The sequence below is a fragment of the Balearica regulorum genome, chromosome 4 (genome assembly GCF_011004875.1).
Source record: "Balearica regulorum gibbericeps isolate bBalReg1 chromosome 4, bBalReg1.pri, whole genome shotgun sequence".
Lineage (NCBI taxonomy): Eukaryota > Metazoa > Chordata > Aves > Gruiformes > Gruidae > Balearica > Balearica regulorum.
Window position 1 is genome coordinate 49,541,110 of NC_046187.1, and position 72,089 is coordinate 49,613,198.

The 72,089-nt window shown below is 37.4% G+C and overlaps 2 protein-coding genes across 11 annotated transcripts; one reads left to right on the forward strand and one right to left on the reverse strand.

Moving 5' to 3' along the window:
* Nucleotides 1-2,649: 2,649 nt before the first annotated feature.
* On the reverse strand, nt 2,650-56,858 carry MICU3 (mitochondrial calcium uptake family member 3). Of its 10 annotated transcripts, XM_075752066.1 has the most exons (15): nt 56,532-56,858; nt 43,832-43,985; nt 39,857-39,888; nt 38,952-39,030; nt 35,201-35,248; nt 33,903-33,985; nt 29,992-30,063; nt 28,683-28,721; nt 25,304-25,399; nt 20,090-20,190; nt 17,736-17,907; nt 13,377-13,485; nt 12,947-13,104; nt 9,876-9,951; nt 2,650-3,552 (listed from the first exon to the last, which is right to left on the reverse strand). In XM_075752066.1, the coding sequence occupies exons 1-14, from the start codon at nt 56,811-56,813 to the stop codon at nt 9,883-9,885; spliced, it is 1,494 nt and encodes a 497-aa protein (XP_075608181.1). In that variant the 5' UTR covers nt 56,814-56,858; the 3' UTR covers nt 2,650-3,552; nt 9,876-9,882. The 10 variants fall into 10 exon arrangements, with proteins under 10 accessions (XP_075608181.1, XP_075608183.1, XP_075608186.1 ...); XM_075752068.1 differs by lacking the exon at nt 28,683-28,721; XM_075752071.1 differs by lacking the exon at nt 25,304-25,399.
* Nucleotides 56,859-63,920: 7,062 nt separating this feature from the next.
* Nucleotides 63,921-68,387, forward strand: FGF20 (fibroblast growth factor 20). Its single transcript, XM_075750730.1, is given in 5 exon segments — nt 63,921-63,946; nt 63,948-63,996; nt 63,998-64,451; nt 66,863-66,966; nt 68,142-68,387. Coding segments are annotated over 5 exon segments (879 nt in total).
* The last annotated feature ends 3,702 nt before the right edge of the window (nt 68,388-72,089 follow it).

Genomic DNA, 72,089 nt, shown 5'->3' on the forward strand with positions numbered 1-72,089 from the left:
CTCACATATATTAGAAACTAGTTTTTTCTTGATTTTGAGGGGAGCACAGACTTGGTATTGCTACAAAGCAGTTTTGTTTGGGATTTATTTTTTGAATAGTGAGCTTTTGGCCCGATTCTTTTCCTTCTGCAAGTATTAGTCTGGAGTTCTTTTGCTAGAAACTGTCTTGAAAGTGTCCTCAGTGTGACAAGACAGCAAGACACATCATTACCTGAAGAATATTATGCAATGTTGAATCAAAGTGAAAATTTCCTCTATCATTTTTTCCTCATTTTGTTTCAAAGCATCTTATCCTGATGCTTAGGTGGAAAAGAGGAGATCAAACAACTATAGAAAACCAGGCAGTATGACCAACAATATGCTGTAAGTCACTGTGAAATAGTATTTCTTTTTTTTCAGGCTGATAACTTTCTTCTCTGGCATACAATACATGCATTTGCAGTGGAAGTAATTTGTATCGACTTACTGTCAAAATGCGCAAGGAGGGAAACTGCCAGTGTGATTTTAAACATCAGATTAGCAAGGAGCAGCTTACAGTACAGGATATTCTACTGGGAGCTAGGAATTCATCAGAGCTCAGATGGAAGTTGGCATCACAAAGCTACCCAAGGCTGCAAGTTTAATAGTTATTGGTTTATCACAATTTACAGCTGGTCCGGACATCAGGGGGCAGTTCCTAAGCATCCACTGATCGTCATCTTCTATTATTACAGTTTTCTTAACTTACAGAAGAGAACAAGAGCTGGTTTTACAAAAAAGCCTTCATTTATGCAACTATCACATCATTTAGTTGCAGCGCACAAATGTTCTCTGCTGCCAGGAATTTGATGGATTTTGAATAAGGTTTTATTGAGCACAGTGACTGCTGCTATCCGAGGGGTGCCTCTGTAGCAGATGGCATGTCCCATTACCCTGCTTTGTTTTCACCCGTCTGTCCTTGCACTTCTAGCTCTTTTATATGGAATTCTGTGGCAGAAAAGCAAAGCTACCTAAAGAAAAGACCGAAAAAAGCAAAAAAGTGTATTTTTTGTGATGGTGAGATGCTCCAATTCAAAACACTTGTACATTCGTGTTACACAGAAAGACTTTTTTTATGACAAAAGAATTTGAATGATACAGACTGCAGAAAAAATTAGTTTCAAGTGCATTTATTTTGAAATAAACAAGAATATTATATGCATATATTCATATTTGTATTAAATAACTTATTATTAAATATAAGAAAAAATACTCTTAAAAACTAATCTGACACTTTCACATTCTAGTTTATATTAAGTGACTATAGTTAGGAAATATATAGAAAAATGATAAAATTGTCTCAAGCCAGCCATAAAAGCAAAGTGCACTATTGCCTAGGGCAGCGGAGGAGCAAAGTGATGATGGTGCTGCCGCTTCCTCCACGGGGAGGATTACTGTGAGTGGGCGGCAGTGAATGCCAAGGAAGGAGGGGAACCCCTTCACTGACTCCCTACCCTTTCTTCCCATTTTTTTGTCCTTCATCACTGAAGTAGCAAACTGGGTTTTGCATATGCTGACAAGAAGCAGTGAGACAGTTCTGCGTACCAAGACGATACACTGAATACAAGTAATTCCCTAAAAGATCAGACAGGGGTTGCAGCTTATCCGTGTTCTGTTGTGTCTTTGTCCCAATTTATTTAACTTTTCTTTTTGTTGGTAGTTTAAGGGTGCCAAGGTGGAAATTCGGTAAGTATTTATCATGAAATAATAACTAAAGTAGCATCCTTCAAAAGCTTTCTGAACTGGCTTTTTCTCAGATAAAAGCCACACCCAGCACATTTTTTCCCAAGATTCCCACAGTGGAATTTCTTAAAAAAATCTTCCTTTTTTTAGCAGAGATTAAAAATACTGAATTTAGAGTAAGATTTAACTCAGATGTACTTACACAGATGCTGTACAGCTTTTCTATTCACATGTGATGTAAGATGGTATTTGAGCAACATGTGCGCTAAATATTATTTTGAGAAGTCTGCTTACAGGTATTTGGAGTAAGAAAAGATTTAAAACCATTAATTTGGTTCCATTTTAACTGTCAGACACCACCAAATATTTGCCTTTCCGATAACAATTTATTGACATTAGTTTTACTGTGTGTGTATTCAGCTAGAAATATTTCAAGGCACAGATTGTCCCTAAATGGCATACAGAGTAATGTCCAGTGAACCTTTCCAAGAAGGATATAAGAAATACGTGTTTGTGTTTGTTTGGGTTTAATTCACACTACCTATCAATCATCCTGAAAGGGAGTAAGAAAAAGCGCTGCTGCTGAATAGCAAAAAAACCCTCTAGCGAACATGAAACCCAAATATAACAGTGTTATTACCACTGTTTCAGTAACATCGAAACCTACAGGGCATGAAAGGGCATGGTGCTACCGATTGCCTGCAGTCTCCATTACCTTTGTAAGGCCTAATTTATGTCTCATATTTGATGCGTAATATTCAAATAATATCACTTAGTGAGTGTTGCTCTGTACTGCTGCATGCATTCATGTTTTGTTTTGCTTTTTGTTTTACACAAACACAACTTATTTACTGTTTTTCAGATACCACATTCCAGAGTAGCAAATTGAACAACTATAATTTCTACTCAGTGCCACATCTTACTTCATATAAAAGTGAACTACTCACAAGAAACACATGAAGTTTTACTCTACCAGAAATGTATCAATAAATTTATATGTATGGCAGTAAAATTCATAATAAATATCACAAAGTGTGTCTTACTTCACGTGAATACGAACATTTTGACTTTTCTTCAACATTCTGCTCGTAAGACACCTTAAAATCTGTACTATTTTTTAAAAAGGATAAATTAATAAACATAATAGTAAGACTTGGAGAATCTGAACATTATAGTCCGTACAGTACCTTTCCTAGGTAAATACCTATCATTCACATTATAAACTTAACAGCTTTATCTTTTTAAAGTAACAGCTTTGTTAGATTCTAAGAATTTAATTTGTACATTCAACTTGTATATAATTGTTACGCTACTTCGTGTATTCTCATTCCCAATTTAGCAGGAATTTTTAATAGTGCTCTTCTGAAAGCAAATTCACAGTCTAAGCTGATGTGGGGCAGTTTCTCTTCATTGCCAAAACTTTTGCCTACCCAGGTGTAAAAGTTGTTTTTGTTTTCTTTTAAATGACAAACATATCTCAAAATAATAAAAAATAATGTTCAAAATATATTCTTTAAAAAGAAAGACTTCTGCCAATCAGGTGATAGTTTGTCGTTTAACTAAAATACAGCCTTAAAAGTCATTGGAAGAGTTGATGATCACTACATTAAGTGGAAAAGAAGTCCTGTGTTTTCTACTGCAGCTGGAAGATTCACAATTCACCTGGGTTAGTTTGTTCTTCATTAAGAATTCATAGGAATAAACAGTTCTAGCCAGTGCAGATAATCCTTCTTTCATCCTTTATCTCAGCATATCTCGTCTCCGAAATTGCTTCCATAGATCTCTGAGATGTTCACTGGTTACCGTCATCACACAGGAGTAATATTCTTTCCAACCATACTTTGGAGTCTCCTGTGAAAAGTGAAAACATACAATTGGACAAAGATATCCTTCACTAAATTCCTTAATACTACGTTAAATTTTACTCAGATTCATATACACTAGATACATGTTTTACTATTAAAATCATCAAAGATCAAATACTTCCATGGCTCAGAAGTACTTCTGTAAAATAAGGGTTATAAATCCATACACAGGTTAACTACTCAAAATGCATCCTCACCTCACAGCACACAGTTAGCATTCAACAATAGCCTACGTATATTAAAATCTGTAAGAAAGGATTTCCTCTTTATTCGGGTATGTCTTGCTCTCTAGTTTTGTTTCACTTCTTCATGTCGATGCTGTACTAAAAAATTCACCTCTAACACTAAATAAAAAGCATAGAAAATTACTGACGTTCATGAAACTGAGGCATTAGCAAAAGCCAAATACAAAATAGGTAGATGATACGAAAGCTTCTTTATACTAGGTTACCTTAATCCTGAACTGCATTGTAGTTCACTGACATTGGTAAGTGCCCACTGAATGGCGAGGAGTATCATCCAAAGGCTGGCCTGGGAGATTCACTAAACTCTACCCTGTCTGCAGTTATCACTGGATCTCATTATTTCTTCCGCTATTCCTAACTTCACAAGCCCATTTTGATAGTAAGCACAGAAAGATGGAGAGGGGCTAAATATTACATCAACTGGGGAAAGAGGCTAAGGAACAGAAATTGTAATTAAGTCAGAAGCATTTACAAGTAATTTTAAATTGTAATCCATCTTAGGAATTAAGTCTGATGTCTGGAGGTAAATGGTTAGAGTGTCAAGGCTGGAAGCTTGTTTTGGTTGAACCGAGTGAAGAAGTTAAAAATATTGCAACACTGCAGTATATTAAACCCAACCATTAAAGGGTGAAGCCTATATTTAATTTATTCTTATTACTTATCTTGCATAATTAAAAAGCATAGAACATTATGCAGAAGTTGTAAATATTCAGAAAACAATCTAATCCACAGCAATACATAATCCAGACTTTAAATGAAATATTAGAAACAATACTTACACGAATGCATAATTAAGTTTGAGATTTATGGTTAAACTTATAAAAAAAATGCATTACTTGCAAAATGCATTGCATTATTTAAGAAAAGCACATTCAGTTGATTAACCAGTGCTTTGAGATATGCGTTTATTTTTTATTTTATGAAATAGGTTCAGATAAATGTTCATGAAAAGCAGTAAAAGAAACAGTGAAGTACATTAACTGTTCATCTACTTATTTCTAATGTATGGATTGTTGTTGTATCTACTCTCAGTGTACCAAATGCATGGAAAGAACATTTTGTCCACATACTCTGCAATGCTTTCACATTTCACTGGAACGCTTTCCTCCCACTGCACCCACATATGTTTTTAAGGTTCTAGTCAGTTTTAGGATCAAAAGTCTGAGTTCTGTAATTTCCAGTTACTTTTGTAAGATGAGTCAGGTGTGCCTGTCACACACTTCTCACTTTATTTGCTTTAGAGAAGAGGTAAGCAACAATTTCTTCAACTAACAAGCAGCAGCACCTTCAGGTTTTTTTAAAGCTATCTCTTACAATAGTTGTATTCAACTACTGTATATTGGGAAAGTATGGAAATCAAAAGCTTTCAAAGTATTAACTACATGGCACATCTTAATGTTGCTTGACTGAATGAAGTATTTATAGAAGACAGCAATTTATTGTTGAAACATGACTAGTGATGAGGTTCTGAATCCATGCTTGAGTCTTTCACGTCTCTCAAAATGAAATTTCCTTCCCCAATCAGTCCCAAGACTCTGTTTGTAGCTATTAACTATTACTTCCTAAAAAACTTGAATCAGAACTTTAGAAGCCCCACAAAATTTAGAACATCTAGAAAACAGTTCTTTTAATGCAAATATTGTAAGATTTTCAAGAAATTACTGTGACTTACAACTTATTTTCTAGATTTACAATTGTGACATACAATATTTTCAATACTTTAGATGTGAACAAAACTGGAATTATAGCTTAAGTACCTATTACAGGTTCTAGGCACACAAATAGTTTAGCGACCAGTACTTTCAGCTGGACTTGACTCCCTCCTGAAGCTGGCCTCTAGCATCCTTCTTTGGAAATAACTCTGAAAGGGTTTTGTTAGAAATTTCCTAGATAACCCTTCTGTATGGCATTCGAGGTAGAGCTCTCCTCTCAGCTCTGTTTGGCAGTTCCCTACCAAGATGTTTTTTTCTGTTCTCCCTACAGTATACGCGAGGGAGTACCTGCCGATGCTGAGTCAGGCTGCGTGCCTTGCAGGGAGCGCTCCGCAGAAAGACAAGCTCTCCAAGAACACTGCCAGCTGTTTGGACCACATAGAGCTCATACAGCTGTTGCCCCAAGGAGAGTTTTTCATTATTTATTATAAGGGTATAACATTTTTTACACTGTGAAGTAAATTGCATTAGTGCAATTTAGAGATACGTAATGTACAGCACAGCATGCTGTTTATCCCTTTTCAGGATGCAGATTCAAAGTACGGTATAATCTGTGGTACGTAGGCCAAGTGTCCTAATCTCTTTCATCAGGGTTCTACATTTACCACAGAAAGTGTATCAAAGCACACGCAATAATCTGTACATTTATATTTGGAACAAAGTAAAATTAAGAGTAATTGTGTTGCACTTTGGGATGTAATTGCAGCAGATTTTTACATTTCACATACATTTATGTGTTTCTTTGTACATCAGACTGAAATTTAATTACTCAATTGAAATTGCTCAATTTCAAATCTCCAATGATTCTGTCTTTATTATCTTTTCAATTTGTAAACTAAATAGAAAATAATTATTTTTAGAATTATGTAAATCTTCACACTGTACGGCAAAGACAGAATTAGTTCTGTTCTCCTCCACACTAACGAACTCCAAATCACGTGTTTTAGCTAAAAAGTTTCCATTCACTGACACTTGCAACAAACTTGACAAATCTGATGAAATATTACAAATTATGTAATGTTTTGCACAAAAAGGAACTCCAAATAGCTAACAACTGGATACGTCATCACAAGAGACAAGGAGCAGTTGCTCAACTGAAGAGCAGTAGCTCACTAACATGTCTGCAAGGAAGAGGGAATTTTATATATACGAGGTTTACACTGTATTCTTCAATGCACAGGCAACAGATACCTGATGGAGTTGTACACAAGCAAGCTTATAGGTACCAGAAGCATTCTTGTTACAGCATTCAGGAGCTCCAGGTGGGAAGAAGAGCAGGGTAAATAACCAGCAACCACTACACTATGTCAGTGAGGCGGCCTGTAGCCAGGTCGTGCACTGAGAACTAACCTAGTTCCTTTGTACTGTCTCCCAGTGCATAGTGGAGACATCATTATTCAACTTTAAATTTTTTTCTTGAGAATGATTTTATACAGAGTGAACAAAAATCTCCCTTTATAAATATCCACTGTGGTTTTTTTTCCCCAGTTTACTCCATCTCAACAGATTAATGAATCAATTTATTGCCTGAGTTCAGATCTCTGTCAAGGTGTCCAGGTAAATAAACTTGATGTTTTTACCACCATCTCTCTTTTTGTCACCAAGCTAATTGTATTTGCCTTGTTATTAGACACTGGATTCTTTTGTGTCACACTGCATTTTACTCCAGTTGGGCACATACCCTTCACTGAAATGAGTAGGAAAGCATTGTGACTGTGTAACATTTTGCCAGTTTTCCTGTAAAGACTGTTCCCTATCTTGAAAAGTTCACAGTTTAAATAATACTTAACATGCAATTACAATGTAGGGTATGGCAGAATTAGTGGAGACAAAACGACAAAGTACTTCTAAAAGAATGATTTTTACAAAGACATGGGAAAGGAAATGTCCTGGTTTCAGCTGGGGTAGTTAGTTTTCTTCCTAGCAGCTGGTATAGTGTTGCGGTTTGGATTTATGCTGAGAACAGTGTTGATAACACACTGATGTTTTAGTTGTTGCCAAGCAGTCAAGGCCTTTTCAGCATCTCATACTGCCCTGTCAGAGAAAGTGGGGGGCACCCAAGAAGCTGGGAGGGGACACAGCTAGGACAGCTGACCCAAACTGGCCAAAGGACTATTCCATACCATATGACGTCATGCTCAGTATGTAACTGGGGGTTGACCAGGACGTGGTGCAGCTTCAGAACTAGCTAAGCATCAGCTTTGGGTGGTGAGCAATTGCGCTGTGCATCCCTTGTTCCGTATATTTATTGTTATTGCTGTTATTATTATTATTAATAATTATCTTCCTTTTCTGTCCTACTAAATGGTCTTTGTCTCAACCCACAAGTTTTACCTTTTTCTTTTCAATCCTCTGCCCCATCCTACTGGGGAGGGAACGAACAGCTGTGTGGTTGTTTTAGCTGCCTGCCAGGTTAAACCACGACAGGAAGAAAGGAAGAGCCGAAGTTTCAAAGAGATTAAATTACATAAAATTAATCTAAAGCATGAATTTCTTCTTATGTGATTGGTGAGTTGGATTACTAAAATGTTGTTTTAACTATTTTATTAGTCATTTACACTTCCCATTAATCAGGTGGAGAAACCAGATGCTTTGTTAAGATCAAATTTCCTTTTTCTGTTCCTCACATATTAGTACCATGCTTCAGTATGTGGTTTATACTCATAAAGAGGAAGTAGAATTAAAAAAAATGTTATTAGTTAATCAAATAATAAAGAAATAATCCTATGGATGCTAAATTTTAGAAGAGAAGAGCATATGCAGATCAAACAAACAGAACTGTTGTCGTCTTTCCAGGAGGACAAATCAGCTGCGTAAGCCTGGATGTGCCCCAAGATATCTTTACTCCTGAATTTCAAAGAACCAGCCTGTTCAAAAATTGGGACACTTCATGGAAAAAAAACAAATGGTGTGAAGATCCAAAAGAACACAATTTAGAATATATGACATGCTGTGCCACAGGAACAGGTCAATAGTTAAGATATAATCCCTCTACCTTACCGATCTTGCACAGGGGTCTACAAAAGAAAAACATCAGTGGGACTGGTGAGCTGGTGGGCTGAGTAAACAGACCTCACCTCTCATCCTTACAGACTTACATTTTTGACGGTGCTAGAAGCCAACCATCACCTCAAATAAACAGGATCCAAGAAACTTCTGCTTAGTGTACCTATATTCCTTTCCTGCCATGCTGTTTCACGGTTAGGGAAGAAAGATTTAAACCAGCAGCCCAGCATGGTCACTGGCATACAAGTGCTCAGAGAGGTACATGAAAGGAAAGGAGAGGATTCAGAAGGTCAGATGCCAATATGCTGATGTATGGAGGCATCTGAATATGGTTATTTGACAAGAAATATCAGCTTAATATTGTGCCTCAGAATTAAAAACAGAGGAGGAATGACAGTCAAACTCTCCTGGCTGAGAAGCATGAGACATGCTGGCTACTCCACGGGGTCCGCTCACACCACACCACTGGCTTTGGGGCTGTGTTTGTCACGGCATACGTATCTTTGTTCCTCCCCACTGCAAAATAATGCATCTGGGACCTACATTAGCTGTTAACAGCCTTCGTAGTAACTACTGCAAAGTCTATAAATATAGATATTAAAAAAGAGCTGGCACCAAAACTTTAAATTGCAAAGGAGCAAACTCTTGCTTTATGTAAGAAGAGAAATGTCTACTAACACATTTCTGCTGTGTCCACCGTGCGACAAACAGTTTCACAATATGGCTACAGAATACACCCCCCCCCCCCCCCAGTTTTTACGCTGAAACCCACAATACAATCTAATTGTAGGCCTGAATATTCATGTGGTGTATATGCAGATACAGCCATGGTGGTCATGTGTGGGCACAGCGCCGATTTTTGAAAATTGCTGGTATAGCATTAATTGAGCCAAAGCCACGTTACTGTTTTCAAAAGTGTAACTGTATAAATCAAAGTAGAATCCAGTTACTAACAGTCTCTCAGGAAAAAAAATCTGCCTCTACAGTCTTCATTGGTATATCCTTATTTGCTATAGGCACCTGAGAAATTACTTGAAAAGTGGTCACAGGACAGACAGAAAACAGCAACAGAAACTACAAAAGAATACTTTTCCTTATTTCGAACGTAATACAAAATCACAGCTGGCTTACAAAACAGTGACAGTACAAGTCAGTCATTGCCAACTCCAGAATAAAATTCTATTGCTTCAGTCAAAAACACAATGTGATGCTTTGAACTACTACATTGCTTACAGTCAGATAACCTATTCCTGAATTTTGGAACGGGAAACAAAGCAGTGACAGTTTAACATTCAGCCATTCCTGCAAGCATGCCAGCACACTCAGACTGGGCGGCTAACACATACCGTCATTTTATCTGCTATAGAGTTCCTTCCTCACGCAGGATTTGAAAGTAGTATACCTCTGTATAGGTTTGTAGCCCTGTGGAGCAGAAGATGGAGAAGTGCGCAGATGCAGACAACATGTGAAGGCAGCCAGAGGTAAGCATAAGACAACGGTATCATGAAAATACAAAAAAATGGCTTTAAGTGACAAATAGCTAGAAGATACAGTATATTTTGTGCTAGGTAAAATGCTTACCATTTAGTCATTAAGTTCCAAATCTTTCAGTTTAAAAGTGGAATTTATAAAGGAAAGGGAATCTTCTTATATATTTTTGAATTAAAAAAAGAAATAACTATTTTAAACCAAACAGCAAACAAAAATAAAGCTTTTCATGTCTGCAAATTTTAAGAAGTTTATGGCAATACTTTGACTGACCACTTGATGGCAGCTTAATATACTAGTTTGTTTCAAACTACTAAAACAAAAAAAAGGTTCTGGATTATACTACTATATTCCTGAAATACATAAATTTCATTTGATTAACTCTTTAAGACATTTACTTTTCCAGAACTGTACCTAAAATAGATCTTAAAATGAATATTTATTATGTTCCTATAAGGGATAGTACCTGATCTTTCTCAAGTTTATAAGTTTATAGCTAAGCTTTTAAATAGGACAAAGTTGGTAGGTACTGACTGACCTTTCAGAACTCCAGTTTCATCAGACTTGTGTAACGCTTAGCTCTTAAGTATGTTTGCTTTAGTCAGACTATGTAACTACAAAATGCCTTTTTCTAAAATACACTGTCCTCGTATCAAGTTATGTGAAGCCTTCAAGATTCTTCTGGGCAAACATTTTAGTATAACAACTTTTGAAAAAGTTGAATTACTAAGTATAAGATTTAATTGTAAAATCATACTTCAAATCACAGGCCTATTTTAAACTGTTAATTTTTAGATGTTTTTAGAGTGATACTCAGAGACTACACTGATTTCGGCAGATGTTAACTGTAGGATAGTTAACATTAAAATCAGGCATTTACACTTTATAAACAGGTTTAAATTTCTCATGGCAAAAATTTCCATGTTGCCACAAAATATTGCATAAGCAGAAGCTATAATGTTCTTTTATCTGTATAATGGAACTGACCAAATCTTAATATGGATTTGAAACACAGTTATTAACAAAGAAAAGGTTAGTGATTTGTTAGTTTTGATTTAGCACAAGACAACATTTGAGCCCTCCACATTGTAGGAGCAAGAGGGTAAACTTTTACTTGTTCTGGCCACACTAAGCAGAAACAATAGGAAGCAATTAATGACACTTGACGCCAATTTGTTCTGGGCAAAAGGTTCTTACCTGTTTTCTTCTTTTCATTCTAAACTAAGATTGGGATGGGTGGGGGGTGTTTATTAAACTGAAAAGGCAAATTTTTGTGGAGTTTTTACTATTACCGACTCGTGGAAAAATCAGGTTTATGTGACACTTACAAACTTACTGGAAATCATAATTCCTAAGTTTGGTACTGTAATTGTCTTGCAATACTACTGATCAGTGAAGAAAATGGATTTTTCTGAATAATCTAACAAGTCTGCATGTAGGCATGTCTGAATATAACTGAATTGTAGGACCAAATCATGATCATCTCCTATGCAATCCAGGAGATATATCTAATTAAAATTAGCCATATCATTTATGAAAGGCGGTGCTATTCTTCTGAACATCCTTGGCTACTCTTTATAGCTCTTTTACAGTCCACTGGAATATTTTATAGTGGCCTAGGCAAAAGAAAGATACATGCATAAGACTGAATAGTGCTGGATGATATATATTCTTAAGGATTGTATGTGATTTCTGTCATGCATTTTGTGAAATAGGAACATATAATACATTTACAAGAATTACTTAGTAAGCAGACTGTTTTCTCATTAAATTAACATACACTGCACACTTACAATTAGTAAACAATTAAAACACATAGCTGAACATCTTGAAACGGTTATGAAACAATCATCATTCCCACACCATAATAAAAGGAATTGAAGACCAACAAGGAAATAAGTTTGTTACAAATTCAGTGGTTGTTACCCACATTTTACATTCAATCATAATATTACAATAAAAACAAGTAAACTATTAGACTCAACACCACTTTACAGCAAGTTCTAAAATTATATTTAGGAAGCTAACTAAAAATGGCTAAAATTGCACTGCAGAAATAACATACTGAAATGTGAATTTAGGAACCATAATACAGTTTATGTCTAAGATATTAGGTTGTCAGTAAGAACACCATTTTACATTTAGTTAAAAATGTTAACATCTGTCACATGAAGAAAAAAATGTGACTTTTATTGATCTACTCTAATTAAAAATTTTTCTGCTACTATAAAATTTCCCTGTACTACTCCAGAACCGGAAGAGGGCAGCAAGGCCTACACATTCACCTACAAGGCAAAGCATGATTTACAAGCTTGTTCCCTATGAAAATTTTCTCCAAGTAATTTCCTGCCCTCTAGCCTCTTGTAATTTAATGTACAGGGTTAAATTATAAAATGCAACTTTGAACTAGAAGATAGCATTGTTCAGCACCACTTCAGTAATTCTTTATTTGAAAATTAGAACTATCTTCTGCTGCAACCCTTTCCAACAGTCAGAATGAACACTGGGTATTTTAAATAATGTTTTAGAAGAGCCAATGGTTGACCTTTAACTAAACTGCCCGAGTTTGAGAGAGACAAACTCTCTTTTCCCTGCAAACAACCCAGACGTAATTGCTACCCTTGTTAAAATTCTTAATGCCAATCTACCAATCACACAATACAGAAGAAGTGACAGTATGCAGAGGATTTCTCATCTCCAATTTGAGTAATATAAAGGTACATTATGTCCTCTTTCTTGCTTTCTAATAAGCAAATCAAGAATTTAAGAAGGAATTTACCTTACAGACTGCTTCAGGATTTCTATAAAACATATGTCTTTAAACATACGGACTGTTGGTTTGCAATGTACTGGTGCTATAGATGCTTAAGTAAGTATTGGTTAGCAGTAAAAAGTCAACTACGACAACTATAAAAACTAGAATCCTTACCCTGAACCCTCGATTGAGTCTGTCTTTCATAATGCCGATAAATTCTTTGTAACTCAACTGGTCATCTCTGTCAACGTCAAAAATCTTGAACACTGTGTTCACCAAATGTGGTGAAAGCTTCACACCCGTGGCTACATACACAGCACGTTTGAATTCATCTGCATAAAGAGAACATCAGAAGAAAAAACAAAATACATTAATCCTACTTTGTGAACAACGTATTATGAAATACAAGTAAACTTTTAACTTTAGTTTTCACATTTAAACACTCGAAAAAATATAAAAACACCTTCTCCTCTCAAAGCTGGAGTCCTAGCCTTTTTAGCCTTTTACCTGAGACATTAAAACTACAAACTAGGAATCACAGAAATTTTTGTATTTTTAATATTTGTATTTATCAACAGATTTTTATAAAAATATAAATACTTACCTTGACCTATGGAACGACTTGCAAAATTATACATTTGCATTGCAATTGTAAAGTCTTCTAGGTTGTTCAAGAATTGGAAAAATGATCTAAATTCGTCAAATGTGATACCCTAAAAAATGAAAGAACAATATGCACCATGAGAATTATCCGTAGTGATGACAACTGAATAAACAAACCTTGCAGTTTACATATGTCTACTTCATTTAAGGATAATACACCCATTGAAAAAAAATAGTGGTTTGTACTGAATGGCAATAAAGAATTGGAGTCTCCTGAGGAATGCAAGATGTCTTTCCTCTTTACACTGCAACGGATAGCAATTCTTACCCAAAAAGCAGTCCAAAATATCACTCCATTGCTTAAGGCAATCTTTAAGAATTCCAGAATTAATACGATATGGTAGGTAGTATTGAGAATGAGAGTCTAGGTTTGTATGAATATTGGAATATGTTTACCAATGAAAACCTGCAAACCACTATCACATATACATGAGTGTGTGTGCTCACATTAATACATTGAATGAATTCATAAATACATGTTATGAACTAACTTAAGCTCTGTACTTTAAGGTGAAGTTTTTACATATCCAGATTTAGACACCTAGGTCTCTTCAGCTGATACTCCAAGTATCAAGTACTGCAGGATTTGCCCAGCTTTTTGAAAAATCTTGTGCATTTTGACCAGACTTCAGAATATCTTCTGCGAAAGTTTCTCTGAAAGTACTATTGTTAAAAGAGCTTACTTTCTCTTCTTTTCTTATGATATTTGTTCTGCTTTTCTCTCAGCTACAAATCAAAAATCCCAATAAACTATCTCTAAATCAATTTTGAAAGAGACCTTAAACAGATATTTTTAACATAATACTGTTAAAATAAAAGACTTGTAACAGGCGTCCACCCACTTGAGATGTAAACCACAGCTTAAGTGATCCTACCTAAGCTCTAGCTAAGACTTAAAAACTGTTTGGAGAGCTTGACCCACCTTCATCATGAATTGCTTTTCTCAACAAGCATATTTGTTCTCTGTTTCATTCTCTGCAATTGGGAGGAAACTCTCATAGACACAAGAAGAACCACCTCCTTATTCTCCTTTAAATTTTTATCTTAAAAGCTTAATTTACTAATACTAACCAATATTGTCTTCTTGTTTTGTTGTACTTGACATCTAATAGTTTATGTTCAAGTTCTGTCTCTTGCACTCTGTTTAGACTGAAAACTCTTTGGAACAGGAATAATTTTGTCACATATTGTGAAATACTTAGATTGGTGACACCTCAGTCCCTATCTAGGACCCTCAGGTACTATGGCAAAACAGCAGTAATAGAAAATAGCCATCAAAATCTTGAGCTGGCATTTTTAGGTTCACAATGATTTTTAAAAGTCCGTAATTTGCACCAATTTGTCTGTAAAGATTCAAACAGCAGTAATAGAAAATAGCCATCAAAATCTTGAGCTGGCATTTTTAGGTTCACAATGATTTTTAAAAGTCCGTAATTTGCACCAATTTGTCTGTAAAGATTCTGAATGTGGGAGATATTGTAAGAGGTCAGGCTACCACAAAAAAACCTGTCTCTTTCCATATAACTAGAGAGGAAATGGTCAGTCTAGAAGGAAAGTAGCCTTGCATAGGTAAGGCTGAGAACCACTGGTCTACAAAAAAGCTGTTTTGCAGCTTCTGTGTTTCCTACAGTAATGAAATCTGCTGCCATGAGTTGACACTGGAGATGACGCAGGGAGACAAAGGAGCCACACCTGCAGTCCATGGCTAAACGGTACATACTCCACAACATTTCAGCAATGAGAAAAATATCTGGCTTCATTTAGGAGTTCTACAATTTCTGCTGAAATCGTCTCCAATCATAAATGCTTATTTCCTCTCAAAGAAAAACAGCAAAGGACACAAAAGAGGCAGAAGGGAAGGCAAAATAACACTCAAAGAGAGTTGGGGATATGGCAGTCTACTGCCTCTCTCCTTTCCTAGGACCATATTTTGTTCAGCTGGTAACTGTAGTAACATTTTGTATTTGTCATGCATTTTGCATTTTGACATAGGGAGTTATCTATGTGTAGATATCCCAGAAGTTTCGTACTGGAAACTATTTATTTTCTATGTCACAGGAAACTAACTTTTTTATTTATTTTGACAGATTATATTTTACTACAGCAAAGAAAACTGTTATATTAAAGCACCAATGCTGTTAAAAATGCATAGACTTTCTTTAGGAGCTGATATTTCTGGTAATTCAAGATGCCAGCTTAAATGAATCACTGCTTGGCATCTAGTTAGTAAAAGGAGGAAAACATCCTGTGAGCAGGCAGCACGCCAGCTGAACATTTCAACATGACTACAGTAAGCCAAATGATCATCATGTTGCTTTAGAGGCTTCTACATACAGCACCATGAAAGATTAGCATTGCCAACTGCCTATTACTTTACAAGCTAGACTAATTTTTATTCTAAATGGAATCCCGGGTTTGTATTAGTATTGTAGCATAACACTAATAAAATAGAGCATACACTTTATAATTTTTGAATTACAAGTGTAAAAAAGTGCTAATATATGAACAACACCTCCATGGCAATAAGAGGCAAAGTCCCATTCTCAAAAGCCTGTGGCCAGCACAAGAGATGTCACAGGGATTTACTTTTTCCACTGTACTGATAGCACAGTTACCAAGCCAGTGATACGGAGCTATGGAAAATGGCAATGTCTTGTTTTACTTAACGGAGGTATAGCATATGACCTGGAGATATATGGCACAGGTCAAGTGCCAGGAAATTCCCAGAATGCAGCATAAGCAAACCTGGAACTGAGTGGCACAGTTTTCTAGGTGGAAGCTTTCCTTAGCTGATGGTCTCACCAGAGATCAAGAAGAGGAAACTACTGTGGAAGACTTGCTATCAGAACAGTGGCATTGGAAGACTTAAGAGATGAACTGCAAAGAGTATTTCCTTGTGTTTAAAAGAAAGCATCTGTATTTACATCTACTTAATCAACTTCACCTTTGCCATTCAGAAAAGCATTTCACTGTACCTATGACTGTCATTATTTTTCAATTACCCACATGATATTTATACATTGTTGTTATACAAGCCCCAAAGTGATTCTTTTTTTTTTTTTCAGATTTCTATATATATGGAAATCTTGATTTCACCCTAAACAAAAAAAATATCTGAGCCATGCAAAAAGAGCTTTATACCATTTCTGTTGCACTGTCTGGGCTCTGAATATGGAAAGCTGTGCAGAGTGGTTAGACTTGAGCGTCTCAGCGGCTAGACCAGGAACTCAGAAAGGTCAGTGAGCAGGAACTCTGATCCCAATCATACCACTTCATCTTACTCCTAATCTGGTGCAAAAGAGACAGCCCTGCTTTGCTTTTTCCACTCCCCAGCTATATCTATCTCTCAGTGGACCTAAGTGCTGTAAAACACAGGAAGAAATGGATAATCCAGCTATTTGAACAGAAAACTGTTGATTTTTGGAGTGTGTTTCTATCAGGTCAGCTGACTGATCTTACTCCGCAGACTGAAATTACAGTGTGATTTCTCAAACAAAAAACCCCCAAAACTGTCCAAACCAATTTATTACTTTTCTTCACAAGCTCTGCTGTCAATGCTATCAAAATATATAGCTACTGAAAGAGTTAGATTTCTAGGACAGATTAATCTGATCTCCTGTAAACACAAACAGAAGTATATCCAAAACATCCCTTATTTGAAGGGCTACTTCTAACATTATCCTATTGGTTATAATTGATGCAGAGTTGCCACTACATTCCTCTCTAGATATGCTTCTGACAACACATTTGTTGTTAAACAAATAAAGGACTATCTACCTCATGACCTTTCCTGTTTTTATTACCTTTTCTATCTCTTCAGCCATTAATAAGAACTATATACCTATCAATAATTTTATATACAAGTGATCTGTTATGAAGACTATAAAACAACTAGATAAAGGGTATCAATGTTATTTCTGAAGAGGTGCTATTCCAGTGGCAGTGCAAAAGAGAAGTAAGAAAAAAAAGGGGGTTTTAATGCATCATTGCTAGAAAATTGTTCTTTTTCAAGTCTTAGGTTTTTTGCTGTTTAAACTGAATTTTCATGTAATATAAAGCTTTGTTATCTAAACTTCAGAATTATTACTAGCTAAATCCTATGGAACATAATTCTATGCTATTTACTCTTCTACTTTTATTCAACAAGTAATCTGAAACACACAGCTTATGATCAGAATAAAATCCTGGTGCTAATTAATTCAGTGACAGAATCTCATTCAGTCCAAGAAAGCTATGTTTTCATCTTGATGACACTGGGACCTGATGCTGTGGCCCACTGCTGTCCTAGCTAAACAATTACCTTCTCTTCAGGAATTCTGCAGCGCATGTTTTCCAGGTAACTTGATGTATTTTCCACATTGGTATACCTCAAAAGAATATGGGCAAAGTCTTCCTCACTGATGGTGTTCATTCCATTAGAGTAGGAAAGGAATTCTATCTCTAGAACCTCGGTTTGTAGGTTATCCATAAATCTAAAGCACAAACAAAAATATGAAGAAATAGTAATACTTTTTACTTCTACTATTCATGTCCTTAAAAGACTTGTAGAATATAAAGCCAAATAGCATTGTACAAATTAGTTCCCTTTTTGTAGCACTGATGGTAAATTTGGTAAATCCCTTATTTACGCTGACACATTTTCTAATCAATACAACAATCTTAACTCAAAAATGAAGTGTTTTAGTAAGGATTAAAATGACTTAATACTTACGTTTCTAATTTATTTCTAGTGTTTGCTTAATTTTCTTCTTCAGTGGGTCACTGGTCTTTATTTTTATATGCTAGACTGAAAATTCCATCATGGAACTAAATGAATTCCAAAAATTTATTCCCCATATAGTTGCTTACAGGTGGTGATTAACTCTTACTTTTCTCTTTTTAACAAGCTAAGTATGATGAGCTCTTGCAGCCTTTCAATATAAGCTTTTCTTTTTTTCTTTTTTTTTTATGCTTCACTATTCTTATTTTCTATAAACTCTTCCCAACTTAACAACATATTTAGTATATTCTGGATACAAAACTGCTAAAGTATAAAACTTGATACATATCAAAAGAAAATATAACTTCCCTGATTCTGCTTGAAGCCCTAGATACACAACCAAGGATGAAATTACCTCTCTGGTCACAGTACTGCACTGGGAGCTCGTGCCCATCTGACTGTCAACCACAACCTGCAACACTTCCCTGTTTCAGGTTCTCAAGAGTTCCCATCCTGTAGACAGTCTGAAACACTTCTTTCTAACATATAACTTGACTTCTAAGAACTATGAGGAGCTCAAATCAAAAGGAGGTCTAAGCAAAAGTGCAAGGTAAACATGCAATAGTATTTCCCTCACCAGTCCATAGTTTAATGATTTTTTGAGCTAGTAAAGTAGTGTGGAATAAAACCTGATGGATGCCTCTCATGAATATCTGTACTAGGTTTTGACCTCTTTAGCACTCACAACGTCTTACAGCAATAGATGGACATTTTAACTAGATGCCTTTTGAAAAAGTACCTTTTCTGGTTCTTTTGAACTCACATCATGATTTCAGTTGATGACAGAGTTTTTGTATTATGTGAAATACTGAATACTTTTCAAAACATACATCATTTTAAGGTGAAATATTTTGCAAATATCTGATTGATTAGAATGCACAGTTAAGTGATAACTATAAAGACAATAGGTATTGGGAGTATTTACTGAGAAAACAATAAATACTATATGTCTTTCAATCACACAGAAACACAGTTTTATGGCTCTGTTTTTATAGCACTCTTCCTAAATTTTTAAATTCTATTTTAACTGGCGTAATAATTGTCCTGGTTTTTGGCTGGGATAGAGTTAATTTTCACCAGAAGCTGGGAAGGGACACAGCCAGGACAGGTGACCCAAAGGGGTATTCCATACCATATGATGTCATGCTCAGCATATAGAGGAGTCACTGCTCAGGGATCGGCTGGGCATCGGGCTGGGTGAGCAAACTGCATTGTGCATCACTCGCTTTGTGTATTTTTTTATTAGTATTGTTGTTATTATCCTCTTTCTTTCCTGTCCCAGTAAACTGCCCTTATCCCAGCCTACGAGTTTTGTGTTTTTCTTCTGATTCTCCTCCCCATCCCAGAGGAGGAGTGAGCGAGCGGCTGCCTGGTGCTCAGCTGCTGGCTGGCACTAAACCATGACATAACTAAGCCTATAGCTTCCATTGTGTTTTCACTTTTTCCCAGAAGAAGCTTGCTCTAAACTGCCTACACGATATCTTCAGAAAAATCTTTACATTTAAATATGTCTCTAAGAGCAGAGATGTATACAAAGTTTGTTTTTTTTAAAACACTGACAAACAGGAAAAAAATAAAAATAATTCAAAACCAAGAAAACAATTCCTACATACCAATAAGGATAGGGTTGGAGTATAACCTCTGCACCCTAAAGAAACTACACACACAAGTGCTAACAAAATTTGCAAATGCAGCAGCATTAGTACAGGACTTTTTATTGTTGGTCCACTTATTGTTTTATTTTGCTCTTTGTATATACAACACACACAAAGGGAACATAAACTTTATAATAAATACACGTCTGCATAAACTATGTGTGTAGTAATATAATACACATTAATTAGAACAAGCATGCAAGTATTTTTTTACAAGGAATTAATAAAGTTGAGACTCACCTATAAAAATCTTCAAAGTTCAGCTCAGCTTTTCCTTTCTTGCCAAAAAAGTGTACAAGCAGTGTAGTATCTGACAGTGAACTTGAAATATCATCAGCACGCTTAAATATTAGAATAAAAGAAATTAAAGGCCATGATTGGATCAGTTACAGAAGTATAATCTGAGAATGCCTATCATCACAATACACTTATTAAAAGATTTTGTGTTTTATGTTCACAGTCTTTAAAAAGACTTTAGTATTAAAATCCATTAAATTTAGTCATGCAATTTTCACACAAAATAGCATTACGTTGTTAACTGCATTTAGTAGAAAGCACTTAAAAAACAATATAAGCTGCAGTGAAGGGGAAAAAGCATGAAAAATAAAACCAGAAACTGTTGAGAAATAAAACAAGTTCTAGTCAGTTAAGGTAAACCATAAAAATAACTCCCTTGTACACAATTTCCTTTCCCTTCCACTATGTAACTACAAAGAAATTAAAGGAAGTTACTTCGTATGCTCTTATTTTTTATTTCAAAATTATTAAGTATGGGATTGTATTCCAAACCCACTCACATCAGTCAAGTGTACTTTATATGATTCTTTTCTGTAAGTAGCAGATGCCTACAGTTTAAATTTTATTGCCCAAATATATTTAAAACAACAGAATTGTAAGACATTTGGAAATCATGGACCAGTATTTTGACTCATTCTCTTAAGAATGTTCCTCATCTACGAGTACGTGGTCTCTGCATCAGACAGGAATCTTTGAACATGTACTAATACTTTTTCCTTAATAAGTAACTACCAACTTTGAAGGCACAGAATTAGAACAGTAAAACCAACTAATTTCAACCATTTGTAATAGCAAGAGTTGTAAATAGGAAGACACGCGTATAAACAGAAGTAACTATCATCTGTGTATAAACAGAGGTAACTATCATCTGTATACAGTGATTGTGCAACATTCCACTTTTTTACTACATATTCATTTCCCTCAACTGTTCTGTATGTGCATTGATTTTACTTCTTTTACAAAGAAACTCTTGATATAATGAAGAGTTAGAAAAATAATTCAGTAATATAAGGCTCTTAAGCCGTAGTATTCCACCATGGCAATGTCCTTCTGGCATTAACGTGTATCTGCTAACATTTCAATTTCAAAAAGTAATATATTTAGTCTCCTTGCTGCACCTGCTGAGGGAGAACCTTCTGTCTGAGCTCTCATTTTTCTTACAAAGACAAGATCATACGAAAAGCCAAGAGTGGGAGTCAGTAGTCTCTGCTCTTCCAAGGCAAGCTACCCCCCATCAGCAACACCACATTTCTGTGGAAGTGTGCCTGCTGACTCTACTGTTGAAGTACAGAACAGAATACACAGAACAGAAACCTAGTAAGTATCTGGGAGATGTAACAGTAGTAAGTTCTAACCATAATGACAGATTATAAACCTAGGGGATTTACTGTAAGTATACAAAACTGTTTATACAGATCTATAAAGATCTGCACACACAAACATGCAAGCTGCACTCATAGTCTTTTAAGTCTGACTTTATTTCATAACTGAAGAGGCTATAGATTTATAACAGATGGGGAAACTCTATATGAAGAAATCAGGATGAAATTTTGAATGGTATACAGTAGTTCAACACCATGTACCATAAAAACCCATTTCATATCTACATTCTCTGAAATACACTAAATTAATTTCAAATGTAAATACTGATTCATAAAAAATGTAAAATGCAATATCCATTAAGAGTATTTATGTATCAACAACAAGGAAAAACATGAGGCAGTAACAACATAAATCCTTTTCTTTCAACATCCAAGAACTAAAGAAACGAGAGAGATTTTTCTGTGCCTTAGTATAATCAGTTTAGGATTCTCAAGATTGTATTTCATGCACTCTAGCCTCCTCTTTATTCTCATATTCTTCTCCAGAGAGAAATAAGATGACATAGTGTATATATAGGTAGAGAGATATTTCATGTCCTTCAATTAAGACAGCTCTGCTCTTCAAATGAGCAAACTAATTCAGAAAAGTAATCACTATTTGTCTTTTAATATTGTTATCCTCCACTACAGGACACAATATACTGAAATGCAGATACCCTGATTTCTTATGTCTTTTAAGCAATTAAATCCCTAAGTACATTCAAACAATTTCCCTCAAGTACACTGCAAAGATATCAAATGTTAAATTACAGCCTTTCATCTTGCAAAAACATTTCAAAACCTTAGACTTAGGTTGCATTCACCCATATCCAAAGAACCATTTAAAAAACACAATCTGTAAGTCTTTTCACAATTCCCATTTGGTCAGCCTCACTAAATAAAAAACCCCAAACAAAAACCTCACCCCAGAAACTCAACCCAGTAGACTTCTCTGCAGAATAACAGGCAGCTGAAAACTATTCCTGTGCCCCTTCTGCATTGATGGCATTAAATAAATTCTCTCTCTTCAGGGCCAAGGATAAAAACAAAAGTCTTAATCATTTAAAACTGTTATTTATTGTTCACAATAAAATTAATTTTCTGGTTTAGATCAGTGAAAATGAAGTGACCACACCTGTTTCCATACATACACATATAAGACTCTATTTTGATCTAATATATTTTGCTGTTATTTAAATGAGAATAAAACCCTGCCTCGTTTACCTTTACACGAACTGAAATACAAATACAGGTAAAGAGACAAACAGGAGAGACAGGTGTTTCAGTCACATTACTGGCTTGCTGCATAATGGCAACATTTTTTCCTCTCAATTTCCTAACCCAAAGAACAGTAAATCCATTTTTTTTATATTCGGCAAAATTAATTTCAAGCTTTTGATTAAAGAAGGTTGACTAAAAGTAGGTTACACTCATGAGCAATGGTCCACTTGTAGCAACATATGCTGAGAATGAAGTATGCATATTATGTTTTGAATTAGTAAGAGCTTTCTTACTGCAAGTTCTTGATTTTTCAGTAGTAATAATAAGTCTACTGATTTCCAGTTTAATTTAGTAATTTAAGAATAAACCCACAAACTGAATTCAGTGGTAACTGGCATATTCTAACAGGACGGTATAGTTTCTACATTAGGAATAGCAGAAACAGTACTGCAAACTGTCCTAGAAAGAAACTGGATGTGATGAATAACTTCTTTCCTCCCCAAAAAGAACTTGTAAGATGATTCCCACAACAATGAACTTTATTCAGTCTCCTTTTCAACTTACACAAGGCCTTCTCAAAAGGCTATAAAACAACACAGACTTCAGTGTCATCTAGCTTTATGCCACTTAGTACACATGCCTATAATATTATTCAGATGTGAGAGTAGCTGGGAGAGGTAAGAATATGAATGAAAGCCAGCTGGCTCAAACTTAACCCCAGCAAGACAAAGATGATTATGTTGAGAAGTGGGTAATTGTCAGTGGAGCAAATGCAGGACATGATTTTTCTTCATAAAAGGATTTACAAGTGAGCAGAGATACATTTTACAGACAATTTAAATCAGTGTTTAGTATAGCTGCTGTTAAGCTTCAATTACATTGTAGTTACAGGTATTAGTCTGAGGCATCAGATGTAAAAAACCTCTTTCTCATCAAATTAAAGGTGTGGAGAGATTACCAAATTTAAGTCCATATATACTTGGGACTGAATTCATGCCAGCTAAATAGATTAAGATGACAGTTAATTCAGAAAACTAAGTGCCCCCCAGCTCCTTAAACAGTCGATGAAAAGAGTGGCCCTCTCTCCCCTCTAGTCAGTCAGTCCCTTAGCTGACTAGACAATAACACTGATGTTCTGGGCTTTAAAATGTGGTGGAATAAATAAGGACTAGTAACTGGACTAATAGTTCAGGAGATCATCAGTTTAAAAGCAAGGAAAGAAAGGCTGTATATACTGCTTTATTGCAGGATTACTATGAATGTATTATTGCTATGAATACTACAATAAATATTGGTATAAAACTCAATTCTGTAACACTACACTTTCTTTTGTTCAAAGCCAAATGAACTCAAGCTGAGAGAGATAGGAGAAGGCCTATCTGATACCTGGGAAATGTAGGTTCTACCTTAGGAGAAAAATTAAAGACCTTGTTTTGTTTAGCCTATGATAATTAAAACTGAGGGCTATGACTGCGTTTATAAGCACAATCATCTTCATCAAGAAGATTAACACTAAAGAAGAAAAAGCCCTATGAAAATTAAGGGATAACAGACTGGTATAAAGGGACTATGAGTAAATTTAGCCTGGAAATTAGAAAAAGTCCATCCAAGTCCTCAGGTTATTCGATAGCTTCTGCAGAGGAACAGCAGGGACAAAACACTAATTACTTTTAATATGGAGCATACATTGCTTATGAAGCAAAGAAAAAGATTGTTTTACCCTGGAGGTCCGTTTCAGTTCCATGTTCTTTTCTCATTATGATCCTGCTTATGAAGCATGGGACTTGCTTGAGACCAGACAGTCAGTGGGGAGTTGCTGTAAGTCCTTTAATGCCACAACCAGCAGAGCAATCACCCTCACTGTATGGGGCACTGAAAAGCCTAAATGATCTACTTTTCTGACCCTCTTAAATGATCAATACAAACAAAAGTCTTACTCAATTATCTGAAAGCAGATCATGAAACAGGAATCTTATTAGAATTTAAAGAACTAGGGAAATTAATTTGATGGCTTAGTGATATTGCTAGTCCTCCATAATGATCGTGTAATATTAGAAAAGACTGACTAATGTTTTGGTTACTGTAAAACATTCCTGGTTTGATCCAATGATTAAAGCAATCTTTGTGTGATACTGGTTTTGTGAAGACAAGCTCTGATAACATACATAAAAAGCACATTAAGGACCTAAAACCTAAAAGCTTAAAGGGCTGCAACTCTACAGTTGTCATATTACTGGACCATGCCTAAAAGTCAAAGGTTTCCCAAATTACTTCTCTAACTGTGAAATACTGTTACTATTAGTGTTAGAAAACGCTTCTTAGGGTAAGGACTGAAGAGGACTCAATCTTCCAACTCTTTCAAAAGGTAACTTTGCTTTTACTTGGAAATGACAACTTTGAATTATCACATTGCATAGAACCAAATCCATTTAATCTGAGAACTTTTAGGGTTTTTTTTTAAAAAGTAATTGGAAGGAAGAAAAGAAACAAAGCGCATAAAATTAAAAAAACATCACAACAGAAAGAAATGAAATAGCAGTCTGTTTATGGACCAGAGACAGAGGTTGTCTTATACCTCCGCAAGGTCCGAAAAGAGTGCTTGGCTTGTGCTACGTCTCAAAGTATCCCAATAGCTTCTGGGGACAAGGTCCTCGCCTTCTGATTTAAGAACCTGCAGAAGTTTCAAGAAGCACAATTGTTTGAAAACCAAAGAACAATAAAACAACCGCTTACAGACTTTAAAATCTTTTGCAGCCCATCTTCAAAAGCATGGCTTCATTCTTTTGCTTCTACACAGAGAAATTTCTACTCAGTTACATGACGCTTTGTAAATTAAAGGAACACTGGTCTATCACAGGTATTTGCTCATCACTTACAACTTGGCTGTGACAGAAGTATCACTAGACTCCACTTTGCCAAATAAAATAGAGAAAGTGTAAAGTGAAGCTATTTATTAAAACTACATGTGAAAATGTTCACCTAAACTGAGTATTTTGCTGGGTTTTTTCCTAACATTTCTGTTTTGCCAAAAAAAAAAAATTAATTTATATATTTACAAAATTTGTCTTCTCATTGGTCAAAATACAAATATCACCATACAACTAGTTATATAAAATTAATTTCATCCAATGATCAGGATGACATCTTTGCACCAATAAAGAAATGCAAAAAACTAGCCTAGTAAGTCTAACTTCTACTGTAACATACTGATCAAGAAAACACTCTGCACATCTGGTGATCAAACTTACCATGTTAAACAGAAAATAAGTGTTTAATCTCTTCAAATAAAATACACTTACCTTTTTGTTCTGAAATGTTTCATTTTTGGAAGCCTGAAAAATCTTCCCTTATTAAAACACGCCTTCCTTTATCTTGCAATTAGTCTTGGAAGATCTATGCAATACACTTTTTTTTTCCCTCTTCCCCCCAAAGAATCTATGGGAGGGGATCTCAATGACAGCAGAAAACAATTTGAACTTGGCTACAGTTACTATAACTGAATGAATTTTCCTCTTTCTCTCCACAAGCTAATCTAAACTAGGTCTCCTACTTTCACATGGCTCCCCACTCATGTCCATCTGGGCACACACGACAAAGAAAGACTGAGTTTAATCTTTTAACTACAAATGAAAACCATTTTTTTTTGACTCAGCGCATACTGTTCTCTTAGAAGATTTACACTGATGTGACAGCTGTGCAATGCGTAAAACCACACTGTTATCATAAAGAACACTGTACAGAGTTGAAGGTTTATTGTCTCTATGTATTCTACATGTTGTCAACATATTATGTGTACTGCTTCTACAAGTTCTGTTAGGTACTTCCTCCACTAATCAATTCAACCCAGCTCTGTCTGTAAATTGTCATCAAAGAAACATGACAAACTACCAGGAATTATACCAATGCTTAATGTATACTATACTTTTGTTTCCTTTTTGAAAAATTCTGGTTTTATCTTTCTCTTATTATGGAATAACAGTTCCTATGCTGTGGCCACAGTATTCTCATATATAACTCCACTCAGTCCTAAATTGCTAAACTCTGATAAATTTGTTTACTTCAGTATGTACAGGATTAGGTCCTTAGCAGTTTCTCTCTTACACTTATTTATCCCTTTGATGTTTACGGGGTCATGTGAATGAACACCACATTCTTTTATGCATACATTTCTGTAATTATCTATTTTAAATATTCAGTGAATTTGTTCTCTTACTGGAGATTTACTTTAGTCAATGGAATTAGTACTTCAGGACATGCACATTTTATTCTCCTTACATGCATCTCATCATAATTATCATGTTCCAGTTGGCATTTGGCTAGTGAAAGCGCTCATGCAAGACATGCTGAAGTAGTCTTAACACATGACTGCAGTATGCACCAGAACATGACTTCAAAGAATTAACCTACACAAATGAAAAGACAAAATATTTAACTCATTTAAAACGTCACTGTATGCACTCAATGGCTTAAAGACCTTGACACTTCTAAAAAAATTAGAACTGTTGTGAAGTGAGAAGGGCCCAACACAGCACTTTGGACTATCCCAGACGTTTTAGGGCTGCATCTCCTTGGTCTCAAGTATCTTCAACTCCCCAGGACATCAAGGGAAACTGAAAAGGCTGCTACACTTCTTGTTTCAGTAGGAGAAACAGAAACACAAAATATCGATTTTTGGGGCTGGGGGTTTGGCAGATACTGTGAATTCCTATACATCTGAGTCTCCTTTGCATGGAGACCTCCATTCAGGTTGTAGGAGGGCCAAAAAGGATGGTGCACACCTGGGCATCATCTTGATAAAGAATTTGGATGTGGCTGGAGTCTAGAAGGAGATTTTTCACTAAAACTGAAAACAATTATATGAGTAGAAAAGCCAAACTAGTTTGGGTTCAGTTTAAAATAGGAGGCTGCACAGAAAGATGACAATCACTATACAGCATCTTTCACTTCAGTAAAGCCTGATCTAAAATCCACTGAATCATGAGGCCTCACATTTCCTACTACATTATTCTCACAACACTGTAGCATCTGTATTATGTCACTGCACCTTTTTATTCAACAGACTTCCTTCCTGCGTATTGCCCAAATTGCATGTGCTAACTTCACAGGAAATAAATCTGTGCATTCCTGAGAATGATTATATAAAGAAACAGACTTTAAAACTGGAATCTCATTAGTCATCTAATTCTTGTAGGTTCCCCCCCTCACTTTGAATATCACAATAATCATACCAAAACAAGTTTAATTCTTCTATTTAAACATCAATCTTTTTTTACAATAGTTTTACTTCTGCTGTGATCTAAAAATTAATCAAGTCATGATGAAGACATAAAAAAAACCCCAGAAGATCTCTCTCTTGCTGATCCTCTCTCCCACTCCTCGAAAATTATTAAAAATAAGTTTACTGTCACCTACATAATACAGGGAGTATTTTCTATAAAATCCTACTCTAGTTCAGCACTGAAAGTTCTTCTTTATTTGTTCTGTAAGTAAGTGAAGCACACAAATATAAAAGCTCTCTTCTGGTTTCTTTTTTTGTGGGGGGAGGGGGAACAAAGAGGTGAAGAATTCATTTGACTAATTATTACTTCACATTATACACAAGGAGACAAGGCAGACCTGGATCAAATGACTCATACAAAATGACTTAATTTACATACATTAATTAGAAACAAGTCTATAATTTCTGAAGATATATTTTGTCCTTTCCCTTAAAAATATTGCTTCTTTCATTGTATAAAAATAGAGCAATCTTTCCTCCTGGTAGGTTGCCTGTTTCAGAACGCATGCAACAAGCATGCACAACCCTTTATGCAAGTAAAGATCCATCACATTTTTACTGATTAGCAGAAGTAATTTACTTGATGCAAAAGATAAATATAGTAAATTTTCTTATAGCATATTATTTCACCTCACTGGTGAAGACTGCATAAATTGAAAATAATTAGAGTACATACACTGTTAGTAGAAGTATGATATCCATAAAGTTGAAGACGCTGACATACAGCAAAAACGGGCCAAGTATCACATGTCAGAATGAAGCCAAAAGAGGGAAAAAAAAAGGCAACAGAATAGGTTAAGACAAGCAAATCTTTATTCTATATATTATTATATTTGTTTGTTTTTAAAATGACAGTGAAGAAAAAATGGTTTCTCTTCAATCTTATTTTTCAAATTTTCAAAAGAGCAGTACAGAGTTGCAGAGATTACTCTCAGGAGAAATGTTCCATTTTGTAATCTTTACTTTTTCCAAAAGCTCTTCCTTTGGGTGTAAGTTTCCTTTGTTCAGAATAAACACTGTGTGAGAGATTCAACAATTGACCTACAGTTTTGAAAAACTGAGAAGGATAGGTCTCGCTGGATGGGAAGAAAAGATCCCTTTTTATGCTCAGGGAAGGTTTAAAAAAGTATTAATTCTTGAAATTCAAACTTCCTGTGGTTTCAGGGACAAAGATCTGAGATCAAACATCTATGGTCCCAAAAGGATACTGGGCACCATAAGAAGCTTTGCATATATGTCAAAACATTTCTTACAATAAGGAATTTTTGCTGTAAACACACAAATTGCAAATAAACATGTTTTTTTCTGCTGTGGGCTTGACAAGAGACTTGTCCCTGATTTTTATTTGTCCAATGGTAAAGTATAAAATAAGTTCCTGCTACTGCTGCTATCCTCCAGATAAACCACCAAACTTGTCTAATTCTCACTTACCTTTCTTATGCCTGTAAGAAATGAAAAATTGACATCCATTTTGCAATGGTCATTAGCAATATTTAATAAAAAACCCCAAACACCTAAGTACACTTATAACATTTCATCAGCTATTTTAAAACTACTATGTTAATAACAAGCATCAGGATCAGTATGTCTACATGGACAGCTTCAGCTAGTTATGAGAGCAGGAGCATAGTTTGGTCTTGCCACTGAGATCTCTCACTCTTACAGACAATAACACTGGGTCATTACTATTCACTTTTTCCTAGACTTACAGATTCCAAATGGAATCAATGCTACTGTCATAACATGCAATACAATATTTAAACACATATTTTTCCTTCCTAGACACCACTTAATTTTTTTTCAATAACTGCAGTTTAGGCTAAATACTACTTTTTGCTCTCTATAAAGTTATGCATATTAGTTTAATTATATGAATTGTTTTTAAAAAAATGAAACTGATTAGTGAAATATATACACACACAATTTTGTCCTACATCAAAGAAAACAACCCAACTACCAGATGCAACTATTCTAATTTTACTTACAAGCATTGCACGTTTTTCTTCATCTCCTTTTCTTTCTCTCTTCTCATTTTTTTTCCTGAAAATCTCTTGAAGCTAAAAAACAAGCCATTTTGTTCTCATTTAGTTTTCAGGCTATTTCACATGCGTAACAATCATTCACTGTGAGGAACACTGCAACCAGTATTAAAATGTAGTTCTTTACTAAAATATCAGTGTTTTAATGATGCTTCATTGTTCCTATTCATGCTTTCATGTTCCTTCTGTGACCTTAACCATCCCACAGAAAGGAAAAAGGAAATATTTTTTCCACAAAGGCTAATAATTCTATTTGGGAGCACAATACTAAGAACATCCTATTTAGCTTTACATTTTAGCCAATCCAGACCATACAAAAAGGCGGAGTTCCAGCCTTTTTCACCACCTCTAGGCACATCCTTTCTTGTCCAGTACTAATTAGTATCTGTGTGGTTATGCGGTCTGCTGGATCAATCTTTTTTTCCATATTGTTAGTTTCCAACCAGATCAGTTCTTCCTCCTGCTGGCACAAGGGACGGGTGGAAACACCTGGTGGGGGTGAAACATTCCCCTTTAGCAGCAACAAACTACGACTCAAGAGTAATTTATCAAGTACCCTTTTTTTTCATGTCTGTTCAAAGAATACCTTCAGGTCTTGTAAAATACCCCTTTCACAACTTTCTCTAACAGCTTTAAACATGACTTCTGAGAAAACCTCAAATACAAGATTTAAAACATACTGATTCTTGAGCATATTTATTTTTTGAAATTATAAAGTCTTCAGAGTAAGAACTGGTCTGTACTTATCTTTCTTTGTATCTGGTTTATTTACATATTTTATTTATAGCAATACTTATTAATATTCCCAAACCATTAGAAAAAAGTGTCACAGTGTTTACTTTTCACAGCAAGAGAGAGCTGTATTAACCATAATACCACCTATATCTCTCCCAGTGAACTTCAGCTTTTCAAAAACTGCTTGTAAAAATATTGTACTGCCAATTGTAACATTTGCTAATCTCAAAGTGAGCTGCAAAAAGAATAAACGCTGTGGCTGACAAATTTGTCCTATCTAGAATATGGTATTTTGAGAATCAAACATCATGGCATACAGAAACAATCGTGGGAGTCATTTTAAAGACACGATTTTACTACCAGAAGTCTGATAAAAACCTGATACTGTAATGACACGCACATATAGCTCCCCAGGGATCGGCATGTGAAAAATAAAGTGTTTTGCAAGCAAATTTTCCAAATTTAATTTCAGAATACTGTATTTCAGGGAAGGCAGATGACTAAGACAAAGGAATCAGCAACCCCTACTGCAGGGATATGACAACATTGAAATAAATGAATACAATGTTTAGCAATTAAATATCAAACACATTTATAAATAAAGTTTTATGAATTTCCAAAATTGACTACTGTGTTCTGGAATTGCTGATAAGGCAAATACAGACCAGAATATTGTGTATGATGTGATCAATTTACATACCTTGGTATGTTTTTTCTAATTTTTTGCAAATGTACAGGCACAAATTACTGTAACCTATGCTGACAAGTAAAGAGTCACGATAGGACATTTAGCTGGATGGCTTAGAGTATTACACAGTTTGCAAACACCCCCCTCCCCCCAAAAAAAAGAAGAAAGGTAAATGAAGAGAGACAAGTAGAAAGAAAATACCTTGTGAAAAGCAAATTGACAAGCCATCAAGTAGGACAGAAGAGTGGCAGTAATTGAAAAACCAAAAAAGATCGGTAAAAAGCAATGCATCCTTGGATGTACTTCCCCTGCCACAGAGGCAAAAGGAGTAGGATTTTGTTGCATTCATCATTAAAGCACTTGCTAAACTTCTGGAAATGGATCTTTTGTTCAGAAGGAGTGCTATAGGATACCAGTGAGCAGAAAAGTGAATGCAAAAAGGATCTAGGAGTACTTTCATAGGAACATTATTTGAAACAGGATAATGAGATTGACTGCTGAAAGCAGCAAAAACAAGATCTCCTGTAACAAGGCAACACAATCCTTCTGTTCCCTGACCTCACCCCTATGACATAAGCAAAGAGGAAAGCACAAACGCCATGGAATTAGTTTACAAAAACACTAAAGCTGTTATCAGAAAAATTAAGTATTTTTCAACTCTTCACTACATGTACTCTTCCCAAGAATCACACAACGTGATTTTAGTTTTTGTCAATTCAGATCTAACATTCTGACTTAGGGGTTTTGATCTAATTTTTGAAGGGTGACTGACACTGTAATCAAGCAGAGTTAGGGTCAGGTTTAATCTATACAAATTTTAAAATACAATAATAGGTGGAGAACAGTATATCTAATGTTTGAAAATTCTCCTTTCTTTCTTCTATCGACCAAGTCTGGTAACAGAAAAAGAATGAGAAATTTTTATCAGGGACCATGACAGAGAACAAATAAAAAGCAGGACGCAAAGAGGAGTATAAAAGCATAGTTAGAAAGAAAGATGTAATATCCATAGTTAAATGTTGTCCTTGCTTCCCACCTTTTATACTTATTTGATTTCATTTTCAGCATCAGTTTCTGAAAGACAAAGCCTCCTGATTCAGTTTCCTCCCACTTAGCTGTTGTAATGGAAGCTTTTTTTTTTTTTAAAAAAAAAGTTGTCAGTCTATTCCACCACATTCTGGTTTATTAAATCATGACAGACTTTATTATTTTTTTCTCCCTTCTTCCTCTGTTTTTCCTTTGGCCAATTAATCCAAAGTTTGCTGTCTTTTCCCCCCAACTAGAGGAGATGGTTATTAGGAATTAGCAAATATAAGGATGTGTACATTTAATATCAGAATACAAAAAATGATCAGCATCCCACAATTTGCAAGTGGTGACAGCTTCCAAAATAAATGAGACTTGTTCTGCTTAAGCTATGCCACCAGAAAACAAGCCCCCAGATCTCAGATCTCATTTCCTTGAAAAGGAGAACTGAGAAAAGTTCTGTGTGTTGAAGACAGTTTCTTTCATGTTTCCATTTTCTTTAGGTTAGCATAGCTTATTTGAATTGAGCCTTATAACTTGACTGAAAAACAATTAAGAAACAGCACGCAGGAAATGAGGGTGTCTTCATTTTAAATAAATCATGGTCTGACATTTAAATCCATTCCATGTGTCTGTTTAATTCTTTATATTTTGTTCCATCTTCTACTTCAGAAAGGCAGTGGGCTTTATTTATTTATAAATTCAGCTACATAAAACATCTATGAAGGTAAGAATTGATGTCTTCTGCAAGTATCTTTTTTTACAAACACCTGATTTGATTCTTATATTTGTATTCAATTAATCGCCTGTACTTGTTCAGTAGAAACTAAAGGACTTTCTCCTTACAAAGAAATCACTGAACGTGCTTAGCAAATTGCTTCAGCATATGGATTTCATGGGCTGAACTACATATATGTACAGTATGTTTCATTTCATTACAAATCTTGTCCAAAACAGATGATAGCATCAGTCAATATTTTCAGGTTCCCTGCAATCATAAGCAGGAATGAATGACAAAGTGAAGTGGTCTCCCAGGAAAAGATTCTTCCGCAAGTCCCTCTATTATTATGGCAATTAAATAATTCTGCTGACCATTGATACAGCAATATTACTTTAATAGCTTAATTATCTGTGAATGTAGTAGCAATTAAAAAGATCTAGAATAAAAACTGGAATTAAGCTTCAAAATTCATTATATACAACACACCTGTGCACTATAATATGGATCTACCATTTACAATTTACATTACATTTACTACTTCTGTTAAATAAGGCAAATAAACAACCACATTCAGTGAAGAATAGCTTATGTTCTCATTATTATTGACATCATCATGAGTCTCAACCCAGACAAAAAAAAAATTTTCAAGATTACATCAAAATATTCAAACACTGAAAATATACATACCACTAAGAATTCCTTTTTGTCCACCATCTCATTGCCATCAGTATCAAACATGTTGAAAGCGATTCTAAAACCTGCATGTGGCTCTGCCAAAAAAACCCCACAAAACATTCAATTATTTATTTGCTTGGAAAGAAAGCAAACATGGAACTCTTTAAGAAATTATCTGGGGTCTGTTTATAAAAGCCATATCCTCAACTAATTTAAACTAGTACATTTCTATACACAGTAAATGCAAATCATAACATCTGTAGAACAATATTATCCATGTCATGAAAACAGAAGTCATGCTCACAAATTCACAAAACAAATGATGTGTTGGAAGAGACCCAGAATTTTCTTGTTTACATGCTTAGAGTGACTGGAATTTGAAATCAGGTTAGAATTTTAATTTCACAAACATGGGGACTTTGAAGGTAACTGTAAGTGAAGCCTTTAGGTAGGATTTTGGTGATACTCAATGAGTTGCAATATGGATGAATTATGGCCAAAAGTTAGTTCAGATAACAAAGAAATGATGGAAGAATATCCATCAATCCAGCAGTTAGGGATTGTAAGGGCTCAGGGTCAAGTTCCTGCTCTGATTCATAACAAGAATCCAGATCATGTCTGAAAAAACCCCTAATGAATCCAACAGAAATGTTTTAATTATGTACAAATGAAAGACAAGTAAAAAACGTTGCTCTTTTCCAAAAAATACCTCTTAAAATATCAAAACAAAGTCTGTATCAGGCTTATTTTACTCTTATGGGTGGTAGAAGAATAAGTATTCAATTTTGTTAGTGTTTTCTAAAATAAATATTTACTTTAGTTTGACAGATTTTATGTATATTTTATCATTGTCTTGTTGATGACACCCATTACACACTAATAGGTGAAACAAACCAGTAATAATGCATATCCTTCTCTTCTCCCTATATTCAGTGTCCTTTATGAACTTCAGTAAATTCAGCTAGCAATTTTGTAGGAATTTCAAAGAAGAAAATAAATTTGAGCTCTTAAATGGGGTTTAGCTGAAGTACATGGCTCAACTTTCTCAACAATCAGTAAAAGGTGTTTTAGATAATAAAGCACTTAAATAAAACATAACACAAGATTCCAGTAGGACAGGACAGGTTCCAATGGACATAGAGATGTATGATACTTTTTTTTTTTTCCATATTGGGATATGTAGGAGAGGGGGAAAAAAAGGAAGAAAAAAAAAAAATTAGTATTAATAGTATTGTAACACACAGCTATACATTCAGAGCTTAGAAATTTGTAAGGAAGTTTTTTTGGTTTTTTTTCACCAAAATACTTACTTGTCAAAATACATAAGAGGAATAAATATTCTGTGTAAGATATCACACCTGAAGACAAAAAAAGAAGTTATGCCATATTAGTTTCACTTTGTCTTCATATCCTAAACTTGGAAATATTAGATCTACATATAAGAATGAGAATTTTTGGACATGTGGGTATGCATATGCATACTCAGACTTGTGTACCTGTGATTGTATTCAACCTGGTCAATGAGTTATTTGTTTAAAATATTGATCTATGGAGTGGTGTTTTTTGTTTGGGTTTGTTTTTGAGTATTTTAGGGGAGGAACGCATTAAATATGGCAAAATAAACAACTACAGTCAGTGGAGAATGGCTCATTAAACAGAACCTGGCTTGATTCTTAGCAGCTAATATAAATGATTTATTTAATTTTCTTTCTGAAAACCCCACCAATAATTCATGACAACACTGACTAACAGTATGAGAATATTTACTCTGAGAACATTAATAATGCTGAAGTCAATACCCAAATACTATGTCTGGTACCATAAGCTGTACTTCTGCTTTTCTAATGCTGAGGTTAAGAGATAACCTTGCAGAATGCCCATAGTACCAACAAAGAGAAGCATCTTCCACTTCAGTAAGAACTGAAAACAATGACTTGCAGCTCTCCCAAAAGCCCTTAGCTCTAATGATCTTCGAGGCTGAACCAGCAAAACTGGTTCCTGATTTCTAACCAGTTGATTTTGTCTATCCTCCAAAACCAAAAGTGTTAAGTCAGTCCACAAAATCAGACTATTTCAAAAGAGTAAAAAAAAAAAAAGTATTTAGATGCCTGAGAGTAAAGATGTCTATCAGCTGGGGTTTTCAAAAGTTGCTGGCTGTCTCCTTGATTTCAGTCCAAGTCAGGTGCAAAAGTTTTTCTAAAAACAGACACATCTTTGGATGTTTAAATATCTTTTAAAATCTGACTTAACTGAATATGTGACAAACTATGTAAATAGTAATCTGATTTTTTTTCACTGAAAAACCTGTAAAATTAAAACTCAAAACAGTGTATCATTCATGTGGATTTTAAAATTATTTGAACACATTTAACATCAGCACTTTCAACACTGCCAAAGTAAGAAACTCTGGCACTTTCAACTAATATTTACAGCACAAAAAGTTCTAAGTTAATTCTGTCCTGAAATAATACTCAGGATGGACTTTCTGTCCTCTTGAATATCGAGATGAAAATCTCAGCTATATTTCTCTTGGATCTGTCCAAATGTCTCCCCAAACCTTTGATCATACAATACTCCTCCCTAAAGCCAACTGTCCTGAAAGAGAAGCGCCTTCAAGAGACTCATGTCTACTATCCTCAAACATAAAAGAAAAAAAAAAAACCCAACCACAAAGATCTCCACAGTTATCACAGAGACTGGAAAATAAAGACAATACAAAAGACAAATAGTTAATTAAATTGTCTCTGGAATCAAATCACATTCTAGAAAGAATCACTACACCTCTCAACCTTTACTAGCTTCCCTCCCAACTTCCATTCCATTCATGGAAAAAAAAGATATTTTCCCACCTTTCAATCCAAGAGCAAGTTTAAGTCTTCAGGACCAAGATTTTACTACTGCTTGTAGATCTAGTTAGGAAGGCTACTAAGTATTTTTAATCCCACCTACTCTTCTCCTCAATTTACACATAGCTCTACACTGAAGAATAGCAAAAAATTAAATGCAAGCATTTAAGTAATGAATGGTCTATGCTTTATCTTCTTGATTTTATACAGCAGCTTGCAGAAATTAGTTTTCAAAGGCCTGCTTGAATCTGTTTGGACAAGCAGCTATCAAGAAATCAGATACCTCAAAGGTTCTCATTCAGTGATGTAAAACATTCTTTAATAGTCAGTCAATAAATGTAAATATGTATTTTTGTTTGTTTGATGACACCTTCTTTGTTGTAAAATGGAGGAAGAAAGTGCAATTGTCAAGTAGTCCATCACAGGTATGAAGAGAGCAATATAAAAAGCCTTGAAAGCATTCTCTCCTTTTGTTCGTACTGGTATATTGTAGCTGTAGATAGATAGTTCTGGTTGACTGCTCCAAGTGTTACAGGAGAGAGGCTCCGAAATGACAATTGAACAGAAAGAAAAGCTTACACTAAGATCAGAAAGAGGGAGGTCACTCAAACAAAACTTGAGGACAACTAGCATACAGCTATGATGTGGCTCATCTGATTTAAAAGAATCTATGGCAAAATAAATGTACATAGGCTTTTGCTACTTGCTTCATATTAAAATGTGCATGTTAAAGAAAATGAGTAAATTAATCTTGGAGTTTTCATGTCACGTACTAAATAAACACTAAATTAGAATCAAGAAGACCTGAATTTATTCCCATTCCTGTCACTGACTTACTGAATGACCTTATCAGTCATAAGACTCATCATCTTTTCTTGTATTATATATAAAATGGGATAATGGAACTCACTGTTTTGTAAAGCATGTTGAAAAGCTCTGTAAGTGCTAAAGTTTATTACTAATTTTACCAGCTTATTGCGCCAGTTTTGAGTCCTCTTAATGTCATCAACTTATGTAGAATCTCACTGGCCGAAAAATGGAGCAAGATACTGTTGAATCAAGACTGCACATTGCAGACGTTTTATTGCAGATTTAATAAGCAAATCCAGATATGGATTTTTTCACTTGATAATTTATTAACAGATTCTGAAGCTGAATTTTTATGTAATTAATATTTCAAATGTCAGCTGTTCTGACCATTTAGAAAGCAGCCTAGAGCAAGGTAATACAAGGAAATACAGTGCAAAGATGTGCCAGTTTCTGCCTCTTTGGCGTTCTGGCTGCAGACACAGGGAAAAAAGTGAGTGCCTCCATGCTCTAGATATTTGAGCCCAGGACTCTCCTCTGAGAGTAGGTGCGTACTTACTCCTTCAATAAATTTGAGATGCATTTGAATTAGATTAATCAATTACATGCACACGTTTGACTGGAATTTTGTTGTTGGCATGCATATTTTAAACATTCATAAAGGGTCTTTATTTTATAGCAAGCACTTGTTGCTGCTTTTAAAAATATTTAAAATGCTCCAACAGATCTCAGCCATTCTGAATATAAGCAAAGAAAAACGTGGATTAATCATAAATAGCTTTTAAATGTCTGTATACAAGCCATCATAGGGGTTTTTTTGTGTTTTTCATTTTTGAAGTGATAGAGCTTATTAAGAATGAAAAAAAAAAAAAAGAAGAGACCAGGAGTGTGGCTCACAGCCACAGCTCTTCCTTTACCAATAGTGTGAGTTTTAAAAGCTATCAAAGCTCTCATCTGCAGAATTTGGAGATATACAGCATTTCTGAAACTGTCTCTTTGTGCTGTGAAGAACATGCTTATTCAGTGATGTAAGATACCATTACTGTTTTTAAAAATGATCACATCATTGAACCTATTTTAAAAAAATCAAGAGATATCACGTCTTTATTAGAATATTCTATCCGTGGTCTATAGATCAATCTCCATTACAGCAAACTGAACTTGAAACTTTCAAACAGCAGTTTAACAATCTCTAAGATACCAATTCACTTAAAGAGGCTAGCTGTAAGATGGCATGATCAAAACACTGTAGAGACTAAAGGGAACTTTTCCATGCTGTAAAATGTAGAAAGCAACACTTTTGATCTTTTTGAAGATGTAACTCCAATTAAAGTACAACATCACTTTAGCCACAATAAACTAATACAAGTGGTAATTTGGTTCAGGAAAATAAATTCTTATCCTCCACCTTTCTCATTTAGATTACGGAAAAGTTTGGATGATCCTTTCCAAACTGGTGGTGTCTCCATAAGGATCTGATTCAGTTCCTAAAAAATAAGATTTAAAAAAGATAAAAGTATTTATTTAAATATTTAATGAAGTAGTTACCAGATTGTGAATAAATGCTAGGAAATCGATATAAAAAACAAGGTACTGCATGCAAATCTACCAGTTAATTTCAGTTTATCACAACGACTTTGGAAGTACTCAAGCACATGTATAAATTTTGCACACGTGATTATTCCAAGAATTGCTCATCTGCGTAAATACTGTTTGCAGAGTTGGAGACAAACGTGTAACATATTTGTTGCTGAAATCACTCATTACTGCACATATTCACTGAAGCCAAGGATAAGTCCCCCTGGATTTCAGTAAGGTTTTCATCCAAGCTCCAAGCAACTGTTCTCTTAAAACACTCAACCTGAACTAAAACAAACTTCACCCATGAATATGAATGTACTTTACTTAAAATACACAGATACAGACAAAGTCTTTTTGCAGTTGTACAAATGTAAAAAAAAAATAAAAAAATAAGGCACTTAAACATCACAAAAGGCATGAGTATTTCAGGCAGCTTTGGATACACCTTTTACACTTAGACACTAAAGAAATTCAGTCAGACACAGGCTGAGGAAGGAACTGACAGGCTTGAGAAAGTTGGTAAATTCAGCATAGCAAGCACAGCTGCTCAACTACCTTTGAGATTCTGGGTTCAGCTGAGTCTGAAGTGACAAAAATGAAGAAATGAGTCTTTTTTTTTAGTAAAGATTTAAAACCTCCCTTCCTTCTCCTGTGACTCTAAGTTTACATCATGAAAGAAAGTAACTGCATCAAAATCCATGGTTATAAGACAGCACAGGAATTATTGCTCACCTGCTTTGAAAGGGATCGCCACTGTTTAGCACCTGCAACGGAAGACAAAGTTATGAATGCAAAGAATTTAGTTATGCCAATGTGGTGTCATAAAAATTAGACTGCATCTATAGTCTGTGTTTTCTAGCCAAAGAGGAGGTATTTTCCCTACTTCATGAGGCTAATCTTCAACCTGGTTCCAAAAACTTCTCTTTATGTTATTAAAAAATAATTAGCTTAATACATACCTAAACTCCTAACTTTAAAGAACCAATTCAGATGTAAGGTTTTTAATCGAACTCTGCTTCAGTGAGAGAAAAGACTTTCTACCTCCAAAATACACCACTAAAACATTAAGACAGGAAATAGAGGGCATTCATGTTAACCTGTTGTATCAATATTCTGAAACAATTGTTTAACAGCAGTAGTATTACAGTGCAGATTGTCAGGAGACCTGGATTCTGGCCCTTGCTTCAGGGACTACTCATACCTTTTAAAGAAAATACAGCAAAAAATCACTGAAACTACACCAGGTGCTAAAACTCCCTTCAGCCATTCCTAATAACTCAGATTCATGCCTCTGTCAGACTCCATTGTTGGTAGGGAGTTTTAACAGAGGAGGTAAAGAGGGCCTCCAGTTCAGAACTGGAACTGCTCATTAACACTGAAAACTGATAATGAGTAAGACTGAGCAGATGCTTTCTTCCTAACACTCTAGATGTAAGATTCCAGGAGCAGAAAAAGATACTTCTGTTCAACAACAGTTGTCCACAACTGTCCAAGAATTCAAAACTTGAGGTTCATTCCACCCTCTCAAGGCAAACATTCGCAGAGATTCAATACTAAGATAAAGCACTGTGCATATCAGAATTCACAAAGGTACAAAAAGTAGCATCGTATGTGGTCCAAATCCATAACTTTTTGGTTGGTAAAGGCTTATTTTTATAGAGCAAAACGTTCTGTTGTATTAGAAATCCCTCCCTCATGATGAACTCCATGCTCTATTAAATAATTACCACAATACAGAAGCTACTCACTATGGTCTTTCATTAGTTCATGGTTAGAACTTGGTTTTACTTTTACATCTTGGTAAAGGTTATCACGAAGACTGTCTGCAAATCCCACTCCAACTACGGTGGAGTTATATCAAGCAACATCATAACATGAGCTAACAGATTTTCATATACTTTTCAGTTTAATTTTTTTACGTCAGTTAAAGTCTTGCCTCAAAATACTAAATAAAACCCAACAAAACAACCTCATTTGCCATACAAATTAATATATGTTTATGCCTACCATAAAAGACTTCGGGAATAAATATATCTAACTTTCTAATCATATAATTTCCTGGTCTCTATATATACATGACACATAGATTTTCTTTCTAGACAAGCAAGTGAAGATTTATGTGTCTGTACATACTTCTTACAGCTCAGTATTAGGCTAAAATTACTATAGTTAGAGCTAAAGGGAACAAAATATATTTCCTCTTAATTGGCTCTCTACATATACAAACATATATTTAGATGACAAAAATGTATCGAGCATGACTTAAAATATGATATTAAAAATATCGTATTTTCCCAAATGAAAGCCTGCACCATAAAGGGAGCAGTAGCAAGTTAATTATAGCATTTATTTTATATTTTTTATAATAACTGCCTGGAGTCAAAAGTTGCATTTTATAAAAGAAAATATACTCTTACCATATTAGTTAGTGTTTAATCAAAAAAGGAAGTGAACAACCTCTTGACTTTTGTAGGGTTTACAAGATTTCCAAAGTAAATCAATCACAATAGACGCATTCACACCATCACAAATCTCATTCAGGTCTAGTATTATTAGCTTTTCTATACAGCAGACATAAAGAGCCACTATTATTACTCTTCAAAGGGCATTTTTGCTTTTGACAAAACTCAAGACCTTTCTAGTCTTCATCCATAAAAAACCAGATGTATTTTTTTTTCTGCAAAATATACATGCTCTAGTATGTCAGCCTGAATGGACCCAATTATTTATAGCTTGTAACTTATTTACAAAATGATCCAAAAATACATAATATGATGTTTAGAATGTATTAATTTATTCCGAAAAATACTTTCCTTAACTTACTACCTTCCATAGAGCAAGAAAGAAAATTACGACTTGCCCCAACAGACAAAGTGATACTTTGACAAAGCTGCAGCACAAGGGTTAAAATTAATACCGTCAGAGATGAGAAGCTGGAAGTGGTAACACCTGCAGGTCATCTACTTCATCTATTACTTCCTACTTGTCAGCCTTCTGTCCGAATGTCCCAGACAATATGACTTCCACTATACTGAAGTCATCCACTTCTACTCAGTTACATCCTCTTATACTACCCCTTAAAATAATTACCTCAGTCATGTAATCTCTGATACTAGTCTATAAAACTAAAGGACACCCAGGTTAGTTTTGTTTTCAGTCTCAGAGATGAACTGGATGCACAGGAAAGATTTTGATACAAACAAGGTTTGCTACACTGAACTCAGAAGGGTGCCTGACTGTTCAACTCCAGATCTCTTCTTCTTTGGCATGAGATTTTTAAAATCTGAATACTTGCTGTGAGAGAGAAGGAAGCGTAAATTTCATTAGCATGGAAAAATCTTAATAGCAAACCATATATACAGTGTGGTCAAACCAGTCAAACTGTCATACAAGGGAGTTAAAACAAAATGTTTAACTGATGTCCAGTATATGGCACAAATGCTTCATGACCATACGTGGTGAAACCCAATTCCACAGTTACAACAAAAGGAAGACTTGGAAATTTGGGCAGAGGAAGTAGATATAAAGTACTGATGTGTATTTGTATTAACGTCTGTGATAAGGAATCTGCTTCCTCTCTTTTAACTGCAGAGCAAAAGAGAGAAGCAAGATTTGTTTTCTGGTAAGAGTTTCAAAGTTTTGCAATTTTTCACCATCTAAGCTCTATCTTCTGTCTTCACAGTTACAATGAGATTATATCTTTATTCAAAAGTTATAGAAGTTTTGATCACGGATGTGCCATGGCTGAATTCTTTCCTCTTGTTTCATTACTGTTAAGAGAACAAAGGGGGGGAAATCTAACATCTGCACAGAGCTTTAAGCTCTCCTCTGACTGTTTTAAATGCTTTTGACTGTTCTCTAGACTAGCTTTGTGGTGCAGACTTTAGGAAGAAAGACCTAAGGTGAGTTATTATACATGTCACACCTGAGCAAAGATATTCACTTTCCCCAGAAGTTGTGTGCTGCTACCAGCAGCTACCTGAGGGCCAGGAAATCAAACTAGATCAGAAATGGATCACCTTACTATTTAGTCACTCTTTGATACTTAAAGCAAAAATTTTACAATAAGTGAACTAAAGTTGATAGTTTATTTTTCATTAATTTAATTAACACATAGTGCTAACTCTAGCAACTTTTAAGTGTAGAAAGTGGATCCCCTGAGGGCCTGAAACTGTTACTCAAAGCATGTTATTTAGAAAGCCATGATATGGTTATAGAATCTCTGTAGGGCAAAAAAACCCCAACACGATAGCAGATGACAATTTAAGATGGCAAAAACTGAAAAAAACCAAGTTATCCTAAATTATTTAGGGAACTCATATCTTGCCTGCCTATTTGCACAGAAACTATAGAGAGAAGGCAGCAAGTTTTACAGCAATACTGGCCTGCTCAGAAAGAAACCAGAACTGTAACTGTGCCAATGCAAATGGTACAAATGAACATCTTGTCTTTCATGCCTGTTCAGCCACCTGTGACCTCTAAGACAAGAAAGTTTAACTAATGCTTAGTATACAGATGTTTACAAACTGTTAACAATCAGGATACTGATTGTATGCACTTGGAAACCATTAAAAGTAAAATTCTGCAAGATGCAGTACCTTTTTACCACAATCAGAAACAGAAGTAGTAATCAAAAGCAAATAGAAAAATAACATATGCCACTGGCATTTTCCCTAGCAATTTTATCAACATAAAACTCCTGCTTACGTTTGGGTTCATCATTTGTGACAGCCTGAATGAAGTCATATGGAGTCATATATAGCTGTCCTTCAAATTCTAAACTGGCAAACCTACGAAACCGTTGCTCCCGAGGAGTTGCATAAAGGTGTAAATCTTCAAGGTCTGATCTGTTTTCTGTAACCTTCAAAAACAGAAGGAAACAATTTTAATGTATGAAAAAAGTTTTGCTTTACAATTGCCACTGCCATTCACCATAAAGAAACTGTAAATGTAAAGGTAATAATTCATAAAGTCAAATGCATCCAAATATTTTTGTATGGTAAGAGCTGAAACTACAATCAGGATTTCACTATCATTTTCAGTCTTCTACAATTTTAGCAATAAATTTTTATGCAATGAAATTGTTGACACCACCCAAGCTCAGAAAAGAAAACAAAAAAAAAAGACAAAAAAGAGAACCTCTTGAATCATAGAAAAAGGGTCAACTGAAGGAAGTCCATGTAACTTCAGCAGTCAGACTTTAAACAACTCTGCTAAAATTAATTCAGTTGTCTGACATTTCCAGAAGAGAATGGAATAAAAATTTTTTTATATTGCTTCTTAGTGCAGAGCACAGCTGTTGACAATAAGTGAGAGTTCCATAATACGCTCCAGTGTAAATCTATGGATACTGCTATTTCAAGTATCCAATGCAATTAAAGCTACCATACTTGGGGGAACAGAAAAACAGAAGAGCATAATTATTCCTCCAGAGTCACAGAAGTACTATATGGCATTAAGTTCACACCTCATGAGAGTTTATAGGTGTTAGGAGTTTCTGGTATATTTACCATCCAGCTGATTTACATGTACACTTAGTAGCACAAAACTGTAAGTGTTCTAAATTATTACACTGTCAAACCTTTTAACAGAAAATATGCTACTGCTATCTGAAAACATTTTTTTAGCCCATGAGTCAAGCTCCTCTGTGGAATCAGTACCTTGAAGACAATGTAAGTATCTTGAACTTTTTTTCACACATGAAAAAAACAAACCCAAACTGTTTCATAAAAGGAAGAGCAATGATATAAACTTCTCCCAGTATGTTAAAATAGGAATGAAGCATCTTATCAATGAAATATCCTAGGCTGCCATTGTCCTCACTATTCTTGTCATTGCATACAGTATCCCTAAAATTCTTCAGGTGTCAAACTAAGGAAAGGCACAAGTAGCACATGGTTTAACTAATGTCTATGTTTTCTTTTAACCACTAAGAAAATAGACGAATACATTTTGTTTCTAAACACAAAGAGAAGTTGGGAGATGTCTGCACTTGCTGTCTGCTAAGAAGGAACAGTCCTCAACTACAAACAGAAATTGGTTTTCCAAAACCTTTCAAAGAGTGGGTTTCAGATTTGAGCAATCAGAAGCAAAGGCACATTTATGCTGGTCAGTCAAAAATCTGGGTTCGCTTTCCTTCTGCTTTCTGAACAACATCCTTAAAAAATAAAACATTAGTAAGACTACTGTAGCGAAACAAAATTTTATGGCCTCAGTTGCAACTAAGAGATTAAATTATGTTTGTAAAATAGACTCATCAAAATGAATGTGTCTAGAACAGGTCAAACACTGGAAAAAACAAAACAAAAGGAGGTTGTAGCCAGGTGGATGTTGGTCTCTTCTCCCAAGTAACAAGTAATAGGACAAGAAGAAATGGCCTCAAGTTGCACCAGGGGAGGTTTAGACTGGATATTAGGAACAACTCCTTCACAAAAATGGTTGTCAACCACTCACACAGGCTGCCCAGGGAAGTGGCTGAGTCATCATCCCTGGAGGTATTTAAAAGACGTGTAGATGTGGTGCTTAGGGACATGGTTTAGTGGTGGACTTGGCAGTGCCAGGTTAATGGTTGGACTTGAGGATCTTAAGAGTCTTCTCCAACAAAAACGACTCTATGATTCTATGATTCTATGTATAATCACAATGTAACAGAAGACTTGCAATGACTTGATTTTTATATATGGGAGTCTTAGGACTTCTAGGACTTCTATGACATTTTAACCAGTCTTCTAGAAGGAAAAAAGACTACTGACTGCATAGTTTTCTTTCCGGACTGTCTCTAGTCTTTTTGAAATTATTGCTTCGTGTGTGTGTGTGTGTGTGTGAGAAAATGTTTTGTTTCAGTAGAAAATACTGTCATAGAAAGAAAGAGTAACAGAAATGCTTATACAATAATTTAATTTTCAGTACACTGCTCTACATATAAATATTTTGCACTTCTGCCTGAAAAGCAGCTTTAAATCTCGTCTTTGTGGTTTTTATCATTTTCAAATTATTACCAAATAAAATATGGGGAGGAAAAAAGAAAATCCAACAGCTAGACCTACGAACTCAGCTCAGAATAACAGTAAAAAGCTGCATTCTCTTCTGACATACCCACACGCAAGCCAAAACATTTCTGTCCTATCTCAGTGTTTGAATATTATGGTCTTACTGATACTTCAGCAGTCCGGTGGCATTCAAGCTATGCCTTCATGTGGGATTTACAGGACTCAATTGTTTTGGTAGAGCTTGTAGTGTATCAGTGTATCAAACACTGATAATCCTTGTGTTTGAAGTTTAATAATCTTATTTTTGATACATACGTTATTTTATCACTATTACAAACATGCTTCTGCATACATGCAGGTTGTAAGCATAAGCAATAAAGCAGTATTTCTGCTAAGCCAATTTGCAGAAAAAACCCTGCTTCAAAGCCATATCACATATGCAGTATGTACAATCGATTGTAATCAGTCATAATCAATCATACACACTCAGGAGAATCTGTAGATAACATATCACTCAAGAAATAACATCTTAGTTTTGATCACTGTTAGTATTTAGAGATCATGTTGAGATTCTTTGCTCTTAAGAAATTCACACTATCTCAGATACTATTGCTTAATATTTTGCTTGAGACACTTAGAAAAGCATTAGCTAAATTCTCAGACACATATTTCAACATTAAGTACTCTATGCTACTACAAGTACAAAATAACATACTGCAAACATGGAATTTTCATGACATCCTTAAATTTAACTCATGCCATTACTCAGGTCTGCAAAAATCTTAATTTCTGCTTCATTTTAGCCAACCTACATTTCATGCTCTGGCTCAAAGTCATTGTAACCTGATATGATTACAACCTGCCACCAAAAAGAGCAGTACCTCCCTAAAGGTTCAATACGCTGCATGCCCTTGCTCTGGCACTTTATGTTCATTTTTCCAAGCATCAATCTGGATAAGGGAACTGGTCTGACTGAGAACTTTATGTTTTGGGGGTGTTATTTTTTAGCCAGATAAATGCCTGGATCTACCCTGCAAGAACAGTTATTTGTTTCAAAACCTAGGCCACAGGAACTGGAAAAGAAAGTATCACCTGTTGCAGCAGCTAGCTCCACCTACTTCAAGTTAAAGTAATGAGAAAACTGCAGGCCTAAGCATAATTTTATTCCAAGGAATAAAAATACCACTGCATTTTGAACTTTGTGGTTTTATCTGAAAGAATCAAAACAAATTGTTTCTGCTATTGATCCAACATGAATTCAGACAAATGTATACAGGGCTTAATGTGTATTAGATCACTGGTCCATACACTAAATGTCCAAATAAAAGCAAGTTTTGACTGCCGAAGACTCCAGGCACACACCTTAGCAAAGTGACAAATAAAACCATCTTTGGGAATAATAATTTTTTTTTGTCCAAATTTCTTGTTCAGAGCTTTCCTTCTTCTAATACTGCTTATCAACTTATGTAACATATAGCAACTTTAAGTCTCTTGTATAAAAGCCATACTTATTATAAAATAATCAATATGCTAATTAAAAGCCTAGCCATTCTAAGGTATGACCTCAATTCGCAGCTCTTCAGGCATTAATTTAAGAAATTCGTCTCAACACATAACTACGAAATATCTCTTGTCTTCCCCAATATTGGCAGATCATAATCCAGTGAAGCAAGTATGAGAATCTTAGTGACGCCAATTGCTCTCAACTGATTTATTCCATATTTATGCCCAGGTTAGGTAATCTTATTGTAGCAGCATTAGTATCAAATCCAATGGACATATGAAACAGACACAGAAAGTAGATGTTGAATACCTCAGGGAAGGTACTGTTGGTGAAAGAGTGCACACGATTCAGTAAGATTCCAATTTCTAGTTGAAGTTTCAAGAACTTATCCAGACTAAATCTCTCTGTAATTATCACAATCTTCAAAAACTTTCATGAAAGTACATCTCTCTGACAAACAAAAGGGGAGATTTTTTTTATGCTTCTGTTTACTAATCCTCTCGGCAATCCTGCCTAATTACTATGATCTTGTATCATGTTAGGGTTCTCTACCTTTTAAAAACTGGACACGGCCATTTCCTTCAAGCAGAATGTCAGGAGTCTCCCAATAGCACTATTTTCTTAATTTTAGGCATAGCAGGTTAGCTGTGGTTTACCTGTACATGTACACCAACCTACCTTGTTATTACAACTTTTAGGGGGAAAAAAAGCCCCACAGCTGAAACCAAGAATCTAGCTGGTAACCAGAACTTCCATCCATCCAACTTCCCAACCATGAAGTAAATAAATAGAGGCAAGACTAAAGCTTATCAGCAATCGCTAACAATATATTATCTTTTCCCTATTCTCAAAAAAGTCTTATTATTAATAGTTGTAATCAAACAGTTCATGGTTATCATCCTTCTGTCCTTCCTCCCTCAAACTCTGGTACCTTGTTGCTCTGTATTTCACCTTCCACCCCCTGTCCTCCTGTGCCATACCCTTGCAGAAGGATTGCAGAGGGAACACAGCACCCTTCTGGGATTCTGCTATGCATGGCCTTGGCTTCCATCTGCTTTCTGCAAAACCAAGAACAGAGACTGTGTGGCTCTTCTAAGCTCAGTTTAAATCAGCTGAGGAGAAAACAATGATTTGGCCTATTTTCTTGCTGTTCCCTAACACAGAAAGGTACATACTACACCTAATTCTCACACAGAGGAGACATTTCAAAGCACTTTCTGAAATAGATTAAATGGATTCAGCACTTACGTGCAAACCACTACCAGTCAATGGAAACAGAGGGTAACATTTCCCATAAGAAAGTCCATTTTAACATCAGCTTATCAAAACAAGGTAAGTAAAAACTAAATTGAAGACCATATAGTAATTTGGCAGCGTATTCTCTGAATGGAGATTATCACCCTTCAATTACATGTGCTTCCATTGTAAATCTATGCTACAAATGTATTACAAACAGCCTAAAATATCTGGAAAAGGCCTCAAAAGTTTAAAATGTCTTATGCAAATAAAAATATGATGATAATGCTCTCTCACTAACATATTTCAAGGACTTAATAAAATTCCTAAAAACTATTTTCTAGAAGTACTGCATTTAGAGGGCCATCTAAAGCTACAGTAACATGACCACATGTCTCACAGAGTAGTAGTCCTTTAGATGAAGGTCTTTGTTATGGACACTGAACCTTTTTAAGACAATCAAGTTTGAAAGCGTTCCCTGCAGAACCTCTTTTCGAGTGATACCCCTCTGTATTTTCTCCCTGTTAAGTCTCGTATTACATTGTCAGTTAATTCTGAAGTTTTATTCCATGGCAAAAGATCTCATTTTTCCATAGAGACAAGCTTAAATGAGGATTTTTCACTTGAAAATTAGAAAAATTAGATGCCTACAAGCTCATAAAGCTCTGCAGCAGTAATCTGCAATAATCCATTATCAAAACCCAGAACAATACTCCCAGATTCTGAGAATATCTACAAATAATGCACAATATTTTACCAAACAAATACGTAAAAATATACATGTTGTGTGTGCATGCATATGAGGCAAAAAGCTCCAACAGTATCACATAAAAAAACACAACTTTGCTGTGTTCCAAGTCAAATCAGTGTTCTCTTGCTTCTTCCAACTGAGATAAAGGTGAGACTATTTTAGCTAAAGAAGCCAATATTTACTACTGAAAGTACCTTTTGCTTGCAGTCAAAAATATTGTTGTTACAGTAGTTTAATCTTTAATTTATTTCGAGTGAGTTTCTTTGAATTTTTGCTTGCAAAGTAATCTGTCTTCCATCAATGAGAATCTGTGCAAATTATTAAAATAAAAAGGGTTTCAAAGCAATGCTGTTCCTTACTTCCTTCGTTTATATTTGACTTCAGGCTTATTTAATATGCTCCCATGTAGATAAAAGTAGTACAATTTTGTTTTCATGCTGGGTGGCCAAAGGTTAAACGTCAAGTTCCCAGTGTGGGAAAATCCCAAAACAGACAAAACTGTTTTGATGCTTACCGAAGTTATATTTCTAGCAGACTACTTAGATGTAGTACAGCCAACAATTCTGTTAGTTGATCCTGCTTCACTGAGATAAGGACATTATTATATTAAAATATTTACAAGTATAGGAAGCTGGAATGTGTTTAAAATGCTGTAAAAAGGGCCCTGTTCAAATACAGTTCTGTTACAGGAAATCCTTGGGGTGACAATGTTTACCTGTAAGCACAGCTATTCCAGAAATCCTCCAAAATTACATTAAAATATTCTCCAACAGTCCTTCTTAGTTTCACATGGAAGTTACTTAACCTCTAATAGTTCTCCAAGAACCTTCACTCAGCATGTACATCCTGCTATACATGTCCATATGCTTCACTGCATGCAAGACTAAACCATACTAGTAGATGGATCTGTCTGTCCCAAACATGTATCATCTTTTTTTAACATCTTGAGGAACATAGAGGTAAACCTTCCTTCTCCTTTAGCATGGCTCTCACTGCAGCTGGCTGGTAAGCAGTATCCTTCTCAGTATGATGACAGTGAGGAGCTTCAGATGTCAGCAACCAAAGAGCAAACCATCTTTCTACGTCTGGCAATTGACCTATGACATGAAATGCACAATGCTTATTAAAAAAATGTTAGCTGCAAGTGTTTCTCGTAAAAATGATGCTTTACGCATCTCTTGGAACAGCATCTCTTAAAGCAAGCAGGAGAGTTTCCTCTGTAGGGGAGTTTGTCTTACTTTCTGGAGTTCTTGTCTTGTTCTTCATTTCACAGAAATGGAAATACATGATGTAATCCACTTAGAAATGTGCTGCTACAAATAAACTTGACCTTTTGAGTATTTTCACAAAGACAGTTTGACAGTACCGCTGAGGTACTGGGAAAAAAACCTTTGGAAACATTTGAAGTATGCGGCTTCCTTCTCCTGGAAATCAGTGTGCCTACAAGAAACGTGATAAAGTACATATTCTGTGTCTGTCTCTTCCTGCTCCCCTTTAATTCCTAAATCACCTCTGAAGGAAGTGATTCTCATAGGATATTTCATAAAAATAGAGACCTGATGTTCACTACCTTTACACAATGACAACATGATTATAGAAAAGATCTCTGGAGTATAGAGGCATCACTGGTATTTTCAAGATCATTTTAATAAACTTTACAAATTACATTGGAATTTTGGAAGTAAGGTGCATGGAAGCAAGGAACTAGAAGACAAACATTAATTCCACTGAGGAATTCTGACACCAGGTTAGGTTTTTCTAAAATTGTTCTATTTCTCTGAAAAAATATGATACACAGTTGCTCCAACAAGGTAAATACTTCCTAAGCAGTATGTTGGATCAGGGCTCTTCTTGGGTCAATACTGTTCTCACTTGTCAGTACAGAAGATCTGTATCAAAATCACAGTTCTTTCAAAGAGCTTTCCGCTCTGCATAAGCATCTCCTAGACTTTAAAGGAGCTGTCTGTCAGTAGAGCTCTCTTAGTCTTCATCAAAACCTTCAGACACAAAACCAGCAGCTCTGAGTGCAGACTTCTTCTTTGGTTCTGAAATGTTATGTGGCAGCAACCCTGGGATTAAAACTGTTGCCTTATTATAGTGTCCAACATTTTGCTCCAGGTAATCACATATAAACCCGTAGTCCTCAGAACTGGAATTATTCTCAGAAAGCATCTGGGAAAAGAGAATCCTGCAGGGAGTTTAGCTTCATGCTGCTTCTGAAACAAATCTTACTCTCTACCAGAACACCTCCAATGATATGCTTGGTCTAGCAAGTATTTTTCTGCACTGACCATGTGAGAGTTGTCTGTTCAAAAAGTTTGCTATACTGCTGACCCCATGTTGGTGACACATATCATAGCTTACTTGACCTCTAGCAAACAGCATCTTATTCACCTGTACATAAATTCACAAACCTGTTGCTCATCAGGTTTCGCACTGTAAGAGTTTCATAGAACATGCAGACCATTCTGACACTGTTTTTCTAGGAGACTCAAACATTATTTTTTTTTCAGTTACTCTCAAATGATGTACCTCAGTTCTGAACTGGCCAAGAATGGGAGTGTCCCATCAATATCTGTGTAATCATCAGCATTAGTCCTGGAATCAAAAACCCTTTTAAAAAAGTTATTTGTTCCATAAATACTAGAGCATAAGTAAATACTAGATGACAGCAGTAGGACAAAGAAACTAATTATCAAGGTCTATATGATAACCTTATATTCTTAAATATTCCATCCAAGCATTATTTGGACTCAGTGACAGAATCTGAAGTAAAGTACAACTCTCAAGATACCTTCACAGGCCATATGAATATTATCTGGAAGCAGGTGACCTGCAAGAAGAAAGTTGTTCTTCAAAAGTCAAGACATAAACTAGGTTAACCCCCCCCCTTTACGGTATTTAGAGGGATCAGAAACCTATTCTGCTGTCAGCTGGAGCTGCCTAGATGAAACAAGAAGGCCATTCCACTTATTACACTTTTACAAAAATTCATCTCAAGAAATAAGAAAGGTGTGGGAATTCAAGACTAGATACATGTACTGGTTTTGGCTGGGATAGTTAACTTTCTTCGCAGTAGCTTGTATGATGCTAAGTTTTGGATTTGTGACCAAAACAGTGTTGATAACACAGGGTTGTTTCAGCTATTGCTGAGCAGTGCTTACACAGTGTCAAGGCTTATTCTGCTTCCCACACCACCCCACCAGCGAGTAGGCTGGGGGTGCATAAGAAGTCAGGAGGGGACACAGCTGAGACAGCTGACCCAGACTGGCCAAAGGGATATTTCATACCACATGACGTCATGCTCAGTATATAAAGCTGAAGGAAGAAGGAGATGGGACATTCAGAGTGACGGTGTTTGTCTTCCCAAGTAACCATTACGTGTGATGGAGCCCTGCTTTCCTGAGGATGGCTGAACACCTGCCTGCCCATGGGGAGTAGTGAATGAATTCCTTATTTTGCTTTGCTTGTGCACGCAGCTTTACTTTACCTATTAAACCATCTTTGTCTCAATCCATGAGTTTTCTCACTTTTATCCTTCCAATTCTACCCACCACCCCACTGCGGAGGGGTGAGCGAGAGGCTGCGTAGGGCTGTGTGGTGGCTGCTGGCCAGGGTTAAACCCCAACAATATGGATAAGCCATAGCTATCTGGAGTACTCTTGAAAACTTTGAATATCTCAATATTTTACATTGTGATACTGTTTTCAGTTATAAGCTTACTACGCATTAACCATTAAAAATGAAATTATCCATAGCCAACTAATGTTTCAGAATAAATTTTTTTAAATGGAACCAAAAACTATGGGAGGAGACAGATTTTGTTTAGTTTCTGCAAGCCTTTTGAAAAAAGTTTTTTTTTCAGGTTTTGCAAGGGCCGGTCACTTTAGTGTCAGGACTGGGGTTTTTTGAGTAGTTGTACTGTTAAAAAGTAAGTTATGAGCCTATGCAAACCCTCACCCAAAAAACCTCATTTTGTTAGCTAAGTCCCCCAAAATTTCAACCTGCTATATGGTCATTCCAGGTCAGAGCCCCAAGAGTGATGCAAGAAACATACAGTGTAACTGCTTCTACCAGCTGCTGTAGATCTCTATAGCAAGTCATGGCGAGCAGAGACACCACCTGCTTCTTACTTCCAATGATCCAATGACAGCATCGGAGAAAAGCATCCTGCTGGAGGGAAGATTAAGGAAGAAGCATGCAAATGGAAATACTAGGACGAAGTAGAAAAGTTTGGATGGATGGATGGATGGATGGATGGATGGATGGATGGATGGATGGATGGATGAAAAAAAAAAGATGTTGGATTTGCCTTGATGGAATGAAAAGCAGACTGAGACTGGAAATGAAATGGGGAGTGAAGGAAATAGGAAAGTGGGGGAAGGACAAACCTAGAAAGTCCCAGAAAATGGTGTCAGACTTTGTGCATCAGGAAAAAGGAGAAATGTCTTTGACTCCTCCTTGACCTTCCAAAAGCGGATGGAGAGGATCCCAGGATACTTGAGTCTCATCATTCTTTGTCGCTTGGTACATGACAGAATCGTAAAAACCTCCTAGCAAAATGTGCAACACATTTCCATCAAACTCATCTATACAACTGCAAGTTATCATTCTCCAGCTATACTCCAAACACACTCTGCAGTAGATCCAAGAGCTCCAATCTTGATCCTAGTAACACTGACACTTATATGATTTTCCATGACAGAATTTTCTATTTCAAACATTATTATGTTTTTTAAACTGTTAAACACTAGTAAGGTTGTTAAGCTCAGCACTTAAAATTAGGAATTAAAAAAGTTATTGTCACTCAGGCAACATGAATTCAGCCTTCTAATAAAGGATGTTACAAAACAATACCATTGCAGAATATCCTGAATACTATTCAATGCAATTTGAACACAATATTTGCATCCTTTTTTCCCCTGGAAGACATCTCTGGAGGCGCTTAAAAACCGGTAATGAAAGAGTTGGTGCTCATCACAGGTCTAGAGGGCAATCAGAAATGGAGTGCAGATCGCAGATGGAGCTCATGGTCAAACTACTCTTGGTAGTTCACCAGCTCAATCTGGTATCAAACTGTGGCTTTCCCCATTGTCATACAAGCCCTTCTGCAGCATGACAGTCAATAATAAAAAAAGCACAGGAACTCACTACTTCAGACCAAATATTCCACAGCTGTTTGACCCTCATTTTTGGGGGGGCTTCAATTTTCAGGAATGCTGAGTGCTCAGATCTGCAATTTGAAATCAATGAGACCACTCATTCAAAAATAAAAAATGGCAACATAAAGCTAGTATTCTGAGACGTCAGCCTGTGCATTTAGTCTGGCGGCACAAACTCAGTGGACATGTTTCAAGTTAATGTCCCAATTTTTCTGCTATGCAAATGAGAAACCAAATTAATTAGAGCCCTTTGCCACACATGAGCATAAAACCACGCATGTTAATTTTTTTCTTTGCCTTTTTCTCCCCTGGTGTTTGTCTTCGAAAAATAGTCTCTGTATACATACAAGATACATTTTATACATTTTTAAAATTTTACAGTTATTCAAACATAACCTTAATTCTGACTTTGCAACCTCAATGCTTTTATAGTGATGTGTGGGAAAATTCAGAGTTACACATCACACTAAATTTATTGACTTTTCAAGGGTGCGGCAGCCATATTTCCCTTGAAAGAAGACTGAGAATTAAGACCAGATAAGTAGAGCAATGTAAAGTTCTGTCAAATCAAACAGTATGAAAGGCTGTAAGAGTTTATCTTTGGTCCTCTGTGCCATAGTAACACGCTCAAGACAACAAGTACATGAATAATCAAAAATATCTGGCTCAACTTCCCTTTATAAAGGATGCTACCAACAGAATTCGCCTTTTGGCTAACAATGAAGGGCAAAAGGGCGAACAACATTCACACTTAAGCTCAAGGCCTCCATTGCAAAAATGTAGATCTTCTTCCCAAACATAGTATAAGATAAACTTGATCTACAGAAAGCAGGCCGTTTGCGCCACTGATTTCCAGTCCTAGCAGATACCATACGGACAAACCGCCTAATCACAGTTCTTGAAATTTTAAAAAATATCTGTTTTTTTAATGAAAAAACCCTGTCATTACCATATGTTACATTTGGCATGGTGTAGGAATTTCTCCCTATCAAAGGAAACTTCATTTTTAGGGTTCACGTCAACTGTTTTTTGTTACCCATGGTTAGTCAAGCAATGTTTTTGCTGAATTAGTCCAATTGAAGCGCTACTTATTTGCACCACGCACTAAGCTACCACTTATTATGAAGCTCTGCATAAACCTTCCACTCCACAGCAAATGTCATTTTAGAAATATAATTGTCCTAAATACAAAGAAGACAAGCCCAGGTTTTGCACTATATCAGTGGTGGTACCACTTGCAAAATAATATTTTCTGTTAAAGAAAAATAAAGATTTGACTAGGACGGCTCCAGAGGCAAAAAGCAGAGGAAGATGCACACGGTTTACATTTGGAGGCGCAGCAAGGCGTGCCAACGCCCGCTGCCTACCACGACGCTTCAGTGACAGCTCTTCTCTCCTGACGGAGGACGGGTGACAAGCTCCTGCCTCTGCCCTCCTCTCCCGGGGGACCTGCCCGCGCAGGCTGCTTCGCCTCCCAGCCCAGGGGCCAGCTCCACGCAGGGTCACCTCTGCGAGACAGCCCCGGGAGCGGATCCGCCGCCAACAGCCACAGCCTCGCAGAGACATCTCCACAGCCAAGGGGCGGGGAGCGACGTTCCTCCATCCCCGCCAGCTCCGGCCGGTTTCCCGGGCAGCTGACAGCGCTCGGCGGGGTCGCCGGCACGCCGAGCCTCCCCGCCGAGCGCGGCACCGAGCGAGGCCGCGGTGAGGAGGCGAGAGGCCGCCGGGCCGTTAGGCGGGAGGAGCGCGGCGCGCACACACCTACCGTCTCCTTGGCAGCGGCCGCCACGGGGATGGGGAGCAGCGCCCGGGCCCCGCCTGGCTCGGCGGCTGCCGGCTCCCGGGGAGGCTCCCTCCGCCGCTCGGACAGCCGGTACCCTACGTACACGGCGAGAGCCCCCCCCGCCGCCCAGCCCAGCTCCCGCCGCCATCGCCTCAGCCCCGCCGCCCCGGCCCCGCCGCCGGACCACAGCCTCCGCGCCGGCTGCGCGCCGGGCGCGGGGCCCAAGCGGCGGCGCCACCACAGTAGGGTGCGCAGGGCGGCCATGGCCGCCGCTCCGCCCCAGCGACAGGCGGACGGAGCCCTCCGGGTTGCCGGCAGAAGCCTCGCGAGAAGCGGGGAAGGGGTGGGGAAGCGAGAGGCCCCCTGCAGTCCCCGCCCCGCGCCACCTGCCCCGCCGCGCCGCAACCGCCGGCCTGTCCGGGGCCAGCGCTCCGCAGCCGGGACGGCGCCTCCCCTGGCAGCCCAGCGGCGAGGCTGGGGGCATCAGCTCCCGCCCGGGTTGCGGCAGGCGGTGCCACGCAGGGGTGCCGGAGGGGACAGGCAGCAGCAGGCAGCGGGGCGTTTTCTGCCTGCGGCGGGTTGCAGCCAAGTTAGTGGAGATACGAGAACGGTCACGGACCTGAATCCGGGCAATTTAAGCCAAAATGTTTGGGAAGGGTGATGCGTGGAAACTGCCATGACTGGGGACAGCGCATGTGCATGGGCCTTACTGCGGTACGGTGCGTTGAGGGCGTACAGTGTGTGCTCAGCATCGTGCTCCAGAGCCTAACCTTGTGTGTTCGTAGCCTTGCTCCCAGGTGAGTGTGCCCGCACAACCCAGCAGTGTGTCTTTGCGGAAACCTGGAACTGGTAACTTCGGAAAATGAAGAGCCTCCAACCATACCTCGTTTGCCTTATTACCGCGAAGGCTGGAGGTGGCTGCAGCATTAAGATTGTTCACTGTTGTAAAACAAGGCTTTATTAAAAGCATCCAGTGATCCTAGTTATATGTATTAGAATGAAGATTGCTGCAACTTCATCAGTCCCGTAATACCTAGTAATATCCCAGCCCGTTTCCAAAGCCTCGAAAAGTCTTGGTGCATAGCTGACATACAGCTGAAACTAAAAGTGTGAGGATTGTTTCAGAGAAACAAATTAAACAGTGTTGCCTGTCATACTAACATTTGGCATATTAAATCTTTGATTTTTAAATTGATTGAAAGCTGACAAATAGTCTGGCGGACTATTCCATAATTTTTTGAACTGTACTGTAAAGTGTCCATAGGTGGCACTTAGTCCCACAAGGAACAGTTTTTACAAATGAAACATGAAACAGGGAGCTAAACAACTTACCAACAGAGAGTAATGCTGTCCTTTGCCATTCTTACACTGATCTAGATAACGTTCCTTCTGTTCGGTTGCCTACTGCGTTGCTGTATTGTGACCCAATTTAAAAATTCCCTAAATTCCAGTACGCTGGAAACTTCTGCCTTCCCCAGGTCCACCTGACCTATCCCTCCAGCACCTCTCTCTGCACCTCATGTTCTCGGAAAAGAGGGATTCTCCTTGCCCCTACTTGAAACTTACTTGCTGTTCCTTTCATTTCAAAGTGACCCCAGACTATGGTATCTCCTACCCTTTCATGGCCTTGTGTTACGAAGCCTTCTCATCAGTAAACCACAGACACTTGCCATGTCAGCAGCCTCTCCTCTGATAAATATTCTTGGCTGCAGGCGGCCTCCTTAGCATAACCAAGCACTAGTTAAAGACCAGTTGTTAAAGATGAGCATGTTCTTTTGTCTCTTGTTGGTGCTGATGGGCGATAGGTCTTGTCAGGCATTTCATGTTACGGCATTGTCCATGGTACAACCTGCTTCGCCACCTACACTATCTTGAAATTTCAAAAGCTGCAGACAGACATTTCAAGTTGCAGCACACCTTATAGCATTTTTTGCAATGGTCAGGTGCAGCCTCAGTCTTTTTCTTCTTTATATAAATATGTTCTTTCCAAGTTTCAGTCAGTCTTACTTTTTTTAATCCTAAATCTTTGCTGGCTTTGTATTACTATGAACAAGATTTCAGAAATTACACAAACTATAACTCATTTTAATAGGTTTAAGACACTCATGCATTTTCAATTTCTAAGAAACATTTCAGTGGTTACGATATTGTGTCAAGGGAGAACTGTGGCCATGTTTGTCAACTGACAATGTGACAGGTCATACAACTGTAAGCATGCCCAAGGTTGAATTACCTCAGAGAGATGTCTGGAAAGGCAGGTATCTGGGGTGAATGATAGAGTTACTGCGTTTCTTTCAATATTTTAGAATACCATAAGCCAATTCATTCCTCAAGTAATTCCCTTGACTTCATTACCCCATGCAACGCTACAGGCTTGGGGAAGAGTGGCTGGAAAGCTGCCCAGTGGAAAAGGACCTGAGGGTGGTGGGTGACAGCTGGCTGAATATGAGCCAGCAGTGTGCCCAGGTGGCCAAGAAGGCCAACAGCATCCTGGCTTGTATCAGAAACAGTGTGGCCAGCAGGACCAGGGAAGTGATCGTCACCCTGTACTCAGTGCTGGTGAGGCTGCACCTTGAGTGCTGTGTTCAGTTTTGGGCCCCTCACTACAAGAAAGACATTGAGGTGCTGGAGCGTGTCCAGAGAAGGGCAACAAAGCTGGTGAAGGCTCTAGAGCACAAGTCTTATGGGGAGCAGCTGAGGGAACTGGGGTTGTTTAGCCTGGAGAAGAGGAGGCCGAGGGGAGACCTTATCACTCTCTACAACTACCTGAAAGGAGGTCGTAGCCAGGTGGGGGTCGGTCTCTTCCCCAAGTAACAAGTAATAGGATGAGACGAAATGGCCTCAAGTTGCACCAGGGGAGGTTTAGATTGGATATTAGGAACAATTCCTTCACCAAAAGGGCTGTCAATCATTGGAACAGGTTGCCCAGGGAAGTGGTTGAGTCACCATCCCTGGAGGTATTTAAAAGACGTGTAGATGTGGCACTCAGGGACATGGTTTAGTGGTGGACTTGACAGTGCTAGGTTTATGGTTGGACTTGATGATCTTAAGAGTCTTTCCCAACCTAAATGATTCTATGATTCTATGATTATTCCCATCTGTTAAAAAAACTATCAATTTTTTATGTTACATTTTTATGTCTACTGCTTTATTTATATGTACATTTCTCAAGTGAAAGTTTTGTCTCCAAACCTGAGCTACATCTCTGTACTAAAAAGTACAATATTTAGGTGTCAAGGCAAAAATAGTTTCAGATGCTTAGCATGACTGAAACTTAAGTATTTCTCCTGTAGTTACATGACTAAGCATCCAGTTTGGAAAATTTTGTAGAATGTGGCTCTTGGATCTTTTCAGTTCTAGCTGCCACATTAGGAGACATCATTCAACAATACAATTACCTTTTAAAAATAGTCTAGTTTTTCCATTTGATTGGAAAAGAAACCACTTTTTGGTCAACGTAGTGTCCCAAAGTAAACCTCTTTGCTGAATGACTCATCAGTCATCTAAATCATAGACATCAACGATGAGTTATCTCCCTGTTCACATTGTTTCCCTGAAATTGGTTAGCCACATTTTAATGACTTTTCAATAACACCTTTAGGCTAATCTTTTTTTCACTTAAAAAAATTCAATACACATCTGTAACTACTTACACCTGGCTATGTTAGTCAGAACTTCCCTGGCGAGCTGTTTACTTAGGAATAAGAGTGCAGTTTATTTGTGCAGCAAGTCAAAAACCGTAAGCTGTCTGCACATCTTCTGTGCGCAGATTGAGAAGCCATGTAATTTAAATAACTCAAGGTGGTTTTTATCCAGTGATCCACTTCCAGAACTAATACAAAAACTGCCAAATGAGGCATTTGAATGTTGAAATATGTGGAAAAGGTCCATTCTCACTGGATGTAACTGGATGTAAATGTGTGCTCACTACCTAGCTTCTCTGGCCCATTCTGCTTATATAGGAGTTATTCATGTGTATCCACAAAAACATGGACGATAAAATCATGACTCTTAAAAATCCCTATGAATTTCTGTCTTCATTTAAAGAAATAAAATGAAAAGTGAAGGGGCAAGAAATGTAGAACTTCCTTTCCATGAGAAATTTTTTTTTCGGCATTACTTTTCCCTCTTCTGAGCTTTTGTAAATAGGTAGGTATATTTATATATACATGCATGTATACATGGACACATACCTGTAACTGTATCAGTTCAGAAGAAAAAGTTCTCAGTGCTTTTAAAGTCTGTATGTATTGCATTTAAAAGGCTTTAGATCATCAGATTATGACCTGACTTGCATATGGAGCCTTGAAAATGATTCTCTTTTCTTCCTAGTAAATCCTGCACAAGAATACACCTTATTTTACTCAGACCTGCAGTGCTCTAAAAGGCTCTCACTGCAATTTCTGCATGTTTTGCTTGTCTTGTTGAAAGCAGCCAAATGTGTTTTCTTGTCCAAATCTAGGAAGAAACTGGAAATAGTATCTCCACAGGTATGTCCAGCTGGACATACTCGTTTATGTTCTACTCGGTGGGTTTTGTTGACCCCGTGTTTGCTCTCTCAGGTATTCATGAACCCCCCCTCATTCTCCTAGCCAATATTTTATTATATCATTAAAATTTTATGGCTGCCACAGCACTGTTGTAAGGGAGTTCTAAAATTAATAAAGGTGCAATAAATTGCAGGACATAAAGCTTTACAGCTAGCAACTTTTTTTCAACCAACCTGATAGATATATAGATCTACCTCTCTCACTATATATATATACACACATATATATATATAGAGTATCTATCAAAGATTTCAGTCCACTGCTTTGTCCACCCCCTCAGTAGCCACCAGGTGTTGCCTATGACAATATGCTATTCTCAGGAAATATACAGTAATTATATTGTCTATAGAAGCTCTAACTACTTGCTGTGGAAATAAAAACTCGACCGCATATGTGTTTGTTCAACGACACTGAAAGTGTGGTCTCTAGGAAGTATACGTAGAGTTGATTAGATTGTACTGTATACTTTAAGTTGAATTATGTACTCTTGTAAAAAACACTCTTCAAAATTATTTAACTTCCCATGGTATAGTCTCAGAAGGTGCAAAAAAAAAAAAAAATCTGTAGTGTTATCTTTTCCTGTCACATGACTAGTGCAAACACAAAAAAATTTCTTATCTTTTTGTTTCTTTTCTGGTACTTTATAAAACAGCATAACCGGTTTAGTGCCCAGACATTAAAGACTCCACTCGGAAAAGATCGACATTATATATTCCACTCTAAATGTTTCCATTATATAACAGGAAAGATTTAACCATAAGGGTCTTCCAGTGTGTGATGGCTGAGGATTTATTTTTTTTTTAAAAAACCCTTCCCTCCTGGGGACAGTGGTGCCATCTAACCAGAAGAGCCCTCTACTGTTTGTAGGACTCAGAGAGTCCTGCTTGGACCCGGCAACATTATCCGTACTGGAGCATCCTTAGGCTTAGAAGAATACACCTCCTCCATTTAGCTGTACCATCCCAGCGCATGTCCTGCAACTTAGCAGCTGTGATGAACTAAGTACAGTTTGATCCTGACCGACCTGTCACGTCGATAAAAATACTTGATGCATGTTTCAAACGTTTTAGGTATATTTGAGTAATCAGTGTACAGGCTACTTGAGAAATAGGTGCCATATAGATTATTCAACTTTGATCTATTTCTTTGATTTAGCACTGCAATTAAGTAGATTTGGTTCAAAGAGAAAGCTCATTGGTTGATGTTTTACACTGATGTGATAATGTTTACACAGATGTGCTTTGAAACCTCGATTATGGTGGATTTTTGGGTCCCACCACATGACAGGCTCCTGTTATCTGAAAGGTAAAATAATATAACATCTATCTGTAACTGCCTTCAGAGCAGGTCCGCCTGTGCTCTCTTCTGAGGTGATTTATCTGATCATTGTATTTAGCGTTAGTTTTTTCAGTTTTAAATCCCTCCACAGTAAATCACTTGCTTTAAAGCAGCCTTTTTATAATTCAGGTGCACACAGGGGCAGTACTTAGGACTGCAATGATGAAAAGGTGTAGCATTACCTGCTTTAAAGCACCTGCCAATTAATTAGCCCTATACTCTCCATAGCAAATAAAGCTAAGCACTCAAATCCATTTGATCTCTCAGATTTAGACTGTGACTGAAAAGACCATGGAGCAAGATGGGAGAACTAATCTTTCATGATTCTCTGCAACTTTTTTGTTTAAATGAAACCTTAAACTGCCAAGTGATTCTCTCGAACTTTTGAAAGAATTAACTATGAAAGATCTTTGCGTTTTATACTCTACTACCATGTTTTAACGTGGGCAAGGAACTGCATTGCCATCTTCAATGCTAAGATGGGTCATGTAGACTGAGCCTTAAAATTCCTTAGACACTACAGAAAAAGCAGCAAAGAAGGCAAAAGTCAAGCTCTGAGTTTTAATATACCATTGTTTTACCATTGCTAATAATGAAAAGAAAAAAAAAAAAGTGTTCCACCAATACATTTGCATGCATGAACCACTGTACTTTTGGGATGAAAAAAATGCCTGTGGTCATCTGGAACAGGACAGCAAAGTCCTAAATTGATTCAAAACACCGTAGAAAGACAAAAGAGCTCTTTCAGTAGGTATTATTGCTAATCTGTGGTGCTCGCAGACTTTGGTGATGGGCCCAATGCAAAACCCCCCAAAAGATGCATTAGATGAGCCATCTTTCAATCTTTCTTTTTCTCTGCAGGTTTGGAAAATATTTATCCCAAACCAGGGGCCTGCCCATTTCTGTTTTCAAGATGTTGTATCGATATCCAAACCCTATAGATCAGTTTCATGTCACGTTAATGATAAATTAAATGCAAGGGAGAATTTGCAGAGGGGAAAACACCTCCCTGACGATGCCAATTTCTTTAGAAATTCCCCTCCTTGTAGCTGAAGCGATAAAAGGAAAGGGTAATGCATGTACATTTTATTAGCGTTTTAGAAACAGGGAGTAAAACTGTCAGATCTTTAGCTTTTTTTCTTTCATGTGTGTCTGGGCAGGTCTAACCCTCAGGTAACGCCCTTTCTCCTTCTTCCCTCCTGCCTCTCCTTGCACCTGTCCACGTAACGCTCCGGCAGCTCCCGCCGGGGCCCCGCTCCCGCCTGCCCGCTGCCCGCTGCCCGCCCCGCTCCGCGCAGGGGCTGCCCCCCCCTCCCCGCCCCCGCCACGCGTGTGCGCGCCCGTGGGTGACTGCGGCGGGGCGCAGGAGGCGAGCCAGGAGCTCCCTCCCCGCCGTCATCTCAGATCAGAGGAAGGTGCGAGGAGAGGGGGAGCCGGTTTACAATTTCAAACGCAGCCTCCCCGCAGAGGGCTTCATTAGCATATGTCAGGGGGACCGCCGTATATATATATACACACGCGGGGCGTATAAACACCACCCCGCCGCCTGGCTCACACCGGCACGGATCGGCTAGGCTCGGCTCAGCGCGGCTCGGCCCTGCCGGCTCCCCATGCTTGGGGCCCCGCCGCGCACCCCCACATGCCCGCCGGGAGAGGCCGGCAGCCGCTCTCCGCCGCCGCGCCCTAGCCCGCTCGCCCCGCGCCCCCATGGCTCCGCTGGCCGAGGTGGGGGGCTTCCTGGGCGGCCTGGACGGCCTGGGGCAGCCGGTGGGCGCCCACTTCCTGCTACCGCCCGCCGGGGAGCGCCCGGCGCTGCTCGGGGACCGCCGGCCTCCGGCGGAGCGGGCGGCCCGCGGCGGCGGCGCGGCGGCGGCGGCGGCAGCGGCAGCGGCGGACCTGGCGCACTTGCAGGGCATCCTGCGGCGGCGGCAGCTGTACTGCCGCACCGGCTTCCACCTGCAGATCCTGCCCGACGGCAGCGTGCGCGGCACCCGCCAGGACCACAGCCTCTTCGGTAGGCGGCTGCGACACGGCCCCCGGCCGCGCTCTGCCCGCGGGCGTGTGCGTGTGCGCTCTCACGCGTGTGCACATCCACGCGCGTGTTTGGGTGTATGTGCGCGCGCTTGTCTGTGCGTGTATGTGCGTGTGTGCGCGTACCTGTGCGTGAGCAGCTGTACTCTTGGGGGGGGGGGGGGGGGGCGGAGGTGTAGCGCCGGTGCGGACGGGGCAGGTGGATGCCCTCTGGGCACCGGCTTCACCCCTCGGCGTTCAGCTACGGGGGCTGCACCAGGGCTTCAGGGCGAGGTGTTGAGGGAGGGCTGCGCATCCCAGGCGAGCCAAGAGGCGCGCACGTATTGAGGGAGGGCTGCGCATCCCAGGCGAGCCAAGAGGCGCGCACGTACGCCCTTTCTCGGCCTGCGCTGGGTGTCTGGAGGCACGTGCATACGCCTGCAGGTTTGGTGGGAAAAGTCGAAAGTCAGACGGAGTCTCTTTGTGTCCGCTGTCTGTACCGGAGCTTCTTCAGTCTTTGGAGAATAACATGGATCTTGGACTCGGGCATGCTGAGCCTGAGGTTGCATGAGACTGCTTCGTTTTCCAGGACAGAAAGCTGAAGCAGAGGGGCCTAAAATGCCTCTTTGCTCAAATACTTACGATGCTTCCCAGTCAACTTTCTCTGTTGGTAAACCAAAAGGTGGTGAAGACAACCCCAAGATATCGATGTTTCCTGTGATATAAGAGTAAATCCTAACTAGCAGTTGTAGGAACTGGACATCTGAACAAACCTGCCGTTGTCAACTATATGTGAATTTTTGTGAGTATTGATAGAGCAGTCGTAAAAAGGTGATTAAAGAGTTTCCTATCATCCTCCCCATAGTCAAAACAAACTGCTGGAATGGCTCTTAATTGCTTTTATAACACATGGATGTTTTCAGAAGTAAAAGAGCAGTAGTCAAACAGACAGTTCTTCTCAGAAGGAAGATTTCCTACAGCGTCTAAACATGAAATAAATCTTTGCTTTAAAAGAAAAAAAAATTAGCCCCAGATCAAACATTTACTGGGCTTTTTAGAAATGTTCTTCCTTTATTCTACCACTATTTTCGGCAGGTTTGTCTGATGTGGTTGCTTTGTGGGTTGAATCACCTGCTTATTATAGTTTTGAAAAAGGGTGGCTTTGAAAATGATACCAGAAAGACAAAATACCTCCACCTCTTTTTATGGGACTTTGTGCTTTAGGAACTGGAAAACTAGGATGATTTACATGCAATAGAGTTTTTAATGCTTACTCTTTGTAAAGGATTTATTTTCTTTGCTGCTTGGTAATATAAATAAGAAACCTGCCAAAGCTCAATTAAAATTCAAAACATTTTAAATTATTGTATAGTCCAGACAGTCCATCTGTCTGACAGTGAAAAATGGTCCTGAATGAAAAAGAGTAATCAGAAATACAGCAAATAGACAAAAAGTCATAATTAAAATCAAATGCACTATTTAAACCCATTTACCTAAGATTCAGATTTTTTTTTTAATGTTTTGTGGCTTTGCTGCTGCACAGCAAAATCTTAGGTATGATTCTAGAACAACTTCTTTTTGCGGCTTTGTTTACATTGTTAACAACTTCCAAAAAGCCAGTTCACACGTTCCCTTTCTTTCATGTTTTATATGTGCTGTAATCTGTGCATATCAATTGGTTAAATATGTTGGCATAGCCTTGCCAAATTCAGGCTTCAAATAGTGCCTCATCTCCCAGATACTTTATATTATTAATATATATTACATTTTTGGGCAAATGTAATATAAATAATGCTATAATCCAAACGTTAGCTAATAAGCAGCATATTTAATGCACATAAAAAGCCTGCACTGAAGACAGCAAGTTGTGTCAAAAGGTGTGGGCCCATATGCTAGATAAGATGCCTGGCAAATACTTTTTTTTTTTTTTTTTTCCTGTGGGTAGATTCTGTTATATAAAATTCCCATCTGTACTTTGATTTCCATTCAAATGATCTAATAATGGATGTGGTTTTTTAAGACCATGCTATAGAGAAAGCAAAGTATATTTTCAGGTAATTCAAACTTATCTTCCAATGTTTGAATAGGCAGTTTAGCGAATAGTGCTTAATCATTATAGATCGCAGCTGCAGAGTACTGAAGGCTTTAGCCTCAGCACTGAAGAAAATCCTTTTGTACTCAAGATAAAAAAAAAAAAGGTTTCTTAAACAGTGTAGGATCCTTATTCCTAGATGAGGCTTCTCAAACTGCTTTTCTTTGTATGTTGTATACATCACCACGTAGTATTTGAAATTTCAGAGAAACTAGGCCACATTTCTTAAAATACTTACTTTTTCTACTTGTTTTCAACTGCATTTTGGATGCTATGTGTTGTATGCTTACAAGATGAATTAAAGCAATATCCTTTTTTTTCAGGTATCCTTGAATTCATCAGCGTGGCAGTGGGACTGGTCAGTATTAGAGGCGTGGACAGTGGCCTTTACCTTGGAATGAATGAGAAGGGAGAACTCTATGGCTCTGTAAGTACCACTTTCATGTCAGCTCAAACATGTTGAGGTTTTGATTCACTTAGCAGTACGCAAACCCCTCAAGTAGCTAGCTGAGCTCGTCTTAACTTTCAAAACACTAACATCTTTTCCTGTTGAAATGTATAATATAGTTTTAAGGTACAGGTGGGATACTAAAGATTCGATGGGAAAAGTTTCTCTGTCCTAGATGAAGAGAACTGAAAGGAAATATTCCTCTTAAATTATGACAAAAATAGCTAAATTAAACTAGCTATTCAAACAGCACTTAAATTTCCTGCTATCTGATTTTCTTTTTATCAATAGTGCAAATGTATCATAGTGCATACTCTATCATCAAAAACATTGGCTGCAATTGGAAAAAAGTTAAAAGGGTAGCTATGGAACAAATAAACAACCATATAGTACCCTGACTGACATTATGTATAGCCTAATTCTCTTTTACAAATCAGCAGGTGGTACTTCTAGGTACCAGCTTTTTAACATAAAAGCACGTTCAGATACTGGGAAAAAGAGGAGGATACCATATGTCACAGTTAGATACCACTATTACTTGAAAAATCCAAATGATGCAAGAGTACTCGCAGTATCTGGAGATCCCGACTGGAATATTTGCATTTAAGAATGAAAATTAGCTTATAATCATTACTGTTGATTTGTATCTATTGAATAATTTTGACATATGACCGTAAATATATAAACTTTGATTTTTTGCAATACTATCAAGATAATCAGTCTTAGACTCTTCTCCTTTCAAGTCTTAAAACATCTTGAGAGAAAATATTCTGTCTCTCCAGTTCCTTTGGTTGTGGTTAGTCCTGTTTAAAACGTGAGGAGTGATGCACACCACGCAGAACATATGGAAATACCTTCCTGATCTGTTACATTGCACCTGAGTCCCTCCACCAAATCTCGTTTCTAGAATGGTAGATACCCCAAGACAGAACGCTATCTAATATAGTTCCTGTAGGTCAGGTGAATTTTAGTTAAATCATAAATAAATAAGTAACGCCATCCTGGAGACAGAGTTTATTTGTTGACAGTTGAATGAACAGTAAGGCTGCACAAAGCCTAAAACATTTTTGTTTATTTTTATCATTTTTTTCCCTTGTGTGTTCAGATATCTAGCAACAGCTTGACTTATTTTTCTTCCCTGTTTCTTTCTGTAGGAGAAACTAACTTCTGAATGCATCTTCAGGGAACAGTTTGAGGAAAACTGGTACAACACTTACTCGTCCAATGTGTACAAACATGGAGATTCAGGGCGGCGATACTTCGTAGCACTTAACAAAGACGGTACGCCCAGAGATGGGGCAAGGTCCAAAAGACACCAGAAATTCACACATTTCTTGCCCCGGCCCGTGGATCCTGAAAGAGTTCCAGAACTGTACAAAGACGTGTTAGGATACAGCTGAGGAAGGAGGCAACTTTGGAAAAAACCCGTACTGGAGCTGTTGCCCCTGCTTTCATGGCAATACCAGCATGAGGAACCTGCGGAGGTCTAGGATGCTGGATTGGAAGGAGCTACTTTGTGATAGGCAAGCCTCTGTTTTCTAACCTTGGATTTAGGAGACAAAGCCTTAAGGCTGAGAGTGGACCAGCCTCCTTCAAACTTGCTGAACTGTTTGGTAGCCAGTAACCAGAGGGAAGTTCGAGTGTGACTTTTTTAAAAATGACAAACTCTTGGCAATTTGGCTGGATTACCTGTGGTCCATAAATTAGCAAAGAACTACCTACATCATGTGGATGAGACAACGGCTGGAAGAAGTAGAAAGAAATGGACTGTAAAGTAGTAATAAATCCTGAGAACTGTATATGAAGTTTTAGTGGCTCCACTTTAGTGACGGACATTAGATGTTGATGCATTGTAGTCAGAGCTGGAACTTTTCTTCAGGATGGACCTATTTATATATCTCCAGATAGCATATATTTATTTTATATATTTATTTATTGAAGAGTTTATTTTTTACTGGTATATGAAGAGAATACAAGCCCCTAACCCCAATGAGAAATCATTTACAGTGCCAATATTTAGTCTGAGTAGTGTCATGATACAGAAATGACATTACATTGCAATGCACCCAAAACCTGAACATTCGTCTTTCATTGTTTATCAGTTACAAATAAGGTTATATTCTATGCACATACATTGTCTTGTGACTATCCTTATTTTGGAAAGAGTGTTTAAATTTTTTTTTTTTTTGACCTATGAGAGTGCCTTACAGATCTGTATTGAATTCAAATGCACATTTGAAAAGGGAATTAAAACTATTTCACTTTATTTGGTTTACTGTCATTTTTAAATTGAGAGTCTCTTAGCATACTCTGTGTAACGTTTCAAACCTGCAACAATTGTGAAGAGTGTATTGCAGTTAGTTACCTTGACAGAAAAAAGTAGTCTTAGCTCTTGAAATCTTGATTCAAACCACAACATGCTTGATTTTTTTTTTTTCCAAACGGTTCCTCCTATCTTTACTAACACACAAGTAAGTATTCTCTGTATTACTTAAAATTTTCATGTAGGATTCTCACCAGTATGCAAGATATTTTAATTATATTCCCTATCAATATGTTTAAGGGGAAACAGTATGAGTAAGAAATTTCTGATATTGCTGAATGAAAAGCTTCTGTGAATGAAGGTCATTTCTCCACTGAGTACAGAGAAGCCTAAGGGGACTACTTTCTTAGCTTAATTCCTGCTTTAGGGAATAATCTCAGCATAAATTTATGTGTGCAGACTGTCAGGACAAAGATGAGCTATATCTCTATGCCAGTTACAGCTATACAAGAAGTAGATCACACTAATTAACTTTACACTAATTTAATTCAGGACTGTCAGTTATGAAGCACAAACTCATCTGCCTGTTGACTAATGGTGAAGTTTCTGCTCTCTGCAAGAATATTAAGGGTTAATGACACACCCTATATGATGTGGACCTAAACCTGCTGAAGCTTGCTGTCAGATGATTGCCACCACCTCCACAGGAAAGGTCGGTCCAGGAAAAGGAGTGCAGGAAAGGCAGTCCAGGAGAGGGCAGCAATATGTGTACCATACCAAAGGTGGTCTCATGTTCCAGGTGCCAATGCTCCCCCTGAGCTCTGCCTCAAGATAACTCATGAATTCAGTTTTGTGGAAGCATATATGGTTCAAGTACTGCACATCATCATTTTTATCCAATCAAAATATTAATGCAAAGCATTTTCCAGTACAGAACACACTTGCTAGAGCCATCGCTGTACCAGAACTTCTCCCAATCTATAATGAGAAGTGGATGAGCATAGATTACTGATGGACTGCGGACAAAATCATTTTACTTTCTGCCAAAAGGAATCAAATGCAGATATGCAAAAAGATGTTTCAGCACTTCGTGGCTAGCAATATGTAACTTAATAAGGTTAAAGGCTTCATTAACATTTCCTGAAAAACAGGCAGTGGAAGATCTACAGTACACTGAATACAGTTTAGTAAAATAATGTTGTAATGCACTTCAATTTACCATAAAATAATGATTTTATGGGTGACACTGAGTCCCATTAGTAATAGATCAATAACTGAAGACAAAAGTATATGCTTTAAATAGAAAAAAAAATTCTGCATATTAAAAAGTAATTTATTCAATGTAGGTTGTGTAAAAAACCAGTGCCTGCTGCTGAGGATGTAATTCCCGTGCATTTCTGGCAAGCACGCTCAGTGTTTAAATCATACCAATAAAAAAGTTATCACTCTTTGGATTAGCAGTTTATTGTTAATCCAACTACCTCAAAAGTACTTTGAAGATGGAAGGGCTCTAATCATGCCTGTTATTACTACTTTTTCACAGATAGGAAACAGTTCACAACAGTAGCTGAGCATAGCTTTAAGTGATAATGAGCTGAAACTTTTGGATCCCAATATCTAGCTAACATAGAGATGAAGAAGAGTGAGATATGCTCGACATTTTCTTGCCCCATTCCCATTTTAGATATATGTCAATAATCCTTGAACAAAATGTAATGGAGCAGGTACGGTCGTGATGAATGACTGTACAAAACCTCCAGAGCCTCCAAAGCTGTCACAGACTCCTTTTGCAGTTCTGGTATATTGCCATTGAAGAAAGATACCATGTTTTGCCATTTCATTTTGCTTGTAGTGTTTATTTACTCTCAGTTACACTCTGTGCACCTTGATCTTCAGATGCAGTTAATCTTTTTCTAGTTTGAAAATGGCAGATGCAAAAGCAACTCCTCAAAATAACTGTTTTCTTCTGTCTTTAAACTCATAGCTTCTGCTGCTGTTGGTTGATTTTTCTTGTGTGGTTTTCACTCCCACTTCAGAAAGCCCAACTGGATAGAGAGGGAGAGGTTGGTTCTGTTTAACCAGTAGAATTAATGATCTAGTTTACCAGTCGTTAAGTTTTTGCATAACCCTCTCAGCGTGAAAGCTGTAGGCTGCTCTAATGCCATGAACAGAGTAATCTGAAGGAGGTGACATTGTTCAAGGTTCAGAGGAAATCTCTGAAGGCAGAGAGAATGCCAAATCTTGAAATAAATCCCTGCATGACTGGCCATCCTATTTCTGCCTTCCCTTTTTTCCAGGGAAGGAGAACCATTTAAAGTCGTTACACAGTTTGCATAGCAGGTGCAGCTCCGCTTTCTGTTCCCCGCTGATTCTCCTAGGATCTGCAAAACTTGGCCCTTTGATCTCAGAGCTGGCTGGAAACTGAGTGCTCCATGCCAGTTCTGTATTTCTTCACATATTTTGTTTTCTGCTGCTCTCTTTTCCAAGCTGTGTCAGAAATAATATACTAGCTGTACAGAAGATTTTCTGAAATTCAGGAATAACCTTGACTTCTGAGCACATTTGAAGTGAAATTGTTACTTTTAGTAATCTTTGTGCTCTTGCTCAGAATGCAGAAGGTAGAATTTTGAACAATCTCCTGTGGTAGTCTTCTAGCTGTGATAGTTACAAGATATAGGAGAACCCAAGTGCCTCTGGAAATGGGTATTTTTTATTAGACGGGCTGGTATGATCAGAAAAAGTGGACAGCTAGTCTAAAAGGCACACAGTCCTTTCAGTGGTCTGAGCCATTTGTGTTTGCATGGAGCAGTTTGGTCCCGTCCATATCTTCATGTTTTCT

Bases quoted from the DNA above. Each gene is read 5' to 3' on its own strand.
- MICU3 (XM_075752064.1), bottom strand. From the start codon at position 56,813: ATGGCCGCCCTGCGCACCCTACTGTGGTGGCGCCGCCGCTTGGGCCCC. The intron at 35,249-38,951 runs GTGGAGGATAAG...TTTTGTCTTCAG, and splicing joins CCGTAATCTAAATGAGAAAG to GTGTGATATCTTACACAGAA. The intron at 17,908-20,089 runs GTGAGTCTCAAC...TTTGTGCTTTAG, and splicing joins AACTTTGAAGATTTTTATAG to ATTTATGGATAACCTACAAA.